Consider the following 72,089-nt stretch of genomic DNA (forward strand, 5'->3'; position numbering starts at 1 on the left):
ATACATGAGCTGGTCTATCCAAGCGCATCACAGTGATATTGGGAACTTCATTCCAAAGTCTTACCACCATCATTGAAGCAAGTGTAGCTAGAGCATCTGCCATCCAATTCTCGTCTCGGGGAACATGATGGAAGTCAACCTCAGTAAAGAACGTTGAAATCCTCCTCGCATAATCCCTATATGGAATGAGATCCGACTGATTCGTTTCCCATTCACCCTTAATCTGATTAACAACGAGGGCCGAATCACCAAATACATCAAGATGCTTGATCCTTAGATCAATGCACTCCTCCAATCCCATAATACTGGCCTCATACTCAGCCATATTATTTGTGCATTTAAAAGTTAGCCTTGCTCTGAAAGGAAAACGTATGCCCTGAGGAGTAATAATCACTGCCCCAATACCATTTCCATACTGATTTACAGCGCCATCAAACACCATACTCCATCTGGAACCAGGCTCTGGCCCTTCATCGAGTGTAGGCTCATCGCAATATTTCATTTTCAAATACAGAATCTCCTCATCCAGAAAATCATACTGAACAGACTGATAATCCTCGATCGGCTGATGTGCCAAGTGGTCAGCTAAGATACTACCTTTAATATCCTTCTGAGCTCGATACTCAATATCATACTCAGATAACAACATCTTCCACCGGGCAATCCTCCCTATTAAAGCAGGCTTCTCGAAGATGTACTTGATTGGATCCATCCTAGATATCAACCAAGTCGTATAATTTATCATATACTGGCGTAAGCGCTTAGCAGCCCAAGCCAAAGCACAACATGTCTTCTCAAGCATTGAGTATCGAGACTCACAATCAGTGAACTTCTTGCTCAGGTAGTAAATAGCATACTCTTTCTTCCCTGATTCGTCTTGCTGACCAAGGACACAACCCATTGAGTCTTCAAGAACAGTTAGATACATAATCAAAGGTCTTCCTTCCACGGGCGGAGACAGGATCGGAGGTTCAGACAGATACTCTTTAATGCTATCAAAAGCTTTCTGGCAATCCTCGGTCCAATCATGAGGCTGATCTTTCCGGAGAAGCTTGAATATCGGCACACATGTGGCAGTCATGTGGGATATGAATCTGGAAATATAATTCAAGCGGCCAAGAAAACCTCAGACTTGCTTCTCAGTTTTGGGCGCAAGCATCTCTTGTATTGCTTTGACCTTTGCAGGATCAACCTCAATACCTCTTTCACTAACAATAAAGCCGAATAGCTTGCCGGAACGGACTCCAAATGTACACTTATTGGGATTCAGACAGAGCTTATACTTCCTCAAACGCTGGAAAAGCTTCAACAAGTGCTCTACATGTTCCACTTCCGTTTTTGACTTAGCAATCATATCATCAACATATACCTCGATCTCCTTGTGCATCATATCGTGAAACAAGGTGGTCATAGCTCGTTGATACGTGGCTCCGGCGTTCTTCAAACCGAAGGGCATCACTCGATAACAGAATGTTCCTCAAGGTGTGATGAATGTTGTCTTCTCCATATCCTCGGGTGCCATCTTGATCTGATTATATCCGGAAAATTCGTCCATAAATGAGAAGACATTGAATTTAGCTGTATTATCTACCAACATATCAATATGTGGTAGAGGAAAATCATCTTTTGGACTAGCTTTATTCAAGTCTCTATAGTCCACACACATTCGGACTTTTCCGTCTTTCTTAGGCACGGGCACAATATTGGCCACCCATTGAGGATATGTAGAAGTCACTAGAAACCCTGCATCAATTTGTTTCTGAACCTCCTCTTTGATCTTTACTGCCATATCAGGATGAGTTCGTTTGAGCTTCTGCTTCACAGGCACGCACTCAGGCTTTAAAGGTAGAAAATGTTGCATAATATCAGTATCTAGACCGGGCATGTCTTCATACGACCAAGCAAAGACATCGGCGTATTCTCGTAACAATTCAATCAACTCCTTCTTAACAGACTCTTCCAGGAGTGCCCCAATCTTCACTTCTCGCACACAATCTTCAGACCCCAAGTTGACTGTTTCCAGATTCTCGAGATGCGGCTGAATGATTTTCTCTTCGTGCCCAAGTAGACGGGTAATCTCGTCAGGAATCTTTTCAATATCATCTTCTTCCGCCTCAAATACAGGGAATTCAAAGTTGGGAGATGGTGTTGGGTCATTATCTTGAATGGGTTTGATCAACCTGCATAATGATTTTGGATACGAAAAGCTTTAGAATTCAAACAAGGCAAATCATTATGCAGATGAAAAAATTGATTTTATTTTATTTTTTTAGGTTTTATGTGATCACCAATTTCATGCAAAAAGCAAAAAGGGGAAATAATTGGAAAAATAAACATTTAACATGAATCTATTGAATGAAAATATCGTTGTATTAATGCGCCAACAATGTCATCACTCCTCCTTTTGGCATGGGAGGAGGGTTGTTAAACACAATGAACATTACTTCGATTTATGGATAACTGTTGGAATATCCACAACGACCCAATTATTGCAGATTCCACCAGGGATGACGAAGTTGCCAGAATCCTCTTCGTCCTCTTCCAGAATGGCAACAACTTCCTCGCTCTGACTGGTGTGGATGAACCCTCCACTCTTGAACAACCCTTGTGTGTTGAAAACCCCAGACGAATAACCTATGTCAGCCCGAGACTTGTTGTCTTCTAGCTCAATCATTTTCCCTAAACCAGCGGTTGTGCCACGCTCAATGGCCAACTTTACATCTTTATAAGAAGCAAATGAAGGAGTTCTCTTCTCAATAGGCTCAGCAATAGATAAAGCTTGGAAAGGAGTTCCAACTTCATCCTCAGCATCTATGTATGAGAAGGAAGACAAGTGGCTAACCAGGAGAGCCTTTTCTCCTCCTACCACCACCAGTTTCTTATTCTTCACAAATTTCAGTTTCTGGTGTAGGGTGGATTTCACGGCGCCTGCCTCGTGAATCCATGGTCTGCCTAAGAGATAACTATACGATGGGTGAATATCCATGACCTGGAAGGTAATCTGGAAATCACTCGGTCCGATTTTGACTGGGAGATCAACTTCCCCAATCACAGTTTTGCGAGACCCATCGAAAGCATTCACAACTACTCCACTCTTCCTCATGGGAGGCCCTTGATATGACAGTTTTGAGAGAGTGGATTTTGGCAATACGTTCAGTGATGACCCAGTGTCCACTAGCACATTGGACATGGCGTCGTCTTTGCAACCCATAGATATATGTAATGCCAAGTTGTGGTCTCTTCCCTCCTCGGGGAGATCAGAGTCATAAAAACTCAAGTTGTTACAAGCAGTAATGTTGCAACAATGCTATCGAATTGTTCTAATGTGACATCGTGATCTACATATGCCACATCCAAAACCTTCTGCAGAGCCTTTCGGTGTGGTTCTGAATTTAAAAGCAATGATAACACCGATATTTTGGATGGCGTTTGTAGAAGCTGGTCTACAACATTGTACTCGCTCCTCTTGATGAGCTTCAGCATCTCATCACAGTCTTCTTTCATATTGCCCCTAGGGCCAACAGAAGTAGGAGTTATCAATGTAGAGGAGGGCTTAACAACAAGTGCCGGATTCGGAGTGCTCACAACATTCCCAATCGGGCGTTCAACAGAATCAGCACTAGCATGGGGCTTGGGAGGTGCTGACAACACACGACCGCTGCAGGTCAAACCACTAACATCCGCAATGTTAACAACAGAGGGAGATGATGAGGACACTTCTTTCCCACCTTCTACCGCGACAGCATTGTAGCGATAGGGAATTGCTTTTTCAAAAGAGTATGGTACTGGTCCGGCTGGCTTTATGGTTAATGCGGGAGAAACCTTTTGCTTGCTACCATCATACTTGATGATAACAGGCTCAGGTATCCGAAACACCGGAGAAATCACATTGACTTCGGGCTCATCTTCATCAACATTCCTATTTTGAAGGATCTCAATGACTCCTTCATCTAGCATTTCCTGAACATCTTTGCGCACCTGGCGACAACCTCTTTGATTAACAGAACAAACTCGACATTTATCGTGGTCATGCTCATAATGACTATACTCACATAGCAAACGATGCATCTCGACCAGAGATTGTCGAATATGACTGACATATTTGACTTTGTATTTGCCAGGGCAGCCCTGGACCATGTTAACAGACTTCCCATGCTCGGGCAATGGGTTCTTTTTCACGTTAGGACCTACGTCCTCAAAACACAGAATGCCACAGCTCACAAGGTCTTGAACCTTGGTCTTCAAAGGGTAACAATTCTCCACGTCGTGGCCGGGAGCACCAGAATGGTAAACACAGTGTAATTCAGGCTTATACCACCACTGGGGGTTAGCAGGTATAGCCGGTGGGTCTCGCAGAGTAATCAACTTCCTCTCTAGCAAAGAGGGATATAATTCTGCATATGTTATTGGAATAGGATCGAAGGTGACCCTTTTCCTCTCGTAACTCGTGCTGGTTTGATTACTGTTTCGAGGCTGGTAGGCCTGTTGCTGCAGACGGTGCTGTTGATGTTGATATTGCGGATGTGGTGGTTGATTGGCGTTATGTTGCTGGTACTGCTGATTATCTTTGAAGACAGGTGCTATGTGAGCCACCTGGTGCTGGTTACCGACGGGACGCACGGTCTTCCTCCTCACAGAGGGTCTTCTTGGTTTTACATGGGAGATCACAACATGTGTCTAGCCATCTTTCTTCTTTGCAAACTCCCCATAACGTTTGGCAGAAGAGCCTTCTTCTCTGGTCAGACGTCCTTGTCTAACCCCTTCTTCTAGACGCATCCCCATATTCACCATCTCGGTGAAGTCAGAAGGAGCGCTAGCAATCATCCGCTCATAATAAAAAGAACTTAAGGTCTTCAAAAAGATCTTAGTCATCTCTTTCTCTTCTAGCGGAGGCACGACATGTGCTGCTAACTCTCGCCACCTCTGGGTGTATTCTTTGAATGTTTCCTTGTCCTTCTGGGACATGGCCCTCAATTGATCCCTATCGGGAGCCATATCCACATTGTACTTGTACTGCTTGACGAAGGCCTCGCCAAGATCGTTGAATGATCGGATGTTCGCACTGTCTAAACCCATGTACCAACGCAGAGCGGCACCAGACAAAATATCCTGAAAGTAGTGAATAAGCAATTGGTCATTGTCGGTCTGAGTAGACATCTTCCTGGCATACATGACCAGGTGGCTGAGAGGACAAGTATTTCCCTTGTATTTTTCAAAGTCAGGGACCTTGAATTTCACAAGAATCTTCACATTAGGAACCAGGCAGAGTTCGGCCGCAGACTTGCCGAAAAGATCCTTTCCTCTGAGAGTTTTCAATTCCTTGCGGAGCTCAAGAAATTGATCGTTCATAGCGTCCATCTTCTCATAGACATATGGGCCCTCAGATGGCTCAGAATGATAGATGGTGTCGTCTACCCTGGGCATAGTGTGCACGACAGGAAGAGGAACTGCAAGGATCGGGCTAGATGCCGGCATAGAAGTAAAGGTGGGAGCAAGACCCTCTCGCATGAAATTGGGAGGCATCCCCCACGGGAATCCGGCTGGCATGGCCGTCGGAGCAAAGTGTTCACTAGCCGTAGGCACAGTCGAGGAGACAATCTCAGAGATGACTGTCCTCTGGGGAGGAGTTGAAGGTGTCAGAGAAGACTGGCTCTGGGCAGCCAAGAATGATTCCATCAAGGCACTTAATCTGGCCACTTCCTCTTTCAGCTCGCGGTTCTTTTGTTCCAGATGATCCATCAGTCTTGAAATGTTGGCTCTAGTGTAGTACCGGTGAGTCAGCTTGTCTTCAAAGTAAATGAAGAACACAGAGTTAGACCACAGGACAAGAAGCCGGGAACAAAACCTGCTTATGCACATGATGCATGCAATGCTCGTGCATATGATTTTTCTTTTATTTTCAAAGGAACTTTAGGGTTCTATTTGCAAATTTTTGGAAATATTAAACATTTTTATATAATATCTGGGAAATATTTTATATCAAAGAAGTACATCATTGTTAATCATATACAAGAGAAAAGGAAAATAATCATCCTATGGATCCCTAGAAACAATCATCCAAAGCTTGGGACACAGGAAGATAGGATGCACGAAGCCTCTTCACCTCCCTCTCGTAGGCAACCTCCATATTTGCCTTCTCCTTGGCGAGTCGATCGTACTTCCTCTTCCAAAACCTGGAAGACTAAGGAAGTAGAGAAGTCCACGTATCATCAGGATCATCAATAACCTGATGTTCGAGGAACTCTATCAAGGCATCCTTCTCCTTAATCTGCTGAAGCAACTCTTCTCGTTCACGGATCCAAGCACGTGATCGGTCTTCGTCTCTCAACTCCTTTACTCCTTGGTTAGGGAGGGTTGAAGGCCCAGCCATAACCAAAGGTGTAGGTCTCGGATACTCGTAAGGCATGAGATACTCAGACGCTCTCTTCCTAACCCAAGCAGTGTAAGACTCCATAGCAACACAATTCTTATGACCCAACTCCTTCCTTCCTTTCTTATGAATCTTGCGCCAAGCGCGAATCATTCTTCCCTTCAAGCCTTGGGGATCTTTACCCTCCTGAAAGAACATACCCTCTAACAAAATGTTATCGGGTTTATCCTTTAGGAGGAACCCAAGCTGACGACGTGCCAAAACAGGGTTGTAGTTAATCCCACCACATGTACCAATAAGAGGTACATTGGAGAATTCACCACAAGAGTTGATAATCTGCACACCATCATACACACGGTTGTACCAAGAGATATCATCATTAGTGAGAGACATAAGTCTCGTGGACCACCGTAGACATCCTTTGTTCTCCTTGAAGGCGACCGTCTGTGGTAAGTGAGAAATAAACCACTTATACAACAGAGGCAAAATACATACAATGGCGCCACCACCCTTTGCATTCCTCATATGCAAAGAGAAATATGTATCACCCAATAGAGTCGGAACGAGATTAAGAGTAGAGAAGATCCTAATAGCATTCACATCCACAAACTTGTCGATGTTGGGGAACAATACCAATCCATAGATGAGAAGTACAAATATGGCCTCAAAGGCATCCTCACTCATGGCCTTCCCATAGACAATAGCTTGAGCGATGAGGAACTCAGAAGGGAGACCTTGAATTCCACCTTTGGTAGTCATATGAGCACCAACCAGAGATTCATCTATGTGCAACATGTCTGCTATCTCTTGAGAAGTAGGAATACTCTCTAAGCCACTGAACGGCAACTGGTCTAGAATAGGTATACCCACAAGGTAGCCATACTCCTCAAGCGTGGGTAAAAGCTGAAAATACGGAAACGTGAAGCAATGGTACAAAGGATCATAAAACTGTACCAGTACACTCATCAACCCTTCATCCACCTAAGTAGTCAGAAGAGGAAGAAGCTTCCCAAAACGAGCCTTAAAACCCAAAGGATCTAGTACATAAGATGTCAAATTCCTTAACTCTTTCAAATCTGGCTGTCTGAAACTGTACTTCTTTGTATTCCTTCTTTGTCTTTCCATGTCTGAAAATTTGCAAATAAACCCCTTAAGTTCCTTGAAAATTTTCTTCATTATTTTGATGATATGGATGCAAATGGGCGCATGAATGCATGAATGCAACAATCACACTCAAGGATCAAGCAAAGCACACCAAACAAAGGTCATGGGATGGATCATATCATCCTTAATATCAATCATCCATTTTGGTGGATTATGGTTTATACCTTATCAACACCCAAGTTCCATTGATATTAAGGATACATGAACGGATCAACCATGAATCAAGGGTTTGTTGCAAGTCACGAGCATGGAGTCTTGGTTAAGAACCAGCCAAAGGGAGTGTACTAGGGTTTAAACCTGCCAAACATGTTCTACAAGAGGTTGCCATAGTCATCATCCCATCTTTCGGATATTATCGGAGAAACGACTACTCGTATTCCAAAAATATTCTCAAGAGAGACTCTTATGAGTGTAGTATCGCGTAACAATCGTATCAAATCTTGCATTTGAACGACTTTCGCACTACATCCTAAGAATAGGCCAAGATGGGCTTGGTAAACTAAGGTCCTTGGCTTCTAAGGTCTATATTGGAAAGAGTAATGTCTAACCACAACTTACTTGTGTGACATTATTGATCCCAACATGATGATCGCGACTTTATGAGTCGAATTGGGGTACTAACTCAAAGTGCACAGTTCTATCGCGTAGTTTTAAAAGATATCGATCCCACAGGGACTTATGAATCGATATACCGTTTTCTAAGGTTACTTCGTAAAGCTAAGGTGGATGATACTTTGATTGTTTGGGGGAAAAGTAAAACTAAAATTAGATCTAAATTAAATATCAATTAAGCGGATATCGGTATGTAGTTCGTCGTAATTAGGGAATCAAATCTTTGTTGGTTTCTTGGTTTTAAAATAAATCTTTTCAGTAGACACTATTGATTAAAAGCCTTTTCTCAAACTCTCGCTCTGTTGAATAGACCATGACTTTATATTAACGTAGCTGTAACTTATTAGTTAAGTCCAAAATCACCTTTTGAAAACAACAGAATCTATAGAAACTTTCTTTAAGAAAACACTAACCGTTTAAACACCCTCGTCTCAAACTCTCGCTCTGTTGACTTAGATTATATAATTAAACTTAAATGCTTAACTCTCGTCCTCACATTCAACCTTTAAAAATACTTTTTGAAAAAAGATTAGAATTTAATTAACTCTAAAAATTGCTTTCGCCCTGATTCAGAATTAATGCCCAATTTACACTGTCTAGTTAAAAACTCAAACTTTCGTTCTATTGATTTTAACTTCTTTATGTCTTTTACTCTCGTACAAAAACTTTGGGATTAATGCTGTAAATTGAGGCCATAAAAAGAGTGACTTTATTTTTAAATGAAATTAAACCATCTTAGTTTTGATTCCTTCATTCCGCTTACTTTACATACCGATATCTAAATTAATTAGTCGGACATGCTAAACAGGTCTAAACAATTATCATGCTTAAATAAAACCATATCAGGCAAACAATATAAATAAACAGCAATGCAGGGCATATATAAATTAAAACAATAAATTAAAGAACCTGAATAATTAATAGCAATCTTGAACACTCCACCACAGACCGGTTGGATTTGTTCTTGAATTCTTCAATCGGGTAGGAAAATAAAAGCGAAGGAATTCTTCAATCGGACAGGAAAATAAAAGCGAAGGAATAAAATTCTAGGATCTAACGTAAGGTTAGATCTAGTAAAAGATACACAATAGTTTCCGGTGTAGAAACTATTGTGAAAAATTAATTTAGTGCTTAAAAATTGACTGGAAAAGAAAATAAAAATTGCAAATAAGGCAGAAAGCTGTAGAAAAGTAATGCTGTAAAATATGCTTGCACGGTGGAAAAAGACAGAGAGCTTCAGGGTTGGCTAAAAGCAACTATTTATATTAGTCTACTTTGTAACGGTTTCCAAAAGTCCTTTCCGTAAATGGTCTTCACGTTCCAAGGGTCAAGCGTAAGAATAGGATTCAACGTGCCTCTGTTGCGCTTCTGGAGCCTAAAATATAGGAGAGGGGTGTTACGGGCGTCACACCATGTGTTACGTTCGTAACACAAGGTAGTAAGGTGTGACGCTCGTCACAGCTTGTGTGGCGATCGTCACAACTTCAGCGCTCCTGGCTTGTGATTGTGGGTTGGGCTTTAGTGGATTTTGCTTTTCATTATCTTTTTGCACCCCTTTTCTTCCTTTTTCACTTATGCTTCAAATAAATTACTTGAGACAAATAAAAGGAAAAATACCTAGTAATATCGAATAAAATGAAATAAATCGAAACAAATAATAATATAATTTAATTAAATCGAGTCTAAAAATGTGATATTATTTCATGTTATCAAACTCCCCCATACTTAGACCTTTGCTTGTCCTCAAGCAAGATACAGTATAGAAATCGTTTTAAAAATTTGGCCAGGTGAAATTTCAAAACACACATCAATTCGTACTAGGTTGCAAGTAAACCTTGTTTAGAAGTAACCTGGGTTTAATCTTGACATCAACAACTACCGTTACAACCCCAGCTAACCTCACCTTATGCAAACCAGTTCGAGTCATGCTATTATAACTAGCCTAGTTCTTTTACTCTTATTTCACCCGTTTTTATTCTAGCGAAATCACATTAAGCCCTTTATCGTTTCGCGCACATAGTGGAGTGACCGGTTAATGATTCTGATCCCCTTTTTAGCTTGAAGCTCTGGTACATAAGTTGGATAACTTCGTTATTTAGTCCATTGCAAATTGCGGGGGATCGGACCATAGTCCGCCCTACCAAGTTCAACACCAGATACCTGCTGAACCAACTCATAATGGATCTTTCGTATCATGCTTTTGTACGATCTGCAACCTTTAGATTAAATGATCTGGTAAGGATCACCTAACTTAATTAGTGCATTTCCTGATATATATATATATTTTGTTATTTTGGGAATCATTCACTTATATTCATCGACTCTCCACGTAGTTTGCTATTAAGATGGTGCTGACTTCTTGTATAAACTACTCGAGGTTACTATAAAACTAAAAGTTCAAGGGATTGGTATAATAGGTACTTTTCTGATCTAACATGTTGAGGTTTGTTTAGAGCGTTGGTATGGTAATAAATTTGTCTTGATTTCACTCAAGTTTGATAAAATAAGCAACCTTTATATTTATTGATTGTGTTAAATTTTCGTTATGGCTCAAGAAAATTAGGGGGAATAGATAATGGAAATTTTTCACACTAGGGACTTAACTTAAAATAAATATATATTATAATAACTAATTTATTTATTTATTATTTTTTTTTAATAATAAGGAAGGGAAATAACAATGAAAGGGAAAATAACATACTTGAAAAGGGAAGGTTGAAAGAACAAAGTTTTCCCCCCCACACTTAAATGAAACATTGTCCCCAATGTTTCAAAGAAAACAAAAGAAATAGAAAAAAAGAAAAAGAAACTAAAATCAATGCTGTCTGCCGCCTCTTGTTCGTGGACCTGGTGATCGTTGACGGAATTCTAAGTCGTCAAACCTGCTGAGCAACTCAGTGAACCGCTGGTCGGTTATGGCATTTCTCGCTTCCTGTTGTTGTTGCATCTGGCGCATCATTTGCATCACTTCGAGATTCTACGCTTGCATACCATAAATAGCATCCATGATGTCGTCGTTGGTTGCTGGCCTTCTTCGTCGACGACGTCGGGAGGATGGTCCAGCTGCGTTATCGGAAGGGTTGAGCGGGACTGATTGTTGTGCAGGAACCTGATCGCCTTGCTCCATTTCTTCAAACTCGTCTGTAGGCGGGTTTGCGTGTGAAGGCTCGGTAGCTTCGGGAGCATTAAGGTCGTAGATGAAGCGGTTGGGTTTGGTGACATCTGTGAGGGCAACGTTGGGTAAAACAATGCTTAGGACTTCGTGGTTACTCACCATAAGATAATACCTTTCGCCTACCCTGTTTTTGATTAGGCGGCTGGACCGACAATAGCTTATATCCATAAATAGGGGTGGGAGAGCTTGTAAATTTTGAAGTCGGTCCCCTAGATTTAAGCCAAGTGCTATTATGGTTATTAATCCTCTAATGACAAAAGGTTGGCGGCCTCTAGCACATAGGGTGCGGATATGATGAAATAAGAAAGAAGCAGCGTTTACCTTTGTATCCATTTCAAAGACGCAGTGGAGGAAGAATAATTCCTTGGCGTTGACTTTGCTGTTGTTCGGTCTTCCAAAAACTGTGTTTTGCAGGATGCGGATAAAGTACCAGATGGTTGGGTTATGTATATGGGAAGAAAGTAGTGCATCCCAATTATCGGTTTCCACACCGGATATTTTCCTAAAGAGGTCGAAGGCGTTTATTTGCCACTGGGAGTTCGGAGGGATTCTTGGGTGGACTCGGTCTCCTACAGGGAACTGTAGCATGACACTCAGCTGATTCTGGGATAGTGAGTATTCGGTGTTGAACATGCGGAAGGTTGCGGTACCGGTTAAGTACTCGTCTTCACCGGTGGGAGTGTTGTACGAATAAGAACTTAAAAATTCTAAGGTGAGAGATGGGTAGGTAGGTTGATTATGAGTGCATAGAAAGGTTAAATCTGCAAGGCGGAGCATCCATTGGATACCTTGAAGTAATCCTAATTCTTGTAAACAATTTAAATCAGGATACCTGGTAGATAGGACACCTCGCTGTTGGAAACGCTCGAACTGCTCCCTTTGATAATTATCATCTTCGGATCGGAAGATGATATTTCCGAATTCTTGGTTTCCCGCCATACTGATAAGTGGGTTGAAAGAAGTAGAAGGTAAGAAAATGAAATGTATTTTATAGAATGGTTTGTGGTGTATGAAGAAAGGTATGGTGGGTATTTATAGGAAAAAATTGGAAGTTGGAAAGGGAGTGGGTGAAAAATAAATAAATGTGGGTAAATGTGAGTAAATGGGTGAATGAATGGGGAAGGTAAAAGTGGGGTGGTGTAACGGTCGTGTCTCCAACGGTTACTAACGTTCACCTAGTCTGAAGGTGTCACGCTCGTGACAGGGGTGTTACGGGCGTCACAGGCACTTGGCGTGACGACCGTGATGGTGTGGGTGACGCTCGTCACACAGTCAGCTTGTAACGGTCATTTGCGTGGGTTCTTCATACTCTGTTTTTATTATTATATTTTATTTTTGTTATTTTATTTTGCTTATGCTTATTTTATTTTGCTATTGCAATGCTTTTAAATTGTCTTGCATGCTATTCTACTACCATAATATGTGTATTTCTTTCAACAGGCATAGTAATTATTAGCATATAGTGGATATTATTATTTGTAATTATAGAAATTGCATAGATCAAAATAAAATAAACCAATAATGCAATAGCTTCATAAAATAATCATAATGTAACATTGGAAAACAAAAACAAACATGCGAAAGAAAAACAAATACTAATATTTGAAACAAAACTAATAAATAGCCTAAACTAAAACTAAGTAACTAAGAAAAACAACTTCTAGCCACTTGCAGGATCTTTGGCCGGAGGAGCAAAGGAGTTAACACGGTTTAGCAACTCGTGGAATTGATTTGTCATACTGCTCATGTATCCCAGAAATTCTTGTCCCATGTTAGCTAACTCTTCTCTAAGGGCGTTTTGTTTTGACATCAAGGCTTGAATGATGGTGTTATAATTATCTCCGGGCATATGATGTCTAGGATCAGGTATTGCCGACTCTTCGGTCGGGATAGGTTAAGGAGGAGGGTCAATATCGTAATAACCAGATGGTGTCTGAGGGTCAGACTCAGCATAAGGGATCTGGTCGTCACAAATCTCATAGTCCTGGATGGATTCAGTAGATCTAGCTGGAGATGGTATTCCGTTCAGATTGTAGAGCCAGTTATTGCGGTTATGAACACTAGTCCTCGGACTAGGCAAGGTGAATAGGCAAAGAACTTGGTTGTTAATTATAAGCTCAAACTCTTCAGGCCCGAGGTTTGCTATAAACATAATGTTGAAGAGGAAGGGTATACTCATAGTCGCAATGCCACAGAAAGGGCTTAGGTCAAGCATAAGTTGACGTAATCCGATAGCATTACCAATCACGGTTATCAATCCGCCTATTTGAATTGGTGCTTGTTCATCTTGGATAAGGCGGTCAAAGTTCGCCAACATAAAAGTGGCATCATTCACAGGACAGTTATGGGAATCACAAAACATGATGAAGAGTTCATCACGTGATACTGTAGTAATATTTGACTTCTTCCAAAAAAGGGTGTGGGCCAGGATCTTATGGAAATAACGAAAGGCCGGGTTATGTATGTTTCCAGAGAGAAACTCATGTTCCTCGGGGTCGTCATTTCCAGTCAAATTTCCCCAAAAATGTTCAAGTTCTCTATATTCAAAAAGGTCTTCTTGGCTCACTGTGAATGTATCAAAAGAGGTAGGGAAACCTAAAAGGTTGGTAAAATCTTGAATGTTAAATTGATACTCCATGTTGAACATTCTGAACTGAATGAAACCTCTGCTTATTCCTTTTCCATGGCTGGGTAGATAGATCAGATAACTAAGGAATTCTAGAGTCAGTCTCCGGTAAGTGACGAATTGTCTTCGGATAGGAGTGGTTTCCCACCCTATTTGACTCAGCAAATACAGGACACTCACTCTTAGTCCAAGGGCAGTCATTGCCCAATCATCAGCATACAAACTAGGTAGCATCTCTCTCTGCTAGTTCCTCAAACTTTTGTTTCTGAGCTTTTCCTCTGAATTTGATACCTATACGATCAATTTGTCCCATCAGGTTAGTGTTAGCTAGAGAAAAGAAAAAACAAGAGTTTTAGTCAGGATTTGGCCAAATGCCGAATGAAGAAAAGAAGAAAAATAACTTATAAGTTAAAATAAATTAAGAATGAATACTAAATAAAATTTAGAAGAATAATTAAAGAAGAATAATTAAAGAAGAAAAATAAAAATAAAAATATTTGTGGGTTGTCTCCCACGAAGCGCTTTGTTTAATGTCGCAAGCTCGACATAAAAACTATCAAATATAATCTATAACTTCTGGAGGCATTTCGTCTAAGTGCAGGACTTGTGAATCTTCATTGTTCTCTGCATAATGATAATGTTTTAGACGCTTCCCGTTTACGATAAATGGTTCAATAGATTTGCCTTTAATTTCCACAGCTCCACTTGGAAAGACATTGGTGATTTGGAAAGGGCCTGACCATCTAGAACGTAATTTTCCTGGGAATAACTTAAGTCTAGAGTTGAACAAAAGGACTATATCGCCTTGTTTGAAGATTTTTCTGGATATACGTTTGTCATGCCATTTTTTCGTTCTTTCTTTGTAGATTCTGGCATTTTCGTAGGCGTCTTGTCGAAGTTCCTCTAATTCGTTTATGTCAAGAATTCGCTTTTCACCAGCGGCCTTATAGTTTAAATTTAGATTTTTAATAGCCCAGTAGGCCTTATGTTCTAATTCTACCGGGAGGTGGCAAGATTTTCCATAAATAAGCTTAAATGGGGTTGTCCATATGGGAGTTTTGTAAGTGGTTCGATATGCCCATAAAGCTTCTGGTAGCTTCAATGACCAGTCTTTCCTTGAGGTGGCGACTGTTTTTTCTAATATTTGTTTAATTTCTATTTTAGACACCTCCACTTGTCCATTGGTTTGAGGATGGTAAGGTGTCGCTACTCTATGTCTTACACCATACTTAAACAGTAGTTTTTCGAGTATCTTAGATATGAAATGCGATCCACCATCACTGACTACTATTCTTGGGACACCAAATCTCGGAAATATTATATTCTTAAAGAGTCTAGTTACTACTCGTGTGTCGTTTGTTGGAGAAGCTATAGCTTCAATCCATTTTGATACGTAGTCAACCGCTACGAGTATGTACTTGTTACCGAAAGAAGGCGAAAAAGGTCCCATGAAATCTATTCCCCACACGTCGAAAATCTCTACTTCCAAAATGCCCTTTTGTGGCATCTCGTCACGTCTAGATATGTTTCCTGTGCGTTGACATCTATCACATTTCTTGATAGCCGCATGCACATCCTTCCATATGTTTGGCCAATAAAGACTGGCTTGTAGGATTTTGGAGCAGGTCTTGGATGTACTTGCATGTCCACCATAAGGAGCGGAGTGACAGTGTTGGATTATATTTTCTATCTCTTCTTCAGGTATACACTGACGGAAAATACCATCGGGGCCTCTTTTGAAAAGTAAAGGGTCATCCCAGTAATAATGTTTTATGTCATGGAAGAATCGTTTCTTTTGTTGGTAAGATAAATTAGGTGGAACTATTCTGGCAGCTAAATAATTGACGAAGTCAGCGTACCATGGTGTAACACAATAGCTAAGGTGGTCTCTACCTGTTTATCAGCTTTATTTTCTTCCAAAGTAGCTATAAGTTTATCGTACGAGAAATCATCGTTGATCGATGTTCTCTCCGGTTCCAGGTTTTCGAGTCTAGAGAGGTGATCTGCTACTACGTTTTCAGTTCCCTTTTTATCTTTGATTTCCAGATCGAATTCTTGTAGCAACAAGATCCACCTTAGGAGTCTAGGTTTAGCATCCTTTTTTGTTAAGAGGTACTTAATGGCGGCGTGGTCAGTGTAAACGATTATTTTAGCTCCGACCAAGTAAGAACGAAATTTATCTAGTGCAAACACTACTGCTAAAAGTTCTTTCTCGGTTGTGGCGTAATTCATTTGTGCTTCATCTAGAGTTCTACTTGCGTAATATATGACGTGAAGCTTTTTATCCTTTCATTGTCCTAAAACAGCGCCTACGGCGTAGTCACTTGCGTCACACATTATTTCGAATGGTTTATTCCAATCCGGGGTCTGCATTATGGGCGCGGAGATCAATGCTTGTTTAAGCGTTTGAAATGCTTCTAAACATTTATTGTCAAAGATGAATTCAGCATCTTTCATTAATAATCCGGTCAAAGGTTTAGTTATTTTAGAGAAATCTTTAATGAATCGTCGGTAAAAACCGGCGTGTCCTAATAAGCTTCGTACTTCCCTCACAGTTTTCGGAGGTTGAAGGTTTTCGATTACTTCTATTTTGGCTTTGTCTACTTCAATTCCTCTATTTGATATGATGTGTCCTAAAACAATTCCTTCTTGTACCATAAAGTGACATTTTTCCCAATTAAGTAATAGGTTTACTTTTACACATCGCTCTAGATCTCTTTCTAGGTTTTCAAGACATTCTTCAAAGCTTTGTCCGCATACGGAAAAATCGTCCATAAATACTTCCATGATACTTTCGAGAAAATCGGCGAATATTTCCATCGTGCACCTTTGGAAGGTTGCGGGAGCATTGCACAAGCCAAACGACATTCGTCGATAAGCGAAGGTACCAAAAGGACATGTGAATGTTGTCTTTTCTTGGTCATCAGGATGAATTGGTATTTGACAGAAACCTGAGTAACCGTCTAGATAGCAGAAATGAGAATGTTTGGCTAATCGTTCTAACATCTGGTCTATGAATGGTAAAGGGAAATGATCTTTTCGGGTTGCTTTGTTTAGTTTCCTATAGTCAATGCACATTCTCCATCCCGATTCGATTCGTTTGGTTATAGTTTCTCCTTTTTCATTTTCAATAACTGTTATACCTCCTTTCTTTGGTACTACGTGTACAAGACTAACCCATTTGCTATCAAATATAGGATATATGATACCTGTCTCTAATAAATTTGTTACTTCCTTTTTCACTACCTCACTCAGGATCGGGTTTAGTCTCCTCTGATGTTCCCTAGAAGTTTTACAGTCTTCTTCTAGCATGATGCGGTGCATACAAATAGAAGGACTTATCCCTTTAAGATCGGTGATGTTGTATCCTAGTGCGGTTGGATATTTTCTTAAGATATGTAGGAGTTTTTCGGTTTCGAGTTTTCCTAGGTCTGCATTAACTATTACTGGTCGTTCAAGTTCTAAGTCTAGGAATTCATATCTCAGATTTTTGGGAAGTGTTTTCAGGTCGAGGGTTGGTTTCTTAAGGCATTGCGTAGGGTCCGGTGTTATTGCTAAACATTGGTTAAGTTTGTCTTCTACACGATAGTCAGACAATTTGTCATTTTCTAACTCTGTTTCTTTTATGCATTCATCGATGATATCCATGAAGTAACATGTGTCTTCTATTGCAGGTGCTTTCAAAAATTGGGAGAGAATGAACTCAATTTTCTCTTCTCCTACTTCGAAAGTGAGTCGTCCTCGTTTTACGTCTATGATAGCACCGGCGGTTGCTAAGAATGGTCTTCCCAATATAATGGGTGTAACTTCATCTTCTCTAATGTCCATAATTATAAAATCGGTTGGAATGTAGAATTGACCTATGCGCACGAGAACGTTTTCAAGAATTCCTACAGGATATCTAACAGAACGATCTGCTAGTTGCACAGACATTTTAGTTGGTCTTAATTCTCCCATTTCCAGTTTCTTGCATATGGATAAAGGCATAACACTGATACCGGCTCCTAAATCGCATAAGGCTTTATCTATGACAAATTTTCCTATGTGACAGGGTATAGAGAAACTATCAGGATCCTTAAGTTTTGGAGGCATATTCTGGATTATGGCGCTACATTCAACAGTGAGTGTAACGGTTTCGCTCTCTTCAAGTTTCCTTTTATTAGAAAGAATTTCTTTTAAGAACTTAGCATATGAGGGCATCTGCGTAATAGCTTCTGTAAACGGGATTGTGACGTTTAATTGTTTCAGTAAGTCAACAAATTTTTTAAATTGGCCCGCATCTTTGGTTTTAATAAGCCTTTGAGGGTAAGGGATAGGTGGTTTATAAGGTGGTAGAGGTATATAAGGTTCTTTCTTTTCTACGGTTTCCTTATTACTCTCTTCCTTTTCCTTAGGTTTACTTTCTTCCTCAGTTGACTTTTTAGAGTTTTGGTTTTCTATCCTTGGATCAGACGGTCCTTCTACTTCCGTTCCACTTCTTAATATGATTGCATGAGCGTGGCTTTTCGGGTTAGGTTGGGGCTGTCCAGGAAATGTACCAGTTGGGGCAGCAGTAGGCGCTTGTTGTTGAGCTACTTGGGAGATTTGTGTTTCCAGCATTTTGTTATGGGTAGCCAGGGCATCTACTTTACTTGCTAGTTGTTTAATTTGTTCGCTAGTGTGTACATTCTGGTTTAAGAAATCTTTATTGGTTTGCTGTTGAGAAGCTATGAAGTTCTCCATCATGATTTCCAAGTTGGATTTCCTAGGAACGTTATTGTTAGGTGTAGATGGGATCGACTTTTGATATCCCGGAGGTATAGCTGGGGCTTGATTTGGAGCTTGTCCTGGTGCGTATAAAGCATTATTACTCTTATATGAAAAATTAGGATGGTTCTTCCAATTAGAGTTATAGGTATGCGAGTAAGGATTTCCTTGAGCATAATTCACTTGTTCTGCTTGGATTCTTGTTAGGAGTTGACAATCTGCAGGAGTGTGACCTTGGATTCCACAGACTTCGCAATTTTGAGTTGCGGCAACCACGGTGGCTGGAGGTGATACATTTAAACTTTCAATTTTCTGGGCAAGAGCTTCCACTTTTGCATTAACATGATCAAGGCTACTTATCTCGTACATGCCACTTTTCGTTTGAGGTTTTTCTACCATTGTTCGGTCGCTTCCCCACTGATAATGGTTTTGGGCCATGCTTTCGATAAGTTGATAAGCATCGGCATAAGGTTTATCCATAAGCGCACCACCTGCGGCGGCGTCTATTGTTAATCTTGTGTTGTATAAGAGATCATTATAGAAGGTATGAATTACTAACCAGTCCTCTAAACCATGGTGTGGACAAAGTCTCATCATGTCTTTGTATCTTTCCCATGCTTCGAAAAGAGACTCGTTATCTTTCTGTTTAAATCCATTTATCTGGGCTCTCAACATAGCTGTTTTGCTTAGAGGAAAATATCGGGCAAGAAAGACTTTCTTCAACTCGTTCCATGTGGTGACTGAGTTAGAAGGAAGAGACTGAAGCCATCTTCTAGCTTTATCTCTTAACGAGAAAGGAAAAAGACGAAGTCGAATTGCCTCTGAAGTGACACCATTAGCTTTAACAGTATCAGCGTATTGGACAAATACGGATAAATGAAGGTTTGGATCCTCGATAAGATTTCCAGAGAATTGGTTCTGTTGCACTGCCTGTAGCGGCGAAGGCTTAAGTTCGAAGTTGTTTGCTTCGATTGCGGGTGGAGCAATACTCGAATGCGGCTCATCTTGCGATGGAGCGGCGTAATCTCGAAGAGCACGAGCTGGTTCTTCCATCTCGGGTATCGGTGAAGGAAGAAGATTTTTGAGGTCGGGCACTTCGATAGGAGGGAGATTGTTTGCAGCACGATATTTCCGAATTCGTCGTAAGACTCAGAGATATAGTTCAATGTCGTTGATTCGTAAGTAAAACGGCTCGCCTTGTGAGCGAGTGTGTGGCATACAAATCAACGAAAGAAAGAAATAATAAAAATTTCCTTAGTCTCTACAGCGTAACAGAAGAGTTACGATATCGACTAAATAAAAATCCCCGGCAACGGCGCCAAAAACTTGATCGCGATTTTATGAGTCGAATTGGGGTACTAACTGCAAGTGCATAGTTCTATCGCGTAGTTTTAAAAGATATCGATCCCACAGGGACTTATGAATCGATATACCGTTTTCTAAGGTTACTTCGTAAAGCTAAGGCGGATGATACTTTGATTGTTTGGGGGAAAATTAAAACTAAAATTAGATCTAAATTAAATATCAATTAAGCGGATATCGGTATGTAGTTCGTCGTAATTAGGGAATCAAATCTTCGTTGGTTTCTTGGTTTTAAAATAAATCTTTTCAGTAGACACTATTGATTAAAAGCCTTTTCTCAAACTCTCGCTCTGTTGAATAGACCATGACTTTATATTAACGTAGCTGTCACTTATTAGTTAAGTCCAAAATCACCTTTTGAAAACAACAGAATCTATAGAAACTTTCTTTAAGAAAACACTAACCGTTTAAACACCCTCGTCTCAAACTCTCGCTCTGTTGACTTAGATTATATAATTAAACTTAAATGCTTAACTCTCGTCCTCACATTCAACCTTTAAAAATACTTTTTGAAAAAAGATTAGAATTTAATTAACTCTAAAAATTGCTTTCGCCCTGATTCAGAATTAATGTCCAATTTACATTGTCCAGTTAAAAACTCAAACTTTCGTTCTATTGATTTTAACTTCTTTATGTCTTTTACTCTCGTACAAAAACTTTGGGATTAATGCTGTAAATTGAGGCCATAAAAAGAGTGACTTTATTTTTAAATGAAATTAAACCAACTTAGTTTTGATTCCTTCATTCCGCTTACTTTACATACCGATATCTAAATTAATTAGCCGGACATGCTAAACAGGTCTAAACAATTATCATGCTTAAATAAAACCATATCAGGCAAACAATATAAATAAATAGCAATGCAGGACATATATAAATTAAACCAATAAATTAAAGAACCTGAATAATTAATAGCAATCTTGAACACTCCACCACAGACCGGTTGCATTTGTTCTTGAATTCTTCAATCGGACAGGAAAATAAAAGCGAAGGAATTCTTCAATCGGACAGGAAAATAAAAGCGAAGGAATAAAATTCTAGGATCTAACGCAAGGTTAGATCTAGTAAAAGATACACAATAGTTTCCGGTGTAGAAACTATTATGAAAAATTAATTTAGTGCTTAAAATTTGACTGGAAAAGAAAATAAAAATTGCAAATAAGGCAGAAAGCTGTAGAAAAGTAATGCTGTAAAATATGCTTGCACGGCGGAAAAAGACGGAGAGCTTCAGGGTTGGCTAAAAGCAACTATTTATATTAGTCTACTTTATAACGGTTTCCAAAAGTCCTTTCCGTAAATGGTCTTCACGTTTCAAGGGTCAAGCGTAAGAATAGGCTTCAACGTGCCTCTGTTGCGCTTCTGGAGCCTAAAATATAGGAGAGGGGTGTTACGGGCGTCACACCATGTGTTACGTTCGTAACACAAGGTAGTAAGGTGTGACGCTCGTCACAGCTTGTGTGGCAATCGTCACAACTTCAGCGCTCCTGGCTTGTGATTGTGGGCTGAGCTTTAGTGGATTTTGCTTTTCATTATCTTTTTGCACCCCTTTTCTTCCTTTTTCACTTATGCTTCAAATAAATTACCTAAGACAAATAAAAGGAAATATACCAAGTAATATCGAATAAAATGAAATAAATCGAAACAAATAATAATATAATTTAATTAAATCGAGTCCAAAAATGTGATATTATTTCATGTTATCACATGACCTCCACCAAAGTGAATGGACTTGCAAGTCAACTTGCTAAGGAATAACTCCACACAAGTCAACAAGACTATGTCATTCTCCTATCCTAAGTGCACTCGAGTCCGGGTATAGAACTCATCTCACAAAGATCACCAAGTATGCAAGGAATCAATATCAAGCAAATCAATCATTACATACAATACAGTAATCCCAAATTGCACAAAAATATGTCACAAAACAATACAATACAAGACAACAATTATGAAAAGTAGGCAAAACCCACTAGAGACTAGTCCCCAACAGAGTCGCCACTTTTCTGTAGCGAGGTATTCGTTACCATTAGAGATATTGACTAAATCCAAGGTAAATCATACAAGTCGAGTCGCCACCGCACTTCTATTTATCCAAAGGAATGGTTAGAAAGCGAACAAAAACCTAAAAGTTTTAACAAAAACTAGTAAAAGAGAACAGAGATCTGGGTAAGGGGGTTGGTTATGCAATGGGAAGGTGTTAGGCACCCAAAACATCCTAGGTACTCCAAGGGAGCCCTTTTCATACTTGTTGCAAGGTTGTTGTTTTTGTGAAAAATTTGTTTGTGCAAACATGATTGGAGAGATGAGAAAAGAATGTACAAGTTATTTATATTTTGTGTTTGGATGGATAAACCCATTGCCTACGTACCATCTTAAAAAAGATTAGGATCAAAACCTCGTAGTTCGGGGTAAAAATCTCAAAAATGGGTTGGTGAATTGATTGGTCCAAAAGCCTTAAGGTCTTTTGTTATCCAAGGGAGAAAACTCAACCTAAAACCACAAATCCACCATGTGAGGATGGCTTCAACATGCTAGTGAGGGGTTAACCCTATAATAAGCATGGAAGACTCATTGTCCATCACTAAGGATATAGGTGAGTATTACATTTACCACAAAGATAACTCAAACCTAATAGCTAAAGGTTATGAAAAGTTTGATTAAAGAAGTGGCCATTGGAACCACAAAAAGACATTTGAATGGGTTATATTTACCAATTAGAAGTATATACAAAAATGGTCAAAGTTGACTTAAAGATTCAATTCAACATAAGTGTTATGAAAAGAAAGTTTGAAAATCAAAAGCCTAAGGCTTAGGTTTCTAATGTTTGAAAACAATAGTTACATGTTTGCACAAAAAGTTTTGGCTTGGGTTAGAGTGGAGAGAAGAAGAAGAAGGGCTAAAGTCCTAAGCATACAAGAGGCAAGAGAAAAGAGAACAAAACCACACAAGGAGTTCCTCTCTTGAGATCATAATGATGATCCAAGTAGCTCCCATCCTTTGGAATAAGCAATCATAAAAATAGTAAGCTCAAGCAATCAAACAAGTCTCTTGAGGGATCTTCAATGCATCTTGTATCTTTCATTTTGGAAGAACATGGCAATGGTCCTTCAATTTGAGCTCATAGAATCCCCTAGCACAAAAGCACACGCATCAAAAGTTCCATGAAGTAAATCAAGAATGGACAAGAGTAAGTTTAGAGATTTTGGTCTTTCTAGTCCATTTTCATCATTAAGGTCCTTTTACTCCAATTTTGCATAGGGAATGTCCTAGAATCTAAGTCCATTTCTCCATTCTTTGCATAGGGTATGTCCTAGAATCTAAGTCCATTTCTTTGCATTTGGTTCTCAACAATAAAAAAAAAACACAAGCATAAAAAATATATACACAATTATGTGCTCAAGTGAGCAAAAGGCAAATGGCATTAACATAAACATATGCTCAATTGAGCAAAGAGAAAAGCAAATGGATAATATGTGCAAGAATAGTAAATTGTATAAAAGTAAAGAGCAAAAAGTAAATGTTAGTTGTTAATGGTTAGTGTTAGTAGTTAGTGTGCCATAAGGCAAATTTAGCGCTATGTTAAGCAATCGTAATTGGACTTATGTAGAAGTCACAACTATCTGAGGCCGATCAATAATAATGTAGGCAACAACACAAGTTAGAAGTCTTGATTAGTGAACCAAGTTCCAACAACTTGCCATGCCAAAAAGAAAATGAGAATTGATCTTGTATTGGTTTAAGCCTTTTGCATGATTTAGAAAACCACCTATCCTTAATGCAAAGCCATTCACTTGATCAATTGATCAAGATAAATTAGATTTGAATCAAGGAAGATTAAGTCTCCCTAATCAATGCTAACTTATCAACCTTCAACTCATTGATCAAAAAGGAAGAAGAAAGAAGAAGAAGAAGATGAAGAATGGATAAGGAAATGGAAAGATCAAAATGCATAAGATGAAACAACATGTACCAATCCATATGTATTGACCAAATGACATTGAAAGTCAAAGTCAAACAATGATAAATCAGAAATGAGATGAACATTGGAGATCAAACAATAAGCAAAATATTTTTGGCATTTTTAATATTAAAATAAACTTGAATTAAAAATAAAAGAAAGGTCAAACTTCAAAATCACTTCAAATCAACCTTGAAAGGTCCAAGTGATTTATCCCAAGTTCAACAAGGTCAAACTAAGTTTGACAAAAAATTTCAGCATTTTTAAAAGTCAGAAACTATTTTTAATCAATTAAAAAATGAATAAAAATAACCTAATTGAACTAAAATCTCAAATAAATCTCAAGTCAATTAAAAATTGATGAGAATATTTTTCATAGATCCATCATCATTCAAATAGGTTAGGAAAATATTTTTGTATTTTTTGAATATCAAAAACTATTTAAAATGAATTAAAAAAAACCAGAAAAGAGAAAATTCACAAAAAATATCAAATGACAAAATAAAAAATATTAAAAAATAGAAATAGAAACTAGAATTTATTTGGAGACTAATGCAATTGGTCCCATAATTTTTGGATAAAAAATGAGAGAGTTATGAATTTTGGAAATAAAAAGGAATTAAAGAAAATAAAATCAGAAATTAGAAAATGTGGAAAATCAGGAAGCGTTGGATCACGTTCATTAATTGATGTGGCCAATCTGATGGTCCTGAGGCGCGCGCTCATGGTGAACCTTGGTCAACCGCGTCACACAAAAGAATTAAAAAAAGTCATAACAAACAAAGGCTGAGATTGAATCTGGAAATGAGATCCAACGGTCCAGATTCAAACTGGCAATGGGTGGCCACCGAAGCCACCTTCTTCTCCGGTGAGCTTCCAAATTCCGGCCAGATTTGCAGGTTTTCAAACCTTCACCATTTTGCACGATCCTTATACCAAAATGAAGCTGGGGTGATGTACATAACCCCTGTAACCATGAATCACACTCAATATTTCTATAGGTTGAGAAATCTGAGGTGGAAGATTCAGGTATGAAAAATGCAGATCAAAGAAAAACAAAATTGAAGCTACCACTAGCTTGCCTCTCAAGTGAGGACTTCAGAAAACACTTTGGCCAGGCAAATAGATCAAAGAGATGAGAGATTCGAAGCAAATACCAGTTGAAGAACAAACTTGAATTCTGGAAACTTGAGCTTGATTCCTTGCTTTCTTTGCCAAAACAGAAGATCAATGAGATGCAGGATGAAGGTTTAGAAGCTTTAGATCCAAGGATTCAACCAGATGTAGTTGAATTTTGGATCTGAAAAATTTGGAGAAAAATGAACTAGCTTCTTTGGTAATGGTTATGGATTCAATTGTGCAGCATCTTAGGCGCCATTAGGTTGAAAATTGAATGAAGAGGAGCATGTATTTATAGCTGAGCTTGAAGCAATGCAAGGCAATACTCGTGTGCATGGAATTTGGACCCTTCATGCATGGGCCTGTACAGGCGTGTGCAAAGGCTAAAAGCTGATGCAAATGAATGCTGAACACAAACCAAGTTGAATTGGACGTGTAGTTTGAATGGCATTTGCTTGTGTATCAAGATTTCATGTGAATTCCATATTTGAACCTAAACATTCACCTCTTCGAAAATGCCAATTAGAAAATCCAAACATAAGCATGTGGGTAATGGTTGGAAAGGTCTTGATCTAAGGAACAATTGTTATGTTGGGCAAAAATCCATTTGAAATGTGGAAATTGGCAAAAATCCATTTGGAAATTGGAAATTGGTGCAAAACATGTCAATGCAAGGTTTCCAAATTTGGCCAATGTTCAAGCCCTTCTGTTTTGATGATGCAAGCTTCAAATAAAAACATCTCCAATATCAAAGTTGTAGATCTTTTAAAGAAAATCAAAATGGAATTAAATGTTGCATCATTTGGATTTTTGATGAAAGAGTTATGGGCACTTGAAGTTGGACTTTTTTGCCTTTCAATGCATTTGGTCCAAAAGGACCTATAATGTCTTGCATTATCACATGTATTTCCTTTGAGATTTTGAAATTTTGTTAAACCTAACATTTGAAATAGGCATCTTAAGCTTTCCAATGCATTTGATCCCACCTCAAAATCATAAAAAATGAATGAGTTATGTCCTTGGGAAGTTGACCCAAAATTAGGGTTTCAGTCAAAATGACCTATAATGTCTTGGAATGGGAGATGACCTTCCAAGCTTCAAATAAATTTTTGATGAACATGAAAGTTGTTCATATTGTCCTTAAGAACATTCTTGCGTATAGAATCATCTCCATTTGACCAACACATAAAACGTTAGGTCTCAGTGCATTTCAAAATAGTCAGATGAATCGACTGATCAACTTCTCAAGTCCATGACTCATATCTTGATGAATTGATGATTGAGGATACTTAAATAAGTTAAAATATGCATGAAATGATGAATTAAAGAACTTCACTTGATTTTATTTGACCATGGGCTGAGGTTGCTTCAAGAGCAAGGCATTGTGGTGCACAGATGAACTAGGGTTTCCTTGGGGCACAAACCTCAAACCCTTTGATTTGCTTTGATCAAAATGATAAATTGAGATGTTAGGGAGGCATATTTGATGGATGAGAGCTTTGGAAACCATTACCATGCTTGCTATCATCTCCTCTTGACCTTATCCCTGCACAAAGGATCTCCTTGAAGCTCTTAACTTTGTGATTGCTCAAGATACAAACACAAGATGTTAGTGACATATTTTTGTGCTTTTGGCTAGTAAACAAAATAAGAAAAGCAATGATATACAATTCAAGCATGATTGGTGATCTCAAACCACTCACAAGAAGTCCCTCCCAAAGGCAAAGGGAACCAAGATGCTAATGATCCTTGAGGCAATGCAAGTGCAATGTTATGATGCCATGAGGGATCTTAGGGACAAAATTGGGGTCTTAAACTTAGGAACATGTTTAATTACATCAAGAAGCGGAATATTTACCGCAAATTTTCTAAAAACATCCAATATCTCTCTTTCCTTGTCTCCCTCCTCAATTCTTTTATTTTTCAGAACTCTATGGGGGAAGGGGACTAGTGCACACATTCCTTTTCTTTAATTTTTTTCAGATGAAACAGGTTCAGATGGAGTAGGTTCAGGTTCAGATGTTACCTCAATAAATTTTTTTATTTTTTTCAGGGGCTGTTTCTGTAACCTTTTTAGATCTCAACGAAATCGCACTCACATTAGCATTAGAATCCCTTGGATTGACAACTATTTGGGCTGGAAGCTGGTTCGACCCTTGGGCTTGCATGTTATTTATTTGAGTAGGAAGTTGTCCCATTTACGTGTTCAAGGTCTGAAATTTATAGCACGAACTACGAGGTTTTGATCCCTCATTTTTATGTTGGTACGTAGGCACAAGACCGAAGGTCTTGTCAAACACAAAAATATAATTAATGAATTCTTTTCTCATCCCCCCATTCTATTTGTTTGTAAACATCACTTTGTACAAAATTCATATGCACACAAAAAGGGCTCCCTAGGAGTACCTAGGACACTTTGGGTGCTAACACCTTCCCTCTGTGTAACCAACCCCCTTACCTGTGATCTCTGACTTTTATTAGTTTTTATTTGAAAAATTCTTACTATTTGGGTTTTGTTCGTACTTTTGCCATTTTCCTTTAGAAACAATAAAAGCGCGGTGGCAACTCTTGTTAATTGATCTCTAGCTTGTCAATAGCTTGATGATCATGAATTTCCCGCTACAGAAATTAAGTGGTGACTCTGCAGGGGATTCAAAGATATCCAGTGGGTTTAGCCTACTTTTAGTGTGAATATATTTGTATATGTGATGTTTGTATATATGTATGTGTGATATAATCTGCTTGTTGTGCTTGGTGATTTCTGAGTGGTGAGATAAGTTCTAACCCGAACTTGAGTGCAATTAAGATAGGAGGATGGTATAGTCATGTTCGACTTGCGTGGAGTAGTCCTTAACAAGTTGGCTTGAGATCCATCTACCCAGTGGAGACTCCTTTGGATTTGGAAATGTCACACAAGTAGTTGTGGTTAGGCATTATTATCTCTAACTGGGTCTGATAAGCTAAGGACCTTAGAATATTTAACCCATCTTGGCCTATTTAGGACCTAGTGTGGAGACTGTTCAGGTGTAGACTTGATAACAGTTGTTACGCGATACTATACTCAGACGAGTTTCTCTTGAGAATATTATGGATCGATGAGTCAGTCATCTTAACCTGTAATATATGATAGATGGAATTAAGACCCTGGAAACTTTTTAGAACATGATCTACAGGTTTTTATCCTTAGTTCACTCCTTTGGGATGGTTCTTAACCCAGACTCCATGCTCGTGACTTGCAACAAACCCTTGGTTCTTGGTTGATCCAATCAAGTATTGTCAATATCAATGGAACTTGGGTGTTGATAAGGTGTAAACCATAATCCACCAAAATGGATTATTGATCTTGACAATGACTTGATTCATCCCTTGACCTTTGTTTTCCTTGTGTGTGATCCCTTATTTGTGATTGTTGCATTCATGCATTCATGCGCATCATAACATTCATCACACAAAATTTCAAGGAACTAAGGTATCATTTGCAAATATTTTTAGACCATGGATTATGGACGAAGGAACACTAAGAAGTACAGTTTCAGATGTCCCGACTTGAAAGAGTTAAGGAAGCTTGCATCTTTTGTATTAGATCCCTTGGACTTCAAACAACGTCATGGGAAGCTTCTGTCCATTTTGTCTGCTGATGTGGTTGAAGGAATTTTGAGTGTGTTAGTGCATTTCTATGATCCTCTCTACCATTGTTTCACTTTCCCAAATTTCCACCTTGAGCCTACCTTGGAGGAGTATTCTCATCTTTTGGGGATACCTGTTTCTAGTAGAGTGCCTTTTAGTGGATTGGAGGAGATTCCCCAGACTAGTATTATTGCTGAAGCTCTTCACTTGAAGAAGTCTGAGATAAAGGCTCATTGGGTGAAGAAAGGAGAATTGTTTGGGTTGCCATCTGTTTTCCTCATCAAGGAAGCTACCACTTTGGATCAAGCTGGTAGTGTGGACGCTTTTGAAGCTATCTTTGTGTTGCTCATCTATGGATTAGCTTTGTTCCCTAACATTGACGGTTTTGTTGATGTTAACGCCATTAGACTTTTCTTGATTGGGAATCCTGTGCCTACTTTGTTGGGTGATATGTATTTCTCTTTGCATCTAAGGAATTCTAAGGGTGGTGGAACGATTGTCTGTTGCATTCCTCTTCTGTACAAGTGGTTTATTTCGCACTTGCCGTAGACGCCTACTTTTGTGGAGAACAAACAATGTCTAAGGTGGTCTTAGAGACTCATGTCTCTCACTAATGATGATATAGTTTGGTATGACCCATCTTTAAGAAGTTTGGAGATTATTGATAGTTGTGGTGAATTCTCTAATGTGCCTCTTATTGGTACACAAGGAGGAATTAACTACAACCCTGCTTTGGCCCGTCGTCAACTTGGGTTCCCCTTGAGAGACAAACCTAATAACACTTTGTTAGAAGGTCTTTTCTATCAAGAGGGTAAAGATCCCCAACATTTGAAGCAGAAGATTTTGCATGCTTGGCATAATGTGCATAGGAAAGGAAGATCCGAGCTTGGTCCGTGCAATTGTATAACTTTGGAAGCTTACACTCTTTGGGTGAAGAAGAGAGCTATGGAGTTGAAGATGCCTTATCCTTGTGAAAGACCTATGTCTATGGGTGTGGTTGAGCCATTAACTCTCCCTAACCAAGATGTAGAGGAGTTGGAAGACGCGCTCGCCAAGATGAAGCAAGAGAAGGATATATGGGAAGAGCATTTCCATGCTTTGAGTAAGAAGCATGAAGAGTTGCAGTTGGAGTCTAAGGACAAAGATGCACTGATTGAGCTACTTGAAGACCGAGTGACAAAGAGACAGAGAGAGCCAGAGGTTTTATCTTCTAACATGCCTCAGCCTTCCGTTGCTTGGAAGAAGATTGTTGACCAGTTTGTCCTCAAGAAGACTCGGATGAAGGCTTCTTTTGAGAGTGAGAACCGTCGCATTCGAAGGAAGTACGCGCCTTCAGCCGAATCTTCTGACATTGTTGTTAGGGATCCTTAGGATGACTAGTCTCCTTTACTCTTGTTTCTTTTTATTTTGGTTTCTGAAACTGTACTTAGTGTAATCCTTCCACTTTAAATAAATAAAAAGAGATTTTGGTCATATCAAATTTGCAAATGATATAGTAAGTTCCTTAAAAATAAAAATAATCAAGCATTGTATTTCATGCATCATTTGCATAAGCAGGTTTTTGTCAGGTGTCTAATTGATGTTCTTCTGTGCTTTAGCCAAGCTGACTCACTGGTACAACACCATAACCAATCATGAGAGAGTCATGGAACACCTTGAGTAAGAGAACAGAGAGCTGAAGGATGAGATCGCCTGATTGACTGCCATGATGGAATCAGTCCTTGCTACTCAAAGTCAAGCTTCTCCAACACCTGCAACTCCTCCCACGAGGACAGTCATCTCAGAAGTGGTTACATCTACCGTGCCTGCTGCCACCGCCCACTTTGCACTGAACCTGCCTGCTGGATTCCCATGGGGAATGCCTCCGAACTTTGTGCCAGAAGGTTTTGCGCCTACTTTTGCTTCCATGTCGGAATTTAGCCCGGTCATGTCCGTGCCACCTCCCGTTGTGCACACTTTGCCTCGCGTAGAGGATACCATCTATCATTCTGAGCCGTCTGAGGGCCCGGATGTCTATGAAAAGATGGATGAAATGAAAGATCAATTCCTTGAGCTGCACAAGGAACTGGAAACGCTGAGAGGTAAAGATCTGTTTGGGAAGAGTGCTGCTGAATTGTGCTTGGTACCCAATGCGAAAATCCCAGTGAAATTCAAAGTGCCTGACTTTGAGAAATATAAGGGAACTCTTATCCGCTCAGTCATCTTGTGATGTATGCCCGTAAGATGTCAACTCAGACAGATAATGACCAATTGCTTATTCACTACTTCCAGGATAGCTTGACAAGTGTTGCACTCCGTTGGTATATGGGGTTGGATAGTGCAAACATACGCACTTTCAATGACCTAGGAGAGGCTTTTGTGAAGCAATACAAGTACAACGTGGATATGGCGCCAGATAGGGACCAGTTGAGGTCCATGTCTCAGAAAGATAAGGAGACATTCAAGGAATATGCGCGGCGATGGAGGGAGTTGGCTACCTAGATCACTCCTCCTTTGCAGGAGAAAGAAATGGCAAAAATCTTTCTGAAAACCCTGAGTTCATTTTACTATGAATGCATGATTGCCAGTTCCCCCAGTGATTTTACCGAAATGGTAAATATGGGGATGAAACTTGAAGAGGGGGTCCGTGAAGGACGTTTGTCAAAAGATGAGGCGTTGACGAGCAAGAAGTATGGCAGTAGTTTCAGCAAGAGGAAGGATAATGAAACAAATGCAATTTCCAGTGGGAGGCAGAGGAGGCCTCAGATCAGAAGAAATCCACCACCCCATCAACATCATCATCATCAAGTATCTTCCGTTATTCTAGTCTTTTCTAATCAGCAAACAACACCAATTCAACAACAACAAATTCAACGTCAATAACAACAACCTCAACAAAGAACGAACACCTACAACAACAATCATCATCAACAATAGAATTTCGAGAGGAAGAAGGTCTCTTTTGACCCAATTCCTATGTCGTATGCAAAACTGTATCCGTCCCTGGTCCTCAAAAACTTGATTCAACCGAGGAACCCACCGCAGATCCTAGAACCACTTCCTTGGTGGTATAAACCTGAGCTTCGATGTGCTTTTCACCAGGGTGCATATGGGCATGATATTGAGAACTGTTATCCGTTGAAATATGAGGTGCAAAAGCTTATGAAGAGTGGTATGGTGTCCTTTGAGGACCGCATGCCTAATGTAAAAGCAAACCCTTTGCCCGCTCATAGGAACTCTTCAGTGAAAATGGTGGACGGTTGTCCTAGTGAATTCAAGGTTTTTGATGTCCGGTTTATCCGAAGATCTTTGGTGCAAATGCACAAAGATATCTGTTTGGTGATTGATTGTGAACATGACCATGATAGTTGTGTTGTTTGTAGTGTGAACCCAAGGGGTTGTGATATAGTGAAAAGGGACATCCATCGTCTGATGGATGAAGGCATGATCCAGATTGTTCAATCCCTTCATGAAGATGATGATGTCAATGTCATAGTGCCCGTTTTCAAGCAGCAAGAGCGGTTAGTAATTCAGTATGATGGCAGCAGCAACAAGAACGTCAACAATAAATCAGTATTGCTGTTGGTAATACGGTTAGCGGGTCTAGTCCTGTATGCATTTGATAAGGTTGTACCGTACCAGTACAATGCTACGATGATAGAGAATGGTCAAGAGATCCTGTTACCTATGACCAGTTCAGTGGTAAGCATTGCCGATGTTACAAAGGTGACCCGTAGTGGTTGAGTGCTTGGGTAAGTCGTCCCAGAGAATAAAAAAGAAACAGTGGTTGATGTAGTGGGGTATTCATTACCTTTATATTTATTGACTAAATCAAAAGTAAATCATACAATTTGAGTCGCCACCGCACTTTTATTTGTCCAAAGGAAAGGCTAAAAAGCGAACAAAAGCCAAGTAAGAAGTTTTATCAAATCAAAAACTAATAAAAATGTCAGAGATCTGGGTAAGGGGGTTAGTTATGAAATGGGAAGGTTTTAAGCACCCAAAATATCCTTAGTACTCTAAGGGAGCCCTTTTTGCAAAATGTATTGTAGGTTGGTATTTGTGAAAATATGTGCAAACAAGATTGAGGGGATGAGAAGAGAATATACATTATATTTACAATTTGTTGTTTGAATGGATGAACCCATTGCCTACGTACCATCACAAAGGTAGGATCAAAACCTCGTAGTTTGGGGTAAAAATCTCAAAATATTGGTGAATTGATTTGTCAAAAGCCTTAAGGTCTTTTGTTATCAAAGGAAGAAAACTCAACCTAAACCAACAATCCACCATGTGAGGAGAGCTTCAACATACTAGTGAGGGATCCACCCTATAATAAGTATGGAAGACTTATAGTCCAATCACTAAGGATAAGGTGAGGTTTACATCAACCACTATGATAACTCAAACCTATGGCTAATGTTTATGAAAAAGGTTTTAACAAAGGTGGTCATTGGAACCACCAAAACAACTTGAAATGAGTTGTATTTACAAATTAGAGGTATTCACAAAATGAGGTCAAAATTGACTTAAGGTTCATTCATAATAAGTATTAAAGAAAAGAGTTTGAAAAAAATCAAAGGCATAAGGCCTAGGTTTCTAATTTGAAACAAAGTCAAAGTTTGCATATAAATGAGTTTGGCTTAGGTTAGAGTGGAGAGAAGAAGAGAAGGTCTAGTCCTAAACATGAAAAGATGAGAGAAGAGATAAAACCCTTGGAGTTCCTTTTCTTGAGATCATAAAGATGATTCAAGATGCTCCTTTCCTTTGGACTTAGCAATCACTCAAGCAATCAAACAAATATTATATTCAAGCTCCTAGGATCTCCATTTGGCTTGTCTTTCTTAACTTGGCTATTCATGACAATGGTCCTCCTTACTATCTCAAGTTAATCCCTATCACACAAGAACAAACATCAAAAAGTTCACAATGCAATAAAAGGAATGGACAAAGAATGAGTTTAGATTAGGGGTCATTTGAAGTCAACTTTAAGATTTAGCATTCTAAAGGCATGAGGCCTAGTTGCTCTTCAACAAGTTTAGCAGTCTAAAGGCATGAGGCCTAGTTGCTCTTGAACTCCTTTAAGCATAGGTAAGGTCCTAATTCTAAGTCCTTTCTCCTTTTTGCATTGGGTTCACACAAACAAAGACAAAACAATCACAAAGCAACAATATATTTATATACAATAACGAGCTCAAATGAGCAAAAGGAAAATGACATAAACTTAAAATATGTGCTCAAGTGAGAAAAGGGAAAAAGCAATATGAATAAATGAGCAAGAAAGTAAATTGCATTAAAGTAAATTGCAAGAAATTAAATGCTTGAATTAAAGTTAGTAGTTAGTAGTTAATGTTAGTGTGTCATAAGACAATTTAGCGCTATGTTAAGCAATCATAAGTGGACTAATATAGTAGTCACACCTATCTGAGGCTGGTCAATAAAACTATAGGCAAATAAACACAAGTTAGAGATCATGACTAGTAAGCCAAGCTCCTACAACTTGCCATGCCAAAAGAAAAGAAGAAAGGCCTTGTATGGATTTTAGGTTTTTTTGCTTGACCAAGAAGCAACCTATCTTGGACACAAAGCAACTCACTTGATCTTTGATCAAGTTGAGTTTGATTTGGATCAAAGAAGGTTAAGCCTCTCATATGTCAAGACACACCACAAATCATTAACTCATTGGCCAAAATAAAAAGAAGAAGAAGATGAAGAGGAAATGAAATGGATAAAGAAGAATTCACATGACATAATCAAAACACAATGATCAAATATGAACCAAGTCATCATCAACCAATGTAAAACAGAAGAGAAATGAAGATTAGAAGTCAACAAAGTCAAACATATTTTTGGTATTTTTGAAATTAAAATAAATGCAAAATTAAAATGGTTAAAATATGGTCATACCTCAAATTCAATTCAAATCAACTTGGAGAAGTCCAATTGAATTATCATAGGTCTAACATGGTCAAACAAGGTTTGACAAATTTTCTCAACATTTTTTGAAAACAGAAACTATTTTAAAATCAATTAAAAACAATGAAATATAACACAAATGAATTAAAATCTCAAATCACTTAAGAAATTGATGAGAATATTTTTCATAGACTTATCATGGTCCATATGTGTTAAGAAAATATTTTTGGAATTTTTGGATATCAAAAAGTATTTAAAATGAATTAAAAACTATTGAAAACAAAATAATTCATAAAAAATATTAAATGAAGTCACAAAAATAATTAAAAATCAAATTATGAAACTAGATTTTTTAAGAAAATTTTTAGTGTTGGTCTCATATTTTTGTGACCTCAATTAAAATAGTTATGAATTTTTGAAATTAAAAGGAATTAAAAGAAAATAAAACAGAAAAATAGAAAATAGGAAAATCAGCGCCCCTTGGATAGGATTCATTAAATGACGTGGACACATCCAATGGCTCGGAGGCGCGCTTCCATCAATGTCCACAGTCAAGCGCGTAACACACTCAATTAAAATAAGTAAACATAATGCATGGCTGAGATTAGAACGCTGGAGAGAGATCTGAAGGCCATGATGCATCCACGTAGGGATGGTGGTGGAAACCATCATCTTCTCCGGTGGACCAACTAATTCCGGCCACCAGTTATAGGTTTTTTGAACCTCAACCAAAATATACGAGCCAGGTACCAAAATGACGCTAGGGTGATGTACATCACCCCTGTGACCTTGGATTGTCCTCAAGATTTCTATCAAGTGAGAAATCTGAGCTTGAAAATCCAGGTATGCAAACTGAAAAGCTTCAAAACGTGGAATCAAGACCACCACTGGCCTGCCTCTTGATCAAGGACTTCAGAAAACAATTTGAACACAAGCAATTCACATCATGGAGCAAGATTTAGATCAAAACAGTTAGATGATAAACCTTTGAAGTGCATCTCTAAACAGCACGATCTGCTCAAACTCTTGCTTCCAATTTGATCAGGAGATGATGAGGATGCAAGGCTTAGGAATTGAAACTTGAAGATCAACTGATTATGTTGAAATTCAAGTTTGAAATTGAGAAATAAAAATCAGAATTCCTTTGAGTATGGTTCAGTTTCGATTTTAGCAGAGCTTCAGATTACCTTAAGGTTCATATTTGAATGAGCATGGCAATGTATTTATAGCTTAGATGGATGCAAGCAGGTGAAGAACTCGTGTGCATGAAACTTTGGGTCCTCCATGCATGGGCCTGTACAGGCGCATGTGAGGCCCAAACTCAAATGTAATTGCAAGCTAAGCTCATTCTGAATTGAATTGGACGTACAATTGGCCTTGTGTTTGCTTGTGCATGAAGATTCAATGTGAATTTCATAATTGATCATAAATGTTCACCTCTTCGAAAGTCCCACATAGAAAATCCAAACATAGGCATGTGAGTAATGGTTGGAAAGGTCTTGAAATAAGGAACAAAATCTATGTTGGGAAAAAATCCATTTGGAGTTTGGAAATTTATGAAAACGGGCCTTGAAGTTTGAGGTACAAAACATGTATAAGTTCCCTTTGAATTTTTTTGCCAAAAGGGACCAACGTCTAGCCCTTCTGTTTCAATGATGCAAGCCTCAAATAGAAAAACTTTCAACATCAAAGTTGTATACCTTTTCAAGATGATCAATTTAGACTAAAAGTTTTCATCATTTGGATTTTTAATGAGAATGTTATGGGCACTTGAAGTTGGACATTTTCAACATTCAATGGTTTTGGTCCAAAGTGACCTATAATGTTTTGTATTACCACATGTGTTTCTTTTAGGATTATGAAATTTTGTCCAACATAACTTTTTAAGTAGACATATTGAGATTTCCAATTCAATTGGTATTGTAGCGGTGTATTCGTCGCTATATGATCTATTGGTTAAATCATAAGCTAAGAGATACATTCAATTTCGAGTCGCCACCGCACTTTTATTTATCCACAGGACTGGCTAAAAAGCGAACAAAAGCCTAAGAAGTTTTACACGTAGAAAACTAATAAAAAGATCAGAGATTCTGGGTAAGGGGTAAATTACGCAATGGGAAGGTGTTAGGCACCCACTACGTCCTAGGTACTCCTAGGGAGCCCTTTTCACACTTGTTATGTTAAATTATTATTTATTATGACATAAGGATTGTGCAAACATGATTGGGATGATGAGAAAAGAATATACAAGTTTTATTATTAGGTTATTGGGTTCGAACGGATGAACCCGTTGCCTACGTACCTTCCATCAAAGGTAAGGATCAGAACGCCGTAGTTCGGCTAAAAGATTTCCAAAAGTGGGTTAGGTTCAATTTTAAACACAAACCCTAGGTCTTACGTTATCCACGGGAGAAAACTCAACCTTATACAAACAACAACGTCCACCATGTGAGAAAAGCTTCAACTTGCCAGGGAGGGGTTAACCCTATAATAGGCAAGGAAGACTTACAATTCAATCACTAAAGACAGAAGGTGAGATTAACATCAACCACTAAGATAAATCAAACCTATAGCTCATGTATGAAAAGATTAATGGACAAAGCCAAAACAAGTGAATGAGTGAAGTTACTGATTATGATTATGAAAAATGAAGTCAAAGTATGATTAAGATTGATTCAAAGAAGTATTATGAAATGGAGTTTTGAAAAAGGTCAAGGACTTGAGTCCAGGTTTTTAGTTAGAAAACATGAAAATGTTTGCACAACACTTATGTCAAGTTTAAAAGATAAAGTGTGAAAAGGTTTAGGACATAATGAATGATGAATGGATGGAAGATGGATAGTAAAACTTCTTAGAAAGTTCACTTCTTGAAATCATATAGCAGATGATTCAAGTGTGTCCTTTGGAATAGCAATAAGCAATAACAAACAAACAAAGTAAGCAGAAGCGGATATCGGATGCCAATCACTGGTCTTATACCAATCTCCTAAAACAGAATGGGATATCAGATGCCACTCAATGGACTTACACTAATCTCCACAGGCAAAGAAATAAAAGCGGATACCGGACACCAATAAATGGATTTACACCAGTCTCCTAAAACAGAAGTGGATATCAGATGCCACTCAATGGACTTACACCAATCTCCTCAAAAGAAAAACAAAGATGAGAAGTGGAAGTTAATTGCCAATCTATCTGGACTTAGGTTAACCCCACAGTATGATCCTAGGAAATCCAATGCCATATCACTGGGACTTATAATGGATCCTCACATACAAGAACAAAAGCAACAACATGATCACAGGAATGCAAATGCCAACTTACAGGGACTTATAATTGCAACCTCTCACACAAACAGACCATGATCACAGGAAAGCAGATGCCAACTTACAGGGACTTATAACCGCAACCTCACATATGAATCAAACAGATCAAATTATGATCACAGGATAACAGATGCCAACTTACAGGGACTTATAACTGTATCCTCACATACACACAGATAAACAGAAGATATGAGTGACCAATGAGGTCTTACACTCTATCCTTCCATATCACAGGAGCAAATGCCAAAGCAATGGACTTACAATTGTCCTCAATGGGCAAACAACAATGATAGCATCACAAAAAGCAAATGAGATGATCATGCACTAATGGCAATTGATGATGATGATAAATGCATAGCATACAGGCAAACAAATGCACATGAGGCAAGCAATCAATCAATGAATATCAAACAGCACACTCTATAGCCAAACAATGGGGGCTCACGCAAGAGGGTTTGACTTTAAAAGTCCACTGTAATGGGTGAAGGTTGCTCTTAACCTGGCCATTGAGGGACTCAGGTGAAGCAGATGAATAGGAAATGAGGGGTGTGCCTCATTGCTTCAATCTCATATCAGAGAGAGCATCAAAGAAAGTGTGGGAGTTCAGAAAGTAGGAACTCTCTCCACATTATTGACTCGATTAGATCTTGGGTATTTATCTCATTGCTTCAACCATGTAATGGGAGCAAAGAGAGGACACACTGAATAGTGGGGGATAGATTACTTATCCCTACCTTCCACCAATTGCCTCAAATGAGGACTTTTCCTGCTTAGGACAAATATAAACAAACACAGGCATTGCCTCTTAAGGAGGACTTCAGACAGTTTGCCCGGTCAAATAACAGACCGGGTCTCCAGACTACATGAAGAAAAAGTGATTATACCTCAAAGCAAATGCTAAATAGCAAAGCAAGCAATCAAGTTCAAAGAACTTAGGCAACTAAAGTACCTGAAAAAGTCAAACTCATTAGTAAACAAGTCAACAGTCAAAAGCAAAAGAAAATGAACCAATGGTCACACAGAGGGACCAATTGTGCAAGGCACAAAGACTCAAGCATATGAGTCACCTACAAAACAAATGTTAGCACATGATAAACAAAACAACTCAATCAAAATTGAAAGGTCTTTGGGGTATTGTAGCTCAACCTGAAACAGATGAACTCAACATAAGCTTAGAAGACCACTAGGACTAGCCTAGGGTCAAAGATGAAAGAAAAAGGTCAAGGCAGCAAGCAATATTCAATCAAAGTCAAATTCAATCATGTAGGAATCAAACACAATTGGATTCAAACTTATATCATGCATCAAGGTCATTTCATATGCAAAAGAATGCAAAGCATGGCAAAGGAGGCATACAAAAGTCAACAGCAAAGACTTCATTCAAAAGTCAACTCAAGCATTTTCAAAAATCATGAAATAAATCACACTCAATCCTAACATCTAACATGGTATACATGCAAAATTTCATGGCATTTGGATGAGAGGAAGGCAGTCAATGAAAATCATGAAGTCAAATCAAATTCAAGTAAGCATGGTGAAAGTCAACAAGCATGGGTCAACTTCAAAAAATCATATCAATTTGAAAACAGAAGAGAAATGAATGAGATTAACACCAATGCAAAGCTTGAGATGTCTAGTTATCACATATGAAATTTCATGGTCATGTGATAAGATATGAGAATTTCACAAAGGATTTGGCAAAGCATAGCACAAAAAGTCAACAAATGACCACATAAGGAAGAAAATTCTCAATCAAATGGAAAACAGCAAGATTAATTCCAAGAAAATTCATACATCAATTAGACATACAAGGGATCATTCATGCAAAATTTCAAGTGATTTGGATAAGGGGAAGCATGTGAACAAAAATCATACATTTGCCTATCATTGGTGTGACACAAATTGTCACACCCTAATTCAAAAATTCATATCTATCAAACCACAAATGAGAAATCCACAAACTTTATATGGAAATGAAGATCAATGTGTCTAGTTTCACCACAAAAAATTTCAAAGGCATTGGATATAACATGAGAATTTCACAAAGAGAATGGCACAAGGTATTATTTTGGCATACATGTCAAGAAAATAATTATCAATTAAAAACCAGCCAATGGAAAATTCATTAAAAATCACAATTAAAAACTAGACTCAATCATGAACATGATGGAAAAAGAATCAGGATTTTTGGAATTAAAATGGATGAGAAATTGATTTTTGAAATTGAGTGAAATAATGTAGCAAGCATGGACAAAAGCATGGCATATGGGGTCAACCAAGTCAACGGAGGGCAACTTTGTCATTTGGCAACTCACTAATTGAAACGCACAGCATAAGGCAAGGCAATCGAAATGATCTTATTGGTCGGTTCTTAATGAAACAGTGTAACAACCAACAACAGCCAATCATCGTCCATCTTTTCTGGGTTTAACAAGGAACTTAGGGTTTTGACACTTACAGCAACATTCAGCACTCAACATTCATAGTTCATCATTAAAATCAACAGCATATGAACACAGTAATCAACCAACCATTATGCAATATTAATCATCAACAATCACACCTAATCGAGGGAGAAAACCTGGACAGAATAATGTTTAAACATGAACAGCATAAACTCAACAATCTCATGCAATTGATCAAAATGAAGTCTAGCAAAAACTCACGAATCAGCAGGGCAATGCATCAAGTTCATGGTATTCAGCATTCGATCAAAAGTAACAAAATGAATAGCAGCAAATAACAACCATTATGCAGCAAACAAGTAGCCACGAACCACGCACACAACAACCACAAACCAATGGATCTTCTGGGCAGCTCACAAATAGCAAACAGCAGGGCATTATGAACATCAATTCCAGCAAACCAACAACTAACAGGGCCAACCATATGACAGTTGAACAACATCCTCATACCACATTGATTAACAACAAAACAAAACAGATTTTGTGAAAATTCTGGACAGGGAAGGTTTTGGGAAACAGCAGCATTTGCTCATCATCATGTTCATTATCAACCAGCAAACACAAACTTCATACAAGTTCAATCACATCCAAACAAATTCGACAACAAACAACTCAGCAGTATAGCATTATTATGGACAAAGTAATTGTTTAAATAACAGCAGCAACAACCATCATTATGTTCATTATCCAACAGCCAGCAACAGCATGATATGCATTGCAGTTTGGCAATTGCAGCAGGGCATGACAGCATGTAACATCATGGCACCAAAACACAAAACATAAACCAAGTGGATTCCTAGGAAAGTTTGAAACAGCAGCAGAGCAAATCCATCATCAACATGTAATCATCAAACAACAGCACAGCATGGTAGTAGCATAACAGCAGCATGGCATGACAGCATGGTTACATGTATTCATCATTAATAATCATTCAAAAATAAACAGCAGCATACAACATGTTTCAACACTGCAGCAGGGTATCATGGCATTCAGTACAGGCAGCATCATGGTTTAGCACAGTAGGTTCATGCAATTAAAACAGACAACAGCAGCAGTATTCATCATTGGTTACAGCATAGTATTCATCATCATGTAATCAAAACACCAGCACATAACAGCATAGCAGTTGTACTCAATAGCAACACAAAAATCGACCAGCCACAACAGCATTCAAACTCATGTATCATTAACCAACAACAGCATACAACCTATTTCTCATGGCATAAGTTGAAAACAACAGCCTCATGGAATTTCAAGCATGTTCATCATCTTTAATAAATAACATTCGAAACAAACACCGTTCAAAAGCATGGCATAAATGGTTCATGTAGCAAACAGGTCAACAGTGTATGACATAATCGAATGGATTTTCAGGGCAAAATTCATGGAGTTGGGTTCATGGCATTCAGTATTTTCAACATCAACACAACATTCAACTAGCATATAAGCCACATGGTATTAGTACAGGCAGCATCATCCAACAACTAACAACATGAGCATGAAATTCTGAACAGGATGGTTTGAACAACAGCATAAATTCATCACCAGTTTACAGCATGGACAATCAGCATAGCAGCACATGTTCTTCAACATCAAAATGACTTAGCACAAACATACATCATCATGGATTTAGCAAGCAGTCAATAGCAACTTTTATCAACCATGAATAAAATAAACCTAACCAGCCTCAATGCTCATGCGATAACCAACATCAATTAACATCAATCACCAACAGCATAAACACACTAATGAGATTTTCTGGACAGAGTTATGCAACAGTATTCAACATCATCATCATGAAAGACAGCATCAACAACATGATTCAAACAAACATACAACCTCATGCGTTATCCATCAACAACAGCATAAGCATATCGAAGGAATTTTCAACAGCTCAAAAAAAAACAGCAAAACAGCAACATTGGTCAGCATCATGCAAAATCACCAAGAATCAAAGTGCCCAAAAAATGAAACCAAACATGCCAATAGCATCATTAAACCTCCAGCAGCAAGAATATGGTATGCAATTTCAACAAATCAAACCCAACAAAGCAAATCGATGGAAAATGCATATGCTCACTAAAATAAAACTCAAGATTTCTTGGCCAAACTACAACCAAATCAAGCATGCTTTAGTTCATTAGAAACAGCTCAAAAAGATCTTTCAGAAGTACATCATGGCATGGCAAAAGAAGGGGTTCGAAAACTTACTTAGTTTTGAAGCAACTCAAGATGCAGTGAGATATTGATGGTGTCGTGTTGAAACAGATGGTCCTTGAGCTTTGTAGTGCTGGATAATGATGCTTTTCTAGCTCGAGAATACTTGGAAACCTTCAAATCTCAAGTTGCCATTTCATGTACATGAGGAAAACAGAGTGAGAAGATGGCTGTGATGGTGATGAGTAATGCTTGAATGAGCTTCCCAATACTGTCTAGGTCATGGAACAATGAAGGTTGTTCAGGATTTTTTGGTGGTTTGTGCAGGAATCTCGAAAATGCCAAAATGCAAGAAGGAATGAAGTCAGGAATTTCTGTGTGTAGGCTCTGAAAACTAGGGTAGAAATGTGACAGAAGAAGGCTTATATGGGTCTGTTTATGCTCCACTAATCACATGCTAAGCTTGCTTAGCCTTAAAGAACTTATTTGCAATTTTGCTAAATTGGTACAAATGAAAATGGAGGTGTGTAAATTGGTCGAGTGGGCTGGGCATAGGCTGCAAAAGGACATTCAAATTGCTGTTTTGTCTGCTGCAGACCTGCTGTACTTGCCTTGCTTCTCCTCCCATCATTTTGCCTACTTGCCAATTTTTGCATTTTGGTCTAGAATGGTGGTATAATGGTAATATGATCATGAATTCAAACTTGGAACATGTCTCAAATATGGTTTTAAACATTTCCCAATTGACCAAATCAAGAAAAAGTCAAAAACTCAAAAAGTCAAAGTTTGGTCAAACTTTGAATTTAAATGCAAAAGGTCCAAAAATGCCATTTTGAATGGTGAGGTTTTAGGTCATGAAATTTATATTTTTGGAAAGAGGATGAAAAATGTGGTTTGTAGGAAAAAACCCCACCAAATTTGGCCTTATGGTTTGGGAGATATGCTCAGTTAAAGTTCAAAAATTGGTGAAAATGATTTGATCATATCTTGACAACGACACATGGGATTTTGATGTTCTTGGACTTTTTGAAAATGGGAGAACAAGATCTTCAACTTTCATGTTGGGCAAAAATTCATTTGAAGCTTGTATCATGATGTAAGTTTAAGATCAAGAAGTTTCCATTTTTGGCAGTTGAAATTACAGGTCCACTTTCTATTTCTGGAAAATTTTTTGATTGGCTTGATTTTCTTCCATGGTGAGGTTTGACATGATAGATGAGACTTATACAAGCATGAATGAACTCCTTCAGATCAATTCTATCCATCAAATCTCTGATTAAATCACAGTTGACCAAGTTTGACTTTCTGTTGACCTTTCTAGGGTTTTGGCCTGATTGAACTTCTTCTGATGATTTCCAAACCCTAATTCCTTGAGAACTTGTTTTCAAATGATGTCTCAAGATGTATGAACCTTTGATTATTGATCATGATGCCCAAATTCTGCAAGAGTGGCCATCATCCATTGCTTTGACTGATCAATGACTGAGTTTGACCTAATTTCTGATGATTGCTTCAACTGCAAGCAACAAGGTTAGACTGACAATATTTTTGTACTTTTTGGATGATAAACACATGAAAGCAAAGATATACAAATGCAAAGTATGCTTGGTGATCAAGAAACAAACCCACAAAGCAATCTATCCACTAAGGGGAAGGCAAAAGCATGCATTGATCCTTGAGGTTATGATATGAATGATATGGGCCATGAGGGATCTTAGGGCCCAAAATTGGGGTCTTACAGATGCCCCTATTTAAGGTCATTCTAGCCGGAGAAGTGAAGTTTAGAAATCTTCATCTCGACGCGGTAGAATGGGCTTAAATAACAGTAATGAGACAAATTTTGGTCCCTAAGAGACCTCATGATGCGAATGTATGTATGCAAAAGACACAAACTCTGTGGGGAATATGATTCACATAGAAGAAAAGACGATCCATCGGAGTAATACGCTCACCAGGAACAGAGACTCTAACAAGACTCTATGGGGATAATAACAGAAAAAGAAATGCGTGAACAAGACACGACTCTAAACTGGGGAAAAACAAAACTGACATAACGTGATCAAAACACGACTCTGATTAGGGAAAACAGAAAAAAAGACTGGAGAACTCACTGGGGAGTGAAGGACTCAAACTGGGGAAAGATTTCCAAATGGAAAATAAATCCATTGGAGAGACACAAGCTGACTCCTGAGGAGAAGCAAAAGAAAATTTCACTGGGGAAGTAACAAAGCAAATGAGATATTACCGAGCATACGGGTAACAAACTCAGGAAAAATCTGACTCCACAGGGGGACCGAGGTCATAATAGGGAGCAGAAAGGAGGGAACACCAAGGATACCGGTTACTGGGCATATAATAGGTGACCGACCAAAGCGTGATTTGGATTTCACTTCCAAAACACTCATCATCCTGAAGGAAGCTAGAAAAGCAAACTTGTTTATAGGATGGACATTCAATTCCGCAAGGAAAATGAATCTTACTCTGAGGGGAAAACAATCAAAAGATCGACTCAAGAGCGAACGAGATATAATATCCATTACCGTCCGAACGTGGATAGAATACTCAGAGGAGACATATTATTCATTACCGGCAGACCGTGAATAATATACTCGAGAGGAAAATTATCCTGAACCGGTTACTGGGTTGTTTATAGGATAAGATCCGAAGACGTGAATTGGTTTTCACTTCCAAAACACTCATCATCCGAAAGGAGGGCTTGAAGAAGCAAAACAACTTACAGGATGGGCATTCGAATTCACAACGGGAAAACGAATCTTACTCAAATGGGGACACAAACCCAAAGAGTGCGTGAGATATAATATCCATTACCGGCAGACCGTGGATAAGAAACTCGCATGAGATATATTATCTATTACCGTCAAAACGTAGATAATAAACTCGCATGGTAAGAAACACCAGAGATACCGGTTACTGGGCATATAATAGGTGATCTACCGAAAACGTGAATTGGTTTTCACTTCCAAAACACTCATCATCCGAAACACAAACTGGTTAAAGGATGGCTATTCGATTCTACAAAGAATACGAATCTTGCTCAGTTGGGGAAAATCAACAAAGGATTCCAATTAAAGAGCGCATGAGATATATTATTCATTACCGGCAGACCGTGAATAATACACTCGAAAGGAAAAGACACCAGAGATACCGGTTACTGGGTATATAATAGGTGACTAACCAAAAAGAGAGAGACAATCGATACCAAGCATACGGGTAAACGAAAGACAACTCAAAGGGATAAATTGCAAGCATCCGGCAATTATCCAACAACAAGAAATATTCGACTCCGCAAAGGGAAATGACGAATCTTACTCGACTGGGGAAACACAAAAGGCTTCGACTGAAGAGTGCATGAGATATATTATTCATTACCGTCCGAACGTGAATAATATACTCGCAAGGAAGATTATCCACAACCAGTTACTGGGTTAACAAAGGATAAATCAACCGAACAGAAAGGCATCGGGATACCAAATTAGGTATATAATGATAACCAATCAAAAGGAACAACAGACATTACCAACAAAAGGGTAAATGAAAGGCGAACTGCTGAGGATAAATTGCAAGCATCCGGCAATTATCGACAGAAGACTAGCTGGGGATGCACTGGTAAACAACCAATGATCCGGGGAACAAATCACTAGCATACGGTGAAAAGACCCACTGGGGATAAAATTGCTAGCATACGGCAACTATCCACAAAAGACTTGCTAGGGATATAAGTGCTGATCTGAGCAACTTACACAAGCAAAGGAAAATCAACATCAAAAAAACTGAATGAAGATAACCACAAAATTAGGGTTTACATCTACCGAATACGGGGTAGAAGACCAAAAACTCCGCGTGGGGATAGAACAAATCACAAATCCGCACGGGAAACCAAAAATAAGGTTTATAACAAACCACCAACTGCTGAAGAGCAGGAAAATAGGATTTACAACTACCGGGTATGAGGTAGAAGACCAAAACTCTGGCTGGAGAATAAAAGGTGTATAACCACAAATTCTGTTAAGAAAGCCAGGAAAAGTAGGACTTACAACTACCGGTTATGAGGGTAGAGGCCCAAAAACATTCCGCCGGGGAACAACCCACTGGGAAACACAAGATATCTGACAAATAGCCGATTCGGGAATGATCCGAAAAGACAGACTGAATAAAGACACGTCCTAATGAGGATATAGCTCAAATAGGAAAATCCATCCCAATATATGTGTTGGGAGGACACGGAAGAAACCGTCATCCACGAGGATAATCTCAGTAGGGAACTGCAGAAGGAAAGACAACATTTTCTGCTTATGGGGTTGACTCTATATGGAGAGATTTATAACACCCGACATCTGCTTGGGGAGATCTGTAAAGAGATCTATATCACCATAGCAGGAGACACGACAAACAAAAGATATATGGCGAAAAAATGCAACATGAATATCTGAATATTTTATGAATATGCATGAATATGCTTGATTTATGTTTGATGAATGCTGACAAAACAGACAATTTCTAACACAAACAGGTTCAGGAACAAACGTCCGGTATTATACTTCCAGGGGAAATAAACCAACTGGAGAGCCACTCTGCGGAGATCCACATGCTGTAAAGCAAAGATCTGCAGGTACTGCTGGAGAAGCAGCGAAACAGAGATATCAGGGAACAACCCAAACAGGGTACAGAAAGTCACAACGGGCAAAGCAGCCACTAAGACGAATCTGTAGGGGAACAAGAGAAATCCCAAAGTATATCTGCAGGGAATCCCAGTGTCAACTGAGAAACAAAAGGGTGCATAAGCACAAGCACGAACTGCTGTAGAAGCAACTCCACACAACTCCATCGGGGAACAACCCACTGAGGGAGAATGATATCATCCAAATAGAATCTTACCGCATAAGCAACTCTACTGGGGAAAACTGTCGGCTACTCTCTTGGGAACAAACCACTGAGGGAGGACAGATCAAGCAAACAGATTCTGCAACAAACCACTCCACTTGGGGAGAATATACAGCAAACTGATCACAACAAGTAGGTTCTGCAATATAAGCCACTCTACTGGGGATCACAGACAGTCAGGAAATCAAATCCGTTCACTGGAGGCTAGAGCCATCATCCGACCCTACCGGGAATTGAAGGAGTATTCAACAGGCGAAACTGCCACAACAAACAATCTGCAGACTAAGCTGAGGAAAAGATAGTTGTAATACTGGGGTACCAACCCACATCGACCAATGAGTAGGAAAATAAATCCTGCTCTGCTGGAGAGAAATAGACTCTGATGGAGAGATAGCAACAATTCCGCAGACGACTTCGCCGGGGAAAAGGTAAAGTACCGGGTATCAAACCACTGACTTACCGAGTCTTCAAAAAGACGACAAACATGCTGAGGAAACAGACAAATCCTGCTGGCACACTGCATGGGGAAGAGATGTAACAACTCCACTTACAACTCTGGTGGGGATGTTAATAACAGCTTTATTCGCGACTCCGAGGGGAGTATCAATCAATCAGTTACTCATGACTGTGCTGAAGAGACAAATAAAGTATGGGGATACAACCCACTGGAGAAAGTGACGGGGCACCAAGGTGACAAACCATCGACCGCCGAAACTTCACAAGAAAACGCCCATGCTAGGAAAACTGCTGCTGGAGAGAACGAAGTCTTCCACAACAAATCATTTGCGACTGTACTGGGGAACAACCCCAACAACAACTCTGTTTGAGGAACAACCCCAACAAAGATCTGAAGAAAGAAGATACCACCAAACCAGGGATATGAACGAATGTCTTACCTGTTGGGAATCATGCCACCCTCGGGAGAGCACTGAGATATTCTTGAGTATCCTTTCAATATTGTTAACGTTCATTTTGTTCAAAACAAAAATTTTGAAAAATTTGTTTTGTTTAAACAATGATATTTTATCAATTTAAGACATGCAAAACATTTGTTGAATTGAAACAAATAAGAGTGCAAATAAATTGGATAAAAAGCTCAAATTGATTTGATAGAATGGTAGTCTGCCAATGGCAAGACTCCATAGATCTGTACAAATTTGAAATCAGTGATATATATTGGAAGAGGGCTACATTGAACATAATGATCCTTTCTCTACCAATTTGAATCTCGATGTATCCGAAGCTTCAGTTGACGACGAATCGAGAATCTTCTGACGAAATGACGACTGGTGAACAGAAAGTCTTGTCAGGATGCAGTTACTTGCCTGATCCCTAATTTTTTGCCTAGATTGCCCCAGAGTGAGGTACTCAATCTAGCGGGATGCAAATATTATTTTTTTTCAAGTCTCTAATTTTTGCCTGGATTACCCTTGCGGGTTCTCCACCGAGACGCTCATTTTTGCCTAAGCCGCCCTTTCGGGTTTTCAACTTAGCGAGCTATTCTGTTTTTTCATTTCATTTTTCATTTGCATATACTTCTTTTTTTTTTTTTTTTTTTTTTTTTTTTTTTTTTTTTTTTTAGGCAAAGTATCTCTTAACTGCATCTGAATTTACAGGACGAGTGAAATCCTCCCCATCCATTGTTGTAAGCATCAAAGCTCCGCCTGAAAAGGCTCTCTTAACAACATATGGACCCTCGTAGTTTGGAGTCCACTTGCCCCTGGAATCGGGCGCGAAAGACAAAACTTTCTTGAGCACAAGGTCACCTTCTCGGAACACACGAGGCTTGACCTTCTTATCGAATGCTTTCTTCATTCTCTGCTGATATAACTGACCATGACACATAGCAGTTAATCGCTTCTCTTCGATCAAATTCAACTGGTCATAACGACTCTGAATCCATTCAGCATCAGTCAACTTGGCTTCCATCAAGACTCGCATTGATGGGATCTCCACCTCTACTGGGAGAACGGCTTCCATGCCATAAACAAGAGAGAAAGGGGTTGCCCCTGTTGAAGTGCGTACAGACGTACGATATCCATGCAAAGCAAATGGCAGCATCTCATGCCAATCCTTGTACGTGACAGTCATCTTCTGGATAATTCTCTTGATATTCTTGTTAGCTGCTTCAACAGCCCCATTCATCTTAGGTCTGTAAGGAGAGGAATTATGGTGTGCAATCTTAAATTCAGCGCACAACTCATCCATCATCTTATTGTTCAGATTGGATCCATTATCAGTAATGATCCTCTCTGGCACACCATAACGGCAAATCAGCTGGTTCTTGATAAACTTCACAACCACCTGTCTGGTTACGTTCGCGTACGAAGCGGCTTCAACCCATTTGGTGAAATAATCGATTGCTACGAGAATGAAACGATGTCCATTGGACGCTTTCGGCTCAATCATGCCGATCATGTCGATTCCCCACATAGAGAAAGGCCACGGTGATGAAATCACATTCAGGAGTGTCGGAGGAATATGAATCTTATCCGCATAAATTTGACACTTGTGACATTTCTTCACATACTTGCAACAGTCAGACTCCATTGTCAGCCAATAGTAGCCTGCTCTCAACATCTTCTTAGCCATGGCATGTCCATTGGAATGAGTACCAAATGAACCTTCATGGACCTCAGTCATCAATAGGTTTGCTTCGTGTCTATCCACGCATCTGAGCAAAACCATATCAAAATTTCTCTTATACAGCACTTCACCACTGAGGTAGAAACTGCTTGACAACCTTCTCAGAGTTTTCCTATCTTTCACAGATGCCCCAGGCGGGTAGACCTGGTTCTGGAGGAAATTTTTGATATCAAAATACCAAGGCTTGTCATCTTTCACTTCTTCAATTGCAAATATGTGAGCGGGTCTGTCCAAGCGCATCACGGTAATATTGGGAACATCATTCCACCATCTGACAACTATCATAGAAGCAAGCGTTGCAAGGGCATCTGCCATCCGATTATCCTCTCGAGGAATATGATAAAATTCAACTTCTGTAAAGAAAGTTGAAATCCGTCTTGCATAATCTCTGTATGGGATGAGACCTGGTTGATTCGTCTCCCATTCACCTTTGATCTGATTGACCACCAAAGCTGAATCACCATAGACATCAAGATACTTGATTCTCAAGTCAATGCATTCTTCAAGTCCCATAATACAGGCTTCATACTCCGCCATATTATTCGTGCATTTGAAGGTTAGCCTTGCTGTAAACGGAATGTGCGATCCCTGGGGATTAACAATTACTGCCCCAATTCCATTTCCATATTGATTAACAGCGCCATCAAACACCATCGTCCATCTGGAACCAGGTTCTGGACCTTCATCAAGTGTAGGCTCATCGCAATCTTTCATCTTCAAATACAGAATTTCCTCGTCCGGGAAGTCATACTGAACAGACTGATGATCTTCAATCGGCTGGTGCGCTAAGTGGTCAGCCAAGATACTACCTTTGATAGCTTTCTGAGCTCGATACTCAATATCATACTCAGACAACAACATCTGCCAACGGGCAATCCTCCCAGTTAAAGCAGGCTTCTCGAAGATATACTTAATTGGATCCATTCTGGATATCAACCAAGTTGTATGATTAATCATGTACTGGCGCAAACGCTTAGCTGCCCAAGCTAAAGCACAGCACGTCTTCTCAAGCATAGAGTACCGAGACTCACAATCAGTAAACTTCTTACTGAGGTAGTAGATAGCAAACTCCTTCTTCCCTGATTCATCTTGTTGACCGAGTACACAACCCATCGAGTCTTCAAGAACTGTTAAGTACATAATCAGAGGTCTTCCTTCCACAGGCGGAGACAAAATCGGAGGTTCGGACAGATAATCCTTGATACTGTCGAAAGCTTTCTGGCAATCCTCGGTCCAATCATGAGACTGATCTTTCCGGAGGAGCTTGAATATCGGCGCACATGTGGCAGTCATGTGGGATATAAATCTGGAAATGTAGTTCAAGCGGCCAAGAAAACCTCGGACTTGCTTCTCAGTTTTGGGTGCGGGCATCTCTTGTATTGCTTTGACCTTTGCAGGATCAACCTCAATACCTCTTTCACTTACCACAAAACCCAACAACTTGCCGGAACGGACTCCAAAAGTACATTTGTTCGGATTCAGACGAAGCTGGAACTTCCTCAAACGCTGAAAAAGCTTCAACAAATGCTCAATATGCTCAACTTCCGTTCGGGACTTAGCAATCATATCATCAACATAGACTTCTATCTCCTTGTGCATCATATCATGAAACAAGGTAGTCATAGCTCGTTGATACGTGGCTCCGGCGTTCTTCAAACCGAAGGGCATCACTCGATAACAGAATGTTCCCCAAGGTGTGATGAATGTTGTCTTCTCCATATCCTCTGGTGCCATCTTGATTTGATTATATCCGGAAAATCCGTCCATAAAGGAAAAGACTTTGAATTTAGCTGTATTGTCTACCAACATGTCAATGTGTGGTAGAGGAAAATCATCTTTTGGGCTAGCTTTATTCAAATCTCTGTAATCAACGCACATACGGACTTTTCCGTCCTTCTTAGGAACAGGCACAATATTGGCCACCCATAGAGGATATGTCGAAGTCACCAGAAACCCCGCATCAATTTGCTTCTGAACTTCCTCTTTGATCTTCACTGCCATATCTGGATGAGTTCTTCTGAGCTTCTGCTTCACAGGCACGCACTCAGGCTTCAAAGGCAGGAAATGTTGCACAATATCTGTATCTAAACCCGGCATGTCTTCATAGGACCAAGCAAAGATATCTGAATATTCTCGTAGCAAGCTGATCAAATTTTCCTTAACAGACTCTTCAAGAAGTGCCCCAATCTTCACCAGGCGCTCACAATCTTCAGATCCCAAGTTGACTGTTTCCAAGTCTTCGAGATGCGGCTGAATGATCTTCTCTTCGTGCTCAAGGAGACGGGTGATCTCATCAGGAATCTCTTCAACATCATCTTCCTCTGCCCCAAATACAGGGAATTCAAAGTTGGGAGATGGCGTTGGATCATTATGTTCAATGGGTTTTAGGATCAACCTGCATAATGATTTTGGTTAAGAAAAATTTCAGGATTTAAACAAGCAAATCATTATGCAGATGAAAGAATGTTGCTTTTACAGCTTTTATTTTTGTTTTTATGGTTTTTTGTGATCACTGATTTCATAAAGAAAAGCAAAAAGTGAAAACAAAGGAAAAACAAATGTTTTGACAATGCGAAAATTGAATGAAAATATCATTGTATATATGCTTTGCCAACAATGTCATCACTTCTCCTTTTGGCATGGGAGAAGGGTTTTAAACAAAATGAACAATTACTCTGATCTATGGATAACTGTAGGAACATCCACAGCGACCCAATTGTGGCAGACACCACCAGGAATAACAAAATTGTTCAGATCTTCTGCATCTTCTTCTTCGATGATAGCAGCAGTTTCCTCTTCTGCAGGTTGATCAGCATGGATGAATCCTCCACTGGTGAACAGACCTTGCTCGTTGCATGCCCCAAAACCAAAGCCAATGCCAGCCCGGGATCGGTTATCTTCGAGTTCAAGCACTTTCCCTAATCCAGCGACTGCACCACATTCAATGGCCAGCTTCGCATCACGGTAGGAAGTGAATGAAGGAGACTTCTTCTCGATTGGTTTATCAATAGATAAAGCTTGGAACTGAGTTCCAACTTCATCCTCTGCATCAATGTACGAGAAAGAAGATAGATTACTGACCAGGAGAGCCTTTTCTCCCCCTACTACAACCAATTTCTTGTTTTTCACAAACTTCAGCTTTTGGTGTAGGGTGGATGTCACGGCGCCAGCCTCGTGAATCCATGGTCTGCCCAAGAGACAGCTGTATGATGGGTGAATATCCATTACTTGGAAAGTGATTTGGAAATCACTTGGTCCAATTTTGATTGGGAGATCCACTTCCCCAATCACGGTCTTACGCGACCCATCAAAAGCTTTAACAACAACCCCACTCTGCCTCATAGGAGGACCTTGATATGACAAACGTGAGAGTGTGGATTTTGGCAATACATTAAGGGACGATCCAGTGTCCACCAGTACATTGGACATTGCATCAGATTTGCAATTCATAGATATGTGTAAGGCCATGTTGTGGTCTCTTCCCTCCTCAGGGAGATCAGCGTCACAAAAGCTCAGAGTGTTGCAAGCGGTAATGTTTGCAACAATGCTATCAAATTGTTCCAGGGTGACGTCGTGATCAACGTACGCCAGGTCCAAGACTTTCTGCAGAGACTCCCTATGAGGCTCTGAGTTCAACAACAAAGAAAGAATGGAAATCTTGGAGGGCGTGTGTAGAAGCTGGTCTACAATATTGTACTCACTTTTTCTGATGAGCCTCAGCATCTCATCAGATTCTTCATCAACAATGCCACTTGGGCCAACTGAAGAAACAGGAGTCTTTGGTACGGAGGAGGAAGGCTGGGCAACATCAAGTGCCGGATTCTGAACATTCACAGCATTCCCTACAGGGCGCTCAACAGATTCAGAAGAAACAGCAGGAGCTTTGGCAGGTGCGGAAAACACACGACCGCTTCGGGTCAACCCACTAACATCAGCAATAGTGGTTACGGAAGTAGACGGCAAAGGTACCTCGACCCCATCCTGGACAGCAACAGGATTGTACCGGAAAGGTACGGCTTTGTCGGATGAATACGGCACAGGGCCGGCCGGTTTGATAATCAGAGAAGGTGATGCCTTAGGCTTGTTGCTATTATAACGGATAACAACCGGCTCTGGCAACTTGAACACCGGGGAGATGACACTCACTTCGGGCTCAACTGTATCAACATTGCGATTCTGGAGAATCTCAATGGTACCTTCATTCAACAATTTCTGAAGCTCACAGCGAACTTGATCACAACCCAAGCGGTTAACAGAACAGACGCGGCACTGGTCATGGTTATGCTTCAAATAGCTGTGCTGACACAGCATCTTATGTAATCCAACCAACGACTGCCGGATATGGCTGACATATTTCACCTTGTACTTCCCAAGGTCCTCTTGGATCATATTCACAGACTTCCCATGCGAAGGCAATGGGTTCCTGGTGACATTAGGGTTGGAGTCTTCAAAACTCAGAATTCCGCTTCTCATGAGGTCTTGAACCTTATTCTTCAGCGGGAAACAGTTCTCAACGTTGTGGCCCGGAGCACCGGAATGGTAGACACAATGCTGGTCTGGTTTGTACCACCATTGCGGGTTGGCAGGAATAGCAGGAGGATCCCTGGGTGAAACCAACTTCCTCTCCAACAAGGAGGGATAAAGCTCTGTATATGTCATTGGAATTGGGTCGAAGCTGACCTTCTTCCTATCATAGTTCACATTAGCCTGATTGGTTGTACTTCCACGAGGCTGGTAAGCCTGTTGCTGTGGACGCTGCTGTTGCTGTTGATATTGCGGTTGTGGGTATTGCTGCTGATGCTGATACTGCTGAGCATGATCCTTGAATACAGGTGCCACACTAGCCACCTGATGCTGATGTCCGGCACGATGTGCAGGCTTCCTCTGAACAGAGGGTCTTCGATGCTTCGGCTGAGACTGCACAGCATGCGTTTCACCTTCTTTCCTCTTAAACGCTCCATACCGCTTAGAGGAAGAACCATCATCTTTTGCTAACCGTCCTTCACGGACGCCTTCTTCAAGACGCATCCCCATGTTCACCATCTCGGTGAAATCAGAGGGAGCGCTGGCCACCATTCTCTCATAATAAAATGACCCAAGAGTCTTCAGAAAGATCTTGGTCATCTCTTTCTCCTCTAATGGTGGAGTGATTTGAGCTGCCAGCTCACGCCATCTCTGGGCGTACTCTTTGAACGTCTCCTTGTCCTTTTGTGACATAGACCTGAGTTGATCTCTGTCAGGCGCCATGTCAACGTTGTATTTGTATTGCTTGACGAAAGCTTCGCCAAGATCATTGAAAGAGCGGATGTTGACGCTGTCCAGGCTCATGTACCATCGGAGAGCAGCACCAGACAAACTGTCTTGAAAGTAGTGGATCAAGAGTTGATCGTTGTCTGTTTGCGTGGACATCTTTCTGGCATACATGACCAGATGTGCCAAAGGACAAGTGTTCCCTTTATACTTTTCAAAGTCTGGGACCTTGAATTTAACAGGTATCTTAACGCCGGGAACTAGACAAAGTTCGGCTGCTGACTTGCCGAAGAGATCTTTGCCTCTAAGAGTTCTCAATTCCTTTCTCAGCTCCAGGAATTGATCGTTCATCGCATCCATTTTCTCGTGAACATCTGAGCCTTCAGAAGCCTCAGAGTGATAAATGGTGTCGTCTACCCTCGGCATGGTATGCACGACAGGAGGAACAGGAATAGGGACCGGGCTAGATGCCGGCATTTGAGCGAATGTAGGAGCTGGCCGATCAGGCATGAAGCCGGGAGGCATCCCCCAAGGAAAACCGGGAGGCATGTCATTAGGCTGATGGGCACTAACAGGCACCGTTGATGTAGCCACTTCAGATATGACCGTCCGCTGAACGGGAGTTGCTGGCTGTTGAGGAGCAGGCTGATTCTGGGCAGCAAGAAGTTGCTCCATCAGAGCGCCAAGTCTGGCGACTTCATCTCTCAGACTCTGGTTCTCTTGTTCCAATTGTTCCATAATCCTTGCAGAGTTGACTCTCGTATAATACCGGTGAGTCAGCTTGTCTTCAAAATAAATGAAGATCAGATGTTAGAACCGGAAGACCAGAAACAAAGGTACCTGTTTATGCAGGAATGATGCATGAAATGCTTTGTGCAAATGCTTTAATTTTCAAGGAACCCTTAGGGTATTCATTTGCAATATTTTGAATATTTAAACATTTTGATTGCTCATGGAAAATATTTCATTCAAAATATTAAGACAAAGAAGTACAGCATTCTTTTAAATATTACAAAGAGGAAAGGTAAATGACATCCTATGGATCCCTATTAGCTCGGGATGCTGGAAGACGAGAAGTGTACAACTTCTTGATCTCTCTCTCATAGGCGGCCTCCATATCAGCTTTCTCCTTTGCAAGTTGATCATACTTCCTCTTCCAGAATTTGGATGACTGAGGAAGCAGAGAAGTCCAAGCGTCATTCGGATCGTCGATCACTCGGTGCTCGAGAAATTCAATCATATCATCCTTCTCCTTGAGCTGCTGCAGCAATTCCTCTCTCTCGCGGATCCAGGCACGCGAAAGGTCTTCTTCTCTCAACTCCTCTACACGTTGGGTAGGGAGGGTTGAAGGCCCAGCCACATCCAACAGTGTAGGTCTCGGATGATCATACGGCATCAGGTAGGTAGCAGCCCTCTGTCTGACCCAAGAGGTATAGGGCTCCAAAGCAATGCAGTTCTTTGGACCCAATTCATTCCTACTCTTCATGCGAATATTGCGCCAAGCGCGGACAAATCTGGCTTTCAGGCCTTGGGGATCTTTACCCTCCTGAAAGAATACACCTTCTAACAGAATGTTATGGGGTTTATCCTTTAGGGGGAACCCAAGCTGACAACGTGCAAGCGCAGGGTTGTAGGTAATCCCACCACATGTACCAAGAAGAGGCACGTTAGGGAATTCACCACAAGAATTGATGATCTGAACGGTATCATACACGCGATCATACCAGGTGATATCATCATTGGTGAGAGACATGAGTCTCTGAGACCACCGTAGACATCCCTTGTTCTCCTTGAAAGCAACTGTCTGCGGCAAGTGCGAAATAAACCACTTGTACAGCAGGGGTAAACAGCAGACAATGACTCCTCCATTCTTCATATTCCTCAGATGCATGGAGACATATGCATCACCCAACAAGGTCGGAACTGGATTAAGAACTGAAAAGATCCTAATAGCATTCATGTCGACGAACTTGTCGAAGTTGGGAAACAGCACCAATCCATAGATGAGCAACACAAATAGAGCCTCAAAGGCATCCTCACTCATGGCCTTACCATAGAAAATGGCTTGAGCAATAAGGAACTCGGAAGGAAAACCTTGAATTCCGCCTTTGATAGTCAGATTAGCTCTAATCAGATCTTCATCTATGTGCAACAGACTGGAAATCTCTCGAGCAGATGGAATACTCTCTAAGCCACTGAACGGCACTTGATCCAGAATAGGAATCCCAATAAGGTGAGAGTATTCTTCCAAAGTCGGCAACAACTGGAAGTCTGGAAATAAGAAACAATGATAGAGCGGATCATAGAACTGAGCAAGAGTGCTCATCAATCCCTCATCCACTTGAGTAGTCAGCAACGGCAGAAGCTTCCCATATCGAGCCTTGAAACCCAAGGGATCTAATACATACGATGTCAGATTCCTTAACTCTTTTACATCGGGCTGCTTGAAGCTGTACTTCTTTGTATGCCTTTTCGGTCTTTCCATGTCTGAAAATTTTGCAAATAACCCTTTAAGTTCCTTGAAAATTTTCTCTTTTTGATGACATGCATGCGGATGAAATGCGTGAATGCATGAATGCAACAAACACACTCAAGGATCAAGCAAAGCACACCAAACAAAGGTCGTGGGAAAGCTCTATGTATCCCTAATATCAATCATCCATTTTGGTGGATTTAGGTTTTCACCTTATCGACACCCAAGTTCCATTGATATTAACGGTACATGAACCGGTTCAAACATTCCTAATATCAACCAGCCGCTTTGATGGATTTTAGGTTTTACACCCGATCCGGGATCCATTGATATTAACAATGTTTGAACGACTCAACCACGAATCAAGGGTTTGCTGAGAGTCACGAGCATGGAGTCTCGGTTAAGAACCACCCAAAGGGAGTGTACTAGGGTTTAAACCTGCCAGACATGTTCTATCAGAGGTTCCCATAATCATCGTTCCATCTTTCGAATATTATCGGAGGAACGAATACTCGTATTCCAAGAATATTCTCAAGAGAAACTCTTATGAGTGTAGTATCGCGTAACAATCGTATCAGAACTGACATCTGAACGACCTCCGCACTACGGTCCTAAAAATAGGCCAAGATGGGTTTGGTAAACTAAGGTCCTTGGCTTCTGCGGAACATGATTGAAAGAATAATGCCTAACCACAAATAACTTGTGTGACATTATTAGTTCAACATGACCTCCACCAAGTGAATGGACTCGCAAGTCAACTGGCTAAGGACTACTCCACACCAGTCGACAAGACTATGCCATTCTCCTATCCTAGAGAGCACTCGAGTTCGGGTACAGAACTCATCTCACAGATCACCAAAGCAAACAGCAAATGTATATCAAGCAATTCACACATTACAATCAATACATTCATCCCAAATTGTACAAAAAATATGTCAGATAAACAATAATAATATAGCACAACAAGGGTGAAAAGTAGGCAATACAAACCAAGGATTCTGGTGAGAGTTCCCCAGCAGAGTCGCCACTTTTCTGTAGCGGTGTATTCGTCGCTATATGATCTATTGGTTAAATCATAAGCTAAGAGATACATTCAATTTCGAGTCGCCACCGCACTTTTATTTATCCACAGGACTGGCTAAAAAGCGAACAAAAGCCTAAGAAGTTTTACACGTAGAAAACTAATAAAAAGATCAGAGATTCTGGGTAAGGGGTAAATTACGCAATGGGAAGGTGTTAGGCACCCACTACGTCCTAGGTACTCCTAGGGAGCCCTTTTCACACTTGTTATGTTAAATTATTATTTATTATGACATAAGGATTGTGCAAACATGATTGGGATGATGAGAAAAGAATATACAAGTTTATTATTAGGTTATTGGGTTCGAACGGATGAACCCGTTGCCTACGTACCTTCCATCAAAGGTAAGGATCAGAACGCCGTAGTTCGGCTAAAAGATTTCCAAAAGTGGGTTAGGTTCAATTTTAAACACAAACCCTAGGTCTTACGTTATCCACGGGAGAAAACTCAACCTTATACAAACAACAACGTCCACCATGTGAGAAAAGCTTCAACTTGCCAGGGAGGGGTTAACCCTATAATAGGCAAGGAAGACTTACAATTCAATCACTAAAGACAGAAGGTGAGATTAACATCAACCACTAAGATAAATCAAACCTATAGCTCATGTATGAAAAGATTAATGGACAAAGCCAAAACAAGTGAATGAGTGAAGTTACTGATTATGATTATGAAAATGAAGTCAAAGTATGATTAAGATTGATTCAAAGAAGTATTATGAAATGGAGTTTTGAAAAAGGTCAAGGACTTGAGTCCAGGTTTTTAGTTAGAAAACATGAAATGTTTGCACAACACTTATGTCAAGTTTAAAAGATAAAGTGTGAAAAGGTTTAGGACATAATGAATGATGAATGGATGGAAGATGGATAGTAAAACTTCTTAGAAAGTTCACTTCTTGAAATCATATAGCAGATGATTCAAGTGTGTCCTTTGGAATAGCAATAAGCAATAACAAACAAACAAAGTAAGCAGAAGCGGATATCGGATGCCAATCACTGGTCTTATACCAATCTCCTAAAACAGAATGGGATATCAGATGCCACTCAATGGACTTACACTAATCTCCACAGGCAAAGAAATAAAAGCGGATACCGGACACCAATAAATGGATTTACACCAGTCTCCTAAAACAGAAGTGGATATCAGATGCCACTCAATGGACTTACACCAATCTCCTCAAAAGAAAACAAAGATGAGAAGTGGAAGTTAATTGCCAATCTATCTGGACTTAGGTTAACCCCACAGTATGATCCTAGGAAATCCAATGCCATATCACTGGGACTTATAATGGATCCTCACATACAAGAACAAAAGCAACAACATGATCACAGGAATGCAAATGCCAACTTACAGGGACTTATAATTGCAACCTCTCACACAAACAGACCATGATCACAGGAAAGCAGATGCCAACTTACAGGGACTTATAACCGCAACCTCACATATGAATCAAACAGATCAAATTATGATCACAGGATAACAGATGCCAACTTACAGGGACTTATAACTGTATCCTCACATACACACAGATAAACAGAAGATATGAGTGACCAATGAGGTCTTACACTCTATCCTTCCATATCACAGGAGCAAATGCCAAAGCAATGGACTTACAATTGTCCTCAATGGGCAAACAACAATGATAGCATCACAAAAAGCAAATGAGATGATCATGCACTAATGGCAATTGATGATGATGATAAATGCATAGCATACAGGCAAACAAATGCACATGAGGCAAGCAATCAATCAATGAATATCAAACAGCACACTCTATAGCCAAACAATGGGGGCTCACGCAAGAGGGTTTGACTTTAAAAGTCCACTGTAATGGGTGAAGGTTGCTCTTAACCTGGCCATTGAGGGACTCAGGTGAAGCAGATGAATAGGAAATGAGGGGTGTGCCTCATTGCTTCAATCTCATATCAGAGAGAGCATCAAAGAAAGTGTGGGAGTTCAGAAAGTAGGAACTCTCTCCACATTATTGACTCGATTAGATCTTGGGTATTTATCTCATTGCTTCAACCATGTAATGGGAGCAAAGAGAGGACACACTGAATAGTGGGGGATAGATTACTTATCCCTACCTTCCACCAATTGCCTCAAATGAGGACTTTTCCTGCTTAGGACAAATATAAACAAACACAGGCATTGCCTCTTAAGGAGGACTTCAGACAGTTTGCCCGGTCAAATAACAGACCGGGTCTCCAGACTACATGAAGAAAAGTGATTATACCTCAAAGCAAATGCTAAATAGCAAAGCAAGCAATCAAGTTCAAAGAACTTAGGCAACTAAAGTACCTGAAAAAGTCAAACTCATTAGTAAACAAGTCAACAGTCAAAAGCAAAAGAAAATGAACCAATGGTCACACAGAGGGACCAATTGTGCAAGGCACAAAGACTCAAGCATATGAGTCACCTACAAAACAAATGTTAGCACATGATAAACAAAACAACTCAATCAAAATTGAAAGGTCTTTGGGGTATTGTAGCTCAACCTGAAACAAATGAACTCAACATAAGCTTAGAAGACCACTAGGACTAGCCTAGGGTCAAAGATGAAAGAAAAAGGTCAAGGCAGCAAGCAATATTCAATCAAAGTCAAATTCAATCATGTAGGAATCAAACACAATTGGATTCAAACTTATATCATGCATCAAGGTCATTTCATATGCAAAAGAATGCAAAGCATGGCAAAGGAGGCATACAAAAGTCAACAGCAAAGACTTCATTCAAAAGTCAACTCAAGCATTTTCAAAAATCATGAAATAAATCACACTCAATCCTAACATCTAACATGGTATACATGCAAAATTTCATGGCATTTGGATGAGAGGAAGGCAGTCAATGAAAATCATGAAGTCAAATCAAATTCAAGTAAGCATGGTGAAAGTCAACAAGCATGGGTCAACTTCAAAAAATCATATCAATTTGAAAACAGAAGAGAAATGAATGAGATTAACACCAATGCAAAGCTTGAGATGTCTAGTTATCACATATGAAATTTCATGGTCATGTGATAAGATATGAGAATTTCACAAAGGATTTGGCAAAGCATAGCACAAAAAGTCAACAAATGACCACATAAGGAAGAAAATTCTCAATCAAATGGAAAACAGCAAGATTAATTCCAAGAAAATTCATACATCAATTAGACATACAAGGGATCATTCATGCAAAATTTCAAGTGATTTGGATAAGGGGAAGCATGTGAACAAAAATCATACATTTGCCTATCATTGGTGTGACACAAATTGTCACACCCTAATTCAAAAATTCATATCTATCAAACCACAAATGAGAAATCCACAAACTTTATATGGAAATGAAGATCAATGTGTCTAGTTTCACCACAAAAAATTTCAAAGGCATTGGATATAACATGAGAATTTCACAAAGAGAATGGCACAAGGTATTATTTTGGCATACATGTCAAGAAAATAATTATCAATTAAAAACCAGCCAATGGAAAATTCATTAAAAATCACAATTAAAAACTAGACTCAATCATGAACATGATGGAAAAAGAATCAGGATTTTTGGAATTAAAATGGATGAGAAATTGATTTTTGAAATTGAGTGAAATAATGTAGCAAGCATGGACAAAAGCATGGCATATGGGGTCAACCAAGTCAACGGAGGGCAACTTTGTCATTTGGCAACTCACTAATTGAAACGCACAGCATAAGGCAAGGCAATCGAAATGATCTTATTGGTCGGTTCTTAATGAAACAGTGTAACAACCAACAACAGCCAATCATCGTCCATCTTTTCTGGGTTTAACAAGGAACTTAGGGTTTTGACACTTACAGCAACATTCAGCACTCAACATTCATAGTTCATCATTAAAATCAACAGCATATGAACACAGTAATCAACCAACCATTATGCAATATTAATCATCAACAATCACACCTAATCGAGGGAGAAAACCTGGACAGAATAATGTTTAAACATGAACAGCATAAACTCAACAATCTCATGCAATTGATCAAAATGAAGTCTAGCAAAAACTCACGAATCAGCAGGGCAATGCATCAAGTTCATGGTATTCAGCATTCGATCAAAAGTAACAAAATGAATAGCAGCAAATAACAACCATTATGCAGCAAACAAGTAGCCACGAACCACGCACACAACAACCACAAACCAATGGATCTTCTGGGCAGCTCACAAATAGCAAACAGCAGGGCATTATGAACATCAATTCCAGCAAACCAACAACTAACAGGGCCAACCATATGACAGTTGAACAACATCCTCATACCACATTGATTAACAACAAAACAAAACAGATTTTGTGAAAATTCTGGACAGGGAAGGTTTTGGGAAACAGCAGCATTTGCTCATCATCATGTTCATTATCAACCAGCAAACACAAACTTCATACAAGTTCAATCACATCCAAACAAATTCGACAACAAACAACTCAGCAGTATAGCATTATTATGGACAAAGTAATTGTTTAAATAACAGCAGCAACAACCATCATTATGTTCATTATCCAACAGCCAGCAACAGCATGATATGCATTGCAGTTTGGCAATTGCAGCAGGGCATGACAGCATGTAACATCATGGCACCAAAACACAAAACATAAACCAAGTGGATTCCTAGGAAAGTTTGAAACAGCAGCAGAGCAAATCCATCATCAACATGTAATCATCAAACAACAGCACAGCATGGTAGTAGCATAACAGCAGCATGGCATGACAGCATGGTTACATGTATTCATCATTAATAATCATTCAAAAATAAACAGCAGCATACAACATGTTTCAACACTGCAGCAGGGTATCATGGCATTCAGTACAGGCAGCATCATGGTTTAGCACAGTAGGTTCATGCAATTAAAACAGACAACAGCAGCAGTATTCATCATTGGTTACAGCATAGTATTCATCATCATGTAATCAAAACACCAGCACATAACAGCATAGCAGTTGTACTCAATAGCAACACAAAAATCGACCAGCCACAACAGCATTCAAACTCATGTATCATTAACCTACAACAGCATACAACCTATTTCTCATGGCATAAGTTGAAAACAACAGCCTCATGGAATTTCAAGCATGTTCATCATCTTTAATAAATAACATTCGAAACAAACACCGTTCAAAAGCATGGCATAAATGGTTCATGTAGCAAACAGGTCAACAGTGTATGACATAATCGAATGGATTTTCAGGGCAAAATTCATGGAGTTGGGTTCATGGCATTCAGTATTTTCAACATCAACACAACATTCAACTAGCATATAAGCCACATGGTATTAGTACAGGCAGCATCATCCAACAACTAACAACATGAGCATGAAATTCTGAACAGGATGGTTTGAACAACAGCATAAATTCATCACCAGTTTACAGCATGGACAATCAGCATAGCAGCACATGTTCTTCAACATCAAAATGACTTAGCACAAACATACATCATCATGGATTTAGCAAGCAGTCAATAGCAACTTTTATCAACCATGAATAAAATAAACCTAACCAGCCTCAATGCTCATGCGATAACCAACATCAATTAACATCAATCACCAACAGCATAAACACACTAATGAGATTTTCTGGACAGAGTTATGCAACAGTATTCAACATCATCATCATGAAAGACAGCATCAACAACATGATTCAAACAAACATACAACCTCATGCGTTATCCATCAACAACAGCATAAGCATATCGAAGGAATTTTCAACAGCTCAAAAAAAAACAGCAAAACAGCAACATTGGTCAGCATCATGCAAAATCACCAAGAATCAAAGTGCCCAAAAAATGAAACCAAACATGCCAATAGCATCATTAAACCTCCAGCAGCAAGAATATGGTATGCAATTTCAACAAATCAAACCCAACAAAGCAAATCGATGGAAAATGCATATGCTCACTAAAATAAAACTCAAGATTTCTTGGCCAAACTACAACCAAATCAAGCATGCTTTAGTTCATTAGAAACAGCTCAAAAAGATCTTTCAGAAGTACATCATGGCATGGCAAAAGAAGGGGTTCGAAAACTTACTTAGTTTTGAAGCAACTCAAGATGCAGTGAGATATTGATGGTGTCGTGTTGAAACAGATGGTCCTTGAGCTTTGTAGTGCTGGATAATGATGCTTTTCTAGCTCGAGAATACTTGGAAACCTTCAAATCTCAAGTTGCCATTTCATGTACATGAGGAAAACAGAGTGAGAAGATGGCTGTGATGGTGATGAGTAATGCTTGAATGAGCTTCCCAATACTGTCTAGGTCATGGAACAATGAAGGTTGTTCAGGATTTTTTGGTGGTTTGTGCAGGAATCTCGAAAATGCCAAAATGCAAGAAGGAATGAAGTCAGGAATTTCTGTGTGTAGGCTCTGAAAACTAGGGTAGAAATGTGACAGAAGAAGGCTTATATGGGTCTGTTTATGCTCCACTAATCACATGCTAAGCTTGCTTAGCCTTAAAGAACTTATTTGCAATTTTGCTAAATTGGTACAAATGAAAATGGAGGTGTGTAAATTGGTCGAGTGGGCTGGGCATAGGCTGCAAAAGGACATTCAAATTGCTGTTTTGTCTGCTGCAGACCTGCTGTACTTGCCTTGCTTCTCCTCCCATCATTTTGCCTACTTGCCAATTTTTGCATTTTGGTCTAGAATGGTGGTATAATGGTAATATGATCATGAATTCAAACTTGGAACATGTCTCAAATATGGTTTTAAACATTTCCCAATTGACCAAATCAAGAAAAAGTCAAAAACTCAAAAAGTCAAAGTTTGGTCAAACTTTGAATTTAAATGCAAAAGGTCCAAAAATGCCATTTTGAATGGTGAGGTTTTAGGTCATGAAATTTATATTTTTGGAAAGAGGATGAAAAATGTGGTTTGTAGGAAAAAACCCCACCAAATTTGGCCTTATGGTTTGGGAGATATGCTCAGTTAAAGTTCAAAAATTGGTGAAAATGATTTGATCATATCTTGACAACCACACATGGGATTTTGATGTTCTTGGATTTTTTGAAAATGGGAGAACAAGATCTTCAACTTTCATGTTGGGCAAAAATTCATTTGAAGCTTGTATCATGATGTAAGTTTAAGATCAAGAAGTTTCCATTTTTGGCAGTTGAAATTACAGGTCCACTTTCTATTTCTGGAAAAATTTTTGATTGGCTTGATTTTCTTCCATGGTGAGGTTTGACATGATAGATGAGACTTATACAAGCATGAATGAACTCCTTCAGATCAATTCTATCCATCAAATCTCTGATTAAATCACAGTTGACCAAGTTTGACTTTCTGTTGACCTTTCTAGGGTTTTGGCCTGATTGAACTTCTTCTGATGATTTCCAAACCCTAATTCCTTGAGAACTTGTTTTCAAATGATGTCTCAAGATGTATGAACCTTTGATTATTGATCATGATGCCCAAATTCTGCAAGAGTGGCCATCATCCATTGCTTTGACTGATCAATGACTGAGTTTGACCTAATTTCTGATGATTGCTTCAACTGCAAGCAACAAGGTTAGACTGACAATATTTTTGTACTTTTTGGATGATAAACACATGAAAGCAAAGATATACAAATGCAAAGTATGCTTGGTGATCAAGAAACAAACCCACAAAGCAATCTATCCACTAAGGGGAAGGCAAAAGCATGCATTGATCCTTGAGGTTATGATATGAATGATATGGGCCATGAGGGATCTTAGGGCCCAAAATTGGGGTCTTACAGGTATCACCTAAAAATCATAAAAAAATAAGGAAGTTAGGTCCTTGGGAAGTTGACCCAAAATTAGGGTTTCAATCAAAATGACCTATAATGTTTTGAAATGAATGATGACCTTACAAGTTTCAAATGAATTTTTGATGAACATGAAAGTTGTTCATATGATCCTTAAGAACATTGTTTCTCTTGGGATCATCTTCATTTGACAAACACATCAAAATTTAGGTCTCAATGATTCTTAATTTAGTCAGATGACTTGACTGATCAACTTCTCAAGGCCAAACTTCAAATATTGATGAATGAATGATTGAGGATACTCACATAGGCTCATATATGCATAAAATAATGAATTAAAGAACTTCCCTTGATTGAATTTGATCATAGGTTGAGGTTGCTTCATGAGCAAGGCACAATTAATGCATAGTTGAATTAGGGTTTCCTTGGGAAACAATCCTCAAGCCCTTTGGTTTATCTTGATCAAATTGGCAAATTGAGATACTTGGGAGACATATATGATGATTGAGAGCTTTGTGAACCATTTTCATGCTTCCTTTCATCTTCATCTGGCTATTTCTTTGAGCTTAGGAGTCTCCTAGGAGCAAAGGCATATGTGATCACTTGAGCTTCAAAACAAAAGAGATTAGTGACATATTTTTGTGCTTTTGGTTAGTAAACAAAATAAGAAAAGAAATAATATACAATTCAAGCATGCTTGGTGGTCTCAAACCAACTCACACAAGTTCCAACCCTAGGGTTAAAGAGCTACACATGCTATGATCCTTGAGGCAATGCAATGAGCAATGATATGATGCCATGAGGGATATTAGGGTCAAAATTAGGGTTTTATAGTTGGTAAGAAGGTGGAGGTACCTAATGTAGATCCGGTTGGTTGTTCAAAAGATAAGTCTGGTGAATCCAACAACTTGAAAGCCAATGATGATGATGAGGTACTCCGACTGATCAAAAGGAGTGAATTTAATGTGGTTGAGCAGCTGCTCCACACTCCCTTGAAGATTTTAGTGTTGTCTCTGCTTTTGAACTCCAAAGCGCACAGAGAAGCGCTGCAGAGAGTTCTCGAACAAGCGTATGTAGAGCAAGATGTTATTGTGGATCAGTTTGATCACATTGTAGCTAACATCACTTTATGTAATAATTTGAGCTTCTGCGATGAAGAACTCCCTGAGGAGGGAAGAAATCATAATCTGGCTTTGCATATTTCAATGAACTGCAAGGAAGATTCTTTATCAAATGTGCTTGTTGACACCGGTTCGTCACTCAACGTGCTTCCGAAGTCAACTTTGTCAAAGTTATCTTACCAAGGAGCTCCCATGAGGTATAGTGGGGTAATTGTCAAAGCCTATGATGGCTTGGGAAAAACGGTAATTGGTGAAGTGGACCTTCCAGTCAAGATAGGTCCGAGTGATTTTCAGATTACTTTTCAAGTAATGGATATCCACCCGGCCTACAGTTGCTTATTGGGAAGGCCATGGATTCATGAGGCAGGAGCTGTTACCTCCACTCTACACTTCAAGCTCAAATTTGTCAAGAATGGCAAGCTAGTGATTGTGGGAGGAGAGAAAGCGTTGTTGGTTAGCCATCTGTCATCTTTCTCGTATGTGGAAGCTAAGGATGAGGTTGGAACTCCGTTCCAAGCCTTGTCTATTGCTGCTGAGAAAAGAGTGTGGGCACCTATGTCCTCGTTGAAAGATGATCAGAAGATTGTTGAAGAAGGTCCTGTTGATCAGTGGGGGCGCATGGTAGGGGTCTCCGACAACAAAGGAGGAACCGGTTTGGGGTTCCAGAAGGGCTCGTCAACTGTTAGATCTGAAGAGATGCAACTCAGCTTCCGTAGCGGAGGGTTCATTCATGGCAATGAACAACACTTAGTTGTTGTGCTAGAGGATAGCGAAGAGGAAGATTGAACCAACTTTATAATGCATGGAAGGACATACAACAATTGGACTGTCGTTGATATTCCTGTTATTTTGCATCGATCTAAATAATTTCTTTTATATTGTAAAATCCGTCTCCTATGCCTAAGGGAGAAGTGAACATTGTTTGGGCATTTTAAATTGATCATCAATAAAATTAATTCTATTCATCCACGTCTTTGATGTTTATTTTTTTCTTTTTTGCTTTATTCTGAAAATGGTAATCACAAAAAACATAAATAAAAAATATAATTTTCCATCTGCATAATATTTGGTCAAAAATTCACTTCTCTAAAATCAAAATATCAAATCATTATGCAAGTTGGTTCCTAACCCCATTGAATACAATGCTCCTCCTGCTTCTCCAAATTTGGAATTCCCCATGTTTGAGGCCGAAGAGGAAAGTGATGTAGAAGTGAGTGAGGAATTGTCTCGTCTTCTTGAGCAAGATGAAAAGATTATTCAGCCGTTTGAAGAGCAGATTGAGCTTGGCAACTTGGGTTCCGAGGATGATGTGAAGGAAGTCAAGATTGGGTCTCAACTGTGTCCAGATGCTAAGAAGGGGTTGATTGATCTTCTTCGAGAGTATTCAGATGTGTTCGATTTGTCCTATCAAGACATGCCTGGGTTGGATTATGAGATTGTGGAGCACAGATTGTTGTTGAAGCTAGAATGCCCGCCAGTCAAGCAGAAGTTGAGAAGAACGCATCCTGATATGGATGTGAAGATCAAAGAGGAAGTGCAGAAGTAGATTGATGCCGGTTTCCTTGTGACAACCGAGTATCCGCTATGGGTGGCCAATATTGTGCATGTGCTTAAGAAAGATGGAAAAGTCCGCATGTGTGTCGGTTATAGAGATTTGAATAAAGCCAGTCCGAAAGATGATTTCCCTCTGCCACACATTGATATGTTGGTAGACAATACTGCTAAATTCAAAGTTTTTTCGTTTATGGATGGATTTTCCGGATATAATCAAATTAAGATGGCACCCGAAGATATGGAGAAGGCCACATTCATTACACCCTGGGGTACATTCTGTTATAGAGTGATGCCTTTCGGTTTAAAGAATACTGGTGCAACTTACCAGAGAGCAATGACTACTCTTTTTCATGATATGATGCATAAAGAGATTGAAGTTTATGTCGATGACATGATTGCTAAATCGATTGATGAAGAGGAATATGTTGAGCATTTGTTGAAGCTATTCCAGCGTTTGAGAAAGTATAAACTCCATTTGAATCCCAATAAGTGTACTTTTGGTGTTCGTTCTGGTAAGTTGTTGGGCTTTATTATTAGTGAGAAGGGTATTGAAGTTGATCCTGCCAAGGTCAAAGCAATACAAGAGATGTCTGCGCCCAAAACTGAGAAGCAAGTCAGAGGTTTTCTCGGCCACTTGAATTATATTTCCAGATTCATTTCCCACATGACTGCCACATGTGCGCCTATATTCAAGCTTCTTCGGAAGGATCAGTCTTGTGATTGGACCGAAGATTTCTAGAAAGCATTTGATAGTATCAAGGAATATTTGCTTGCACCTCCGATTTTATCTCCCCCTGTTGAAGGAAGACCATTGATCATGTATTTGACTGTGCTAGAAGATAGTATGGGTTGTGTTCTTAGTTAGCAAGATGAGGCTGGAAAGACAGAATTCGCAATCTACTACCTCAGTAAGAAGTTTACCGACTGCGAGACTCAGTATTCGATGCTTGAGAAGACGTGTTGCGCATTGGCTTGGGCTGCTCAGCGTTTGCGTCAGTATATGTTGAATCATACCACTTGGTTGATATCCAAAATGGATCCAATCAAGTATATATTTGAGAAGCCTGCTTTAACTAGGAGAATTGCCCGTTGGCAGATGTTGTTATCAAGTATATATTTGAGAAGCCTGAATCATACCACTTTGAGAAGGCGATCAAAGGTAGTATCTTGGCTCACCAACCAATTAAAGATTATCAGTCAGTACAATATGATTTTCCAAATGAAGAGATTTTATACTTGAAAATGAAAGATTGTGATGAACCATTGCTAGAAGAAGGGCCAGAACCTGGTCCCTGTTGGGGCATGGTATTTGATGGAGTTGTTAATCAATATGGAAATGGAATTGGGGCAGTGATTATTACTCCTCAAGGCACGCATCTACGATATACAGCTAGATTAACTTTCAAGTGTACAAACAACATGGCAGAATATGAAGCTTGCATTATGGGGCTTGAAAAGGCCATGAATCTCAGGATCAAGTATTTGGATGTCTTCAGTGATTCGGCTTTGGTTGTGAGTCAGATCAAAGGAGAATGGGAGACGAATCAACCCGATTTAATACCATATAGATATTATGCGAGGAGGATTTCAACTTTCTTTACAAAGGTTGAGTTTCATCATATCCCTCGAGTTGAGAACCGGATGGCAGATGCTCTTACATCGTTGGCATCAATGATTGTAGTAAAGTATTGGAATGAAGTTCCCAATCTATCTGTGATGCGTCTTGATAGGCCAGCTCATGTGTTTGCTGTTGAAGAGATCAAAGACGAGAAGCCGTGGTATTACGACATCAAGTGTTTCCTCCTAAGTCAGATTTACCCGCATGGGGCATCTTTGAAAGATAAGAAGACTTTGAAAAGATTAGCCGGCAATTTCTACTTGAATGGTGATGTATTGTACAAGAGAAACTTCAACATGGCTTTGCTCAGATGCGTGGATAGACACGAAGCCGACTTGTTGATGACTGAAGTGCATGAAGGTTCCTTTGGTACTCATTCTAATGGACATGCAATTCCAAAGAAGATGTTACGAGCAGGTTAGTGTTGGCTGGCAATGGAATCTAACTGTTGCAAGTTTGTGAAGAAATGCCACAAGTGTCAAATATATGCTGATAAGATTCATGTTCCTCCGACACTTTTGAATGTTATTTCTTCCCCATGGCCCTTCTCCATGTGGGGAAATGATATGATTGGGATGATTGAACCTAAAGCTTTGAATGGACATCGTTTCATTTTAGTGGCAATTGACTACTTCACAAAATGGGTTGAAGCGACATCATATGCAAATGTAACCAAGCAAGTTGTTATAAGGTTTATCAAGAATCAGATCATATGTCGTTATGGTGTGTCAAGTAAGATCATTACTAATAATGGATCGAACTTGAATAACAATATGATGGAAGCTCTTTGCAAAGACTTCAAGATTGCACATCATAATTCTTCTCCCTACAGACCCAAGATGAATGGGGTTGTTGAAGCTGCAAATAAGAATATTAAGAAGATTATCCAGAAGATGGTTGTCACATACAAGGATTGGCATGAGATGCTCCCATTTGCTTTGCATGGGTATCGTACATCCATCCGCACTTCAACAGGGGCAACCCCTTTCTCTCTTGTGTATGGTATGGAAGCAGTACTCCCCGTGGAGGTTGAGATTCCTTCATTGTGTGTGCTCATGGAAGCCAAGTTGACTGAAGCTGAATGGTGTCAGACCAGGTTTGACCAGTTGAATTTGATT

The 72,089-nt window shown here is 39.5% G+C and overlaps 1 non-coding gene across 1 annotated transcript; it reads left to right on the top strand.

Annotated features, from left to right (window-relative positions):
* The first annotated feature begins 19,261 nt into the window (after positions 1-19,261).
* Positions 19,262-19,368, top strand: LOC127088447 (small nucleolar RNA R71). Its single transcript, XR_007790282.1, has one exon. It is a non-coding gene; the product is annotated as a small nucleolar RNA R71 (small nucleolar RNA).
* Positions 19,369-72,089: the final 52,721 nt, after the last annotated feature.

Source organism: Lathyrus oleraceus, chromosome 5 (assembly GCF_024323335.1).
Source record: "Lathyrus oleraceus cultivar Zhongwan6 chromosome 5, CAAS_Psat_ZW6_1.0, whole genome shotgun sequence".
Lineage (NCBI taxonomy): Eukaryota > Viridiplantae > Streptophyta > Magnoliopsida > Fabales > Fabaceae > Lathyrus > Lathyrus oleraceus.